This window comes from Rhinolophus hipposideros, assembly GCF_964194185.1.
Source record: "Rhinolophus hipposideros genome assembly, chromosome: 9".
NCBI lineage: Eukaryota > Metazoa > Chordata > Mammalia > Chiroptera > Rhinolophidae > Rhinolophus > Rhinolophus hipposideros.
Window position 1 is genome coordinate 3189983 of NC_138055.1, and position 69349 is coordinate 3259331.

Here is a 69349-nt window from a genome sequence, read left to right on the forward strand (position 1 = left end):
TATTATGAACAGAGCTGGCGAGGGGTGGGGAGGTGGGGTTTCCACCAGCTCCTTTATTACTTCAGCACAGGCTGGCCGCAGGCTGGGGCCCAGCTCACACCTCAAGGAGGAGGTCTGAATGATCAGTTCCCCACAGGCGGGGTGGATTCAGGATGGGGACATCTGAGCAGATCACGTGTTATGGAGAAGTCGGTGATTGTGTGGCCCAAGCTGCCTTTTTAACAGTGCTCCAATTTTAGATGGGCATAGTGCTGCTTGCCTAACAGACTGCATTTCCAGCCTCCCTTGCAGCTAGGTACGGCCATGTGACCAAGCTCTGGTCAGTGAGAATTAAGTGGGAGTGTCTAAGAATGGGGACAGGCATGCCCTTATTTGGTCCTTTTCCACCCAGCAGCCTTGGAAAGCAGCAGGTGTGATGGGAGACCTCTTGGATCAGCAGCCATCTTGGACTCTGAGGTGAAGGGACACATGCTCTGGAAGGCAGAGCCTGCATCCCTGATGACATGTGTGGCCTTTACACCAGACCTGATTTATCTACCTCTAGACATCTATTATGGGAACGGAAAATATACATTTATCTTATTTAACCACTGCTGTTTTGACGTTTGCTATAACATGCAGTCAAACTTAATCAGAACTGGTGTATCGGGAAAAACATTTAAGGAAGAGAGAACAACATGAGTGAAAGCCAGGGCATGATCAGTTTGGGGCCTGCATGCAGTTTGAGTGGGTCACATGGTGCAGTGGGGTGACTGGGCAGGTCAGTGCGGCAGCTGACCCTGGGTGCAAGGTCTCCTGGACTAAGCTAAGTTGCTGTGGAATCAGAGGCCTAGAGGGGCCCATAGGAATACAATGAGTAGTGAGGGAGGGTGTCAAGCGATGGGTGTGGGGGTGCTGTGGTGGGGACCGGAGTCTAACGGGGTGTGAGGAGCTGCCAGTTTTCCTCCAAAATCCATTGTCCCTTTCTCCCCTGGTAGGGGTCTGTGTGCCCACCTGTCCTGCAAAGTGGAAGCTGGTCCTGGCTTGCAGCCCAGCCTATGACTAGGGTTCCCAGACCCCTTGCAGCTAGGCGTGGCCATAGACCAGCCATCATCAGGGGAATGTGGGCACAGGCAGCGTCAGTGGGGTTCAGGCAGAGTGATGCCGCATCGCCAGCTTAAAAGGAAATTGCTTGTTTCGACTTTTCTGCTTCCCCGACGTGTGTGCTCAGCTATGCCTGGAACCCCACTAGAGTCTGGCTGACCAGGCCACATGCTGGGCATGTCCAAGCAACAGGATGGACAGAACATGCATCCATCACACCCAAACGTCCAAACCTCACAGCTTAGTCCTGTGGTTCGCAAGCCGGGCCAATTCTGCCCCCAGGAGACATTGGGCAATGTCTGGAGACACTTTGGGTTGTCACTCCCGGGGGGAGGGGTGTGTTACAAGCATCTAGTGGGTGGAAGCCGAATGCTGCTACACACCCTACAGTGTGCAGCACAGCCCCGACCACAGAGAAGGAGCCAACCGCAAATGTCCCTGGTGTTGCCAGTGAGGAACCCCAGCTTAGACAGGCAGTCAAGTGCACAGGGTTAGGAAGACAAGTTCCAAGACCTTGCCTAGCCTTTGGCAGCCTTTACGGCCTGACCCCGCCTAAGGTCTCAGGGGGTCAGCAGTCAGAGTCCAGCTGTAAGTGGTAGTGGGAAGGAGAGGGAAACGCACTCCAGAGATAGAGCAACACGGAAAAAGCACAGAGGTTAGACCAAATTGCGGACTACAGACTACGGCTGTAACGATTCTCCTTCCCTTTTGGGCAGGGTAGACGCCTCTGACTAATCAGAGGAAAATCACCTCTGAGGCTGAAGGGAAGGTGACAGATGTATATTTCACAAGGGTACCTTTCTCTTAATAAGGCTTATTCTTTATTCCAGCAGGTGTATTCGCAGGCAGCAGGAGAGGCTCATCAAAAGCCACTGTAAGTGGCTAGAAGTCTGAGCAAGGGCTGCGAGGCCATGTCCCCCTACCCTGAGACTCAACTGTTGGTTCTCTGGCTTCGGGTGTCATACCTGTGGGGGCGAGCCCACCCGTCCACACAGGTGAGGTCTGCATCAGTCAGGGGAAGTCACACGAGGGGCTGTGACAACCCCTCATCTCTGTGGATTGACACACACAGGTAGATTTCTCTCTCACATGACAATTCAACACAGTTGTGGGTTCTCTCTGCTCCTTTGTCTGCTCAGCAACTATAAATGGAGGTGATGTCACCCACCTGAGAGTTTGAGATAAGACAGGCAGGGAAGCCCAGTCACCAAGGTAACCTTGAGGATCCTTCTCTCTGCAGGGGCCGACCCAGCCCCTGGCACCTCTGAGCCAAACAGCGAGTTCATTAACAAGGTGAGCCTGAGCCCCCGTCAAGTGCCTCATCGCCTGAATTCATACCCCCGTGGAGGACAGAGGTCTGAGGGCAGCCTGCACATTTTATTCTTGGTGCACCAATGCCGGCTTCAGGTGCTTACTCCTTCTGGTTCTCCGGGCTCCCGCATGCCCTGTGGAATCTTGTCAAGCTCCGAGACTTGCCCTGTGGGGCTTCTCCTTCTCGCCCAGGAAGGCTGAATTCTGTCTACCCTTTTCTCGGGGAGTCCTCAGCAGCACAGGGTAGTCAGGAGGGCACCCAGAAGTCTCTCCAGGGCTCCTTCTGGAACGCCTCTGTCTCTCGCGACCTCCTCTCCCAGGTTTACCGGAGGGTGCTCTGCCCTTCCCACAATGAGCCTCGCCTTCCTACAGGGTGGAGGGCGGAGGGAACCCCACTGCCCTTAACAGGGCTGGGAACCGCAAGGGGGCACTGGAAAACCTTGTACACAGAGACGATCTGGGATGTGGACTCAGAACTTTCAACCATGCACACGTGTTCAAAAGGAGCATTTCCCAAATAGGCAGACCTCTAGAGCCAGTGGCGTGTTTACTGAGCACATTCACAGGCCCCTTCCCCAGGACACTTTGGAGAAGAAGGTCTGGTGAGATCGTAGGGGTTGGAGGGTCAGGCAAGCTTGAGATACTCCATTCAGGGCCCACATCTGGTGGCCCTCTCTCCCTCAAAAGTTTTCAATAGCTCCCCAGCGCCCATCAAATCAAATCCGTGCTCCTCAGCCTGACATTTGGGCCTCTTTCTGGCCTCATCTTTCACTCTGCTCCCGACCTCTCGGCACCCAGCAGCCACTGCTCACACCGTTCCATCATTTGGATTTCTGCTCCCTAAGTCTGCATGTCCAAATTGTCCTATATTTGTTTTCTATTGCGGTATGGTAGTAGATGGGCCCAGACTTAGCAGCTTACAGCCACATCCATTTGCTGTCTCACAGCTCTGTGGGCCGGAAGTCCAGCAAGTCCCGTGGCCGAGTTCTCCGCTCAGCGTCTCACTGGTGGAAACCCAGAGGTGGGCATGGCTGGATCTCTCTCGGAGGCTCGTTGGCGCTGGGGGAAGCTACTGGACTGAGGTCCCCATTTCCTTGCTGGCTGTCAGCCGGGAGCCACTCTTATTTCCTTGATGTTGTTTGAATTCCTCAACACAAGGTCTCCTCCATCTTCGAAGCTAGCAGAGCACCTCAAATCCTTCCTGTGCTTCAGATCTCTCTGACTGCCCCTCTGCCACAAGCAAAATTCTCTGCTTTGGAAGGGCTCATGTGATTAGGCCAGGCCAGGTGGGTAATCCCTGTTTGATGAATTCTAAGTCTATTGATCAGTCACTTTATCACATCCTTTGCCATGTAACAGAACAGAACATGGGCATTCTATCACCATATTCACAGGCCCTGAGATTAGGGCAGGACATCTCGGGCGTGCATTTCCCACTGCACCGCCCTTCTTTTCCAGGCCTCTGTTAGGTACCTCACTGCCCCTGGGGCAGTCCATCAGCATCTTCCTCACTGCTTCCTCTCCTCTGGCTTCTCACCACACTCAGCATCCCCCAATTCAACTGGGGGCTCCCAGCAGCAAAATGTGGTGTATCCTCCACTCCATGAGGCACAGGCCCTGCCTCCCTAGAGGCTGAGACTACAGCGAAAGAAGTCCAAGTTCTGGGCCTGATGGGCCTGGATTTGAATCCCAGCTCCACCAACGGTGTGACCTCGGCCAAGCACGTCCTTCCCTGCCTCAGTTTCCTCATCTATGCAATGACTTCAGCAGCATCATTTCACAAGGCTGTGTGAGGTCCAACAGACCGGCAAATGCTCCTTTTCTAGAAGGGGCCCAATACATGCTCAGTGTGACCTGAGTATGAATTGTTGGGGCACAGGAAATACTTGTCTGTGAAACCAGTGACAAGATGTAAGAGTGAGGCAGGAGAAAGGCAGCACGAATGGGGCGTAGTTGACGCTGGAGATGGTGGTTGAGGTCAGAATCAAGGTTCAAAGGAACCAGGTCTCTGCTCTCCACAGCTTGCAACATTGCAGGTCATGGATGGCAGCTGCCTCCTGGAAAACCATTCACTCAACAACTGCTTATTGAACATTTACTATATTCCAGGTTCAGTCTGATGCCTTGAGGATAGGGAAGGAACCAAAGCAGATAAGGAGCTGGTCCTAATGGAGCTTATAGGCTGGTGATAGACAGGAAACAAATAGTGATGTATTGTCCTCAGTATCACAAAAGGAACAGCAGAGTTTTATGATAGAGAATATCAGTGAGTATTTTGGGGAGAGGAACATGAGGGCCCCTCTGATGTCCCCCCCCTCTAAGGACATTTAAGCTGGGGCAACACAGAACCAGGGGTAGAGCACTACATTAGATGGGACAGCACGTACAAATGTCCTGGAGCAGGAACTAGCTTGGTGTGTTCAAGTGACAGAAGAAAAGACAAGGGGGATAGAGAGGTGAGAACAAGGGGTCTTATGAATGTGATGAGGCTAAGGGACAGGCAGGGGCCACAGATGCCAGGCGAACCTGTACTGACTGAATGCCCCCGCCCCCGTGCCAGTCACTGTCCAGCACTTTCACGTGGCTTAACTCATTCAACTGTCAGAACACCATGGGGAGTGTAGGTGCTATTGTTACCCCACATGGAGATGAGGAAACCCAGGCTGCAGACAGTGAGAGATGTTCAAGTCACACAGGTAAGAAGTAGCTGAGCCCCGCGGAGCCCCATGGAGCCCCAAAGGTGGCCTAAGGTGCATCTGGGGTCCCCAGGGTGCCCTGACTCTGGAGACTTCTGCCCTCTGGGCTTTGGCAGGTCTCCATATTGAAGGGGACCCTGAGCCCCATCCGTGGCAGAAGGGCCCCTCTACTTCCTCCCACACAATCTTTCCCTCTAAACAGATGCAGACCCTTGGAGCCCCCATCCTGTTCATGATGACTGGAGCTGTAATCCCATTTTGGAGGAGGGGGGGGGGCAGGAACCTGCTTGTGGTCACACAGGTCTTTGAGCCCTGGAATCAGCCCAGGCTGGGTGAGAACCTTAGGCACAACGGCCGGTCTGCCCCAGGCAGCTGCTTCTGTGTGTGTGTGTGTGTGTGTGTGTGTGTGTACGTGAGAGAGACAGAGACAGAGAGAGAAGGGAGGGGGGAGAACGTGCGCCAACGGAAACCCAACCCGGTGCGGGGGAGCTACTTGGCCAGAGTTCACGCGAGCAGTCCTTGAACCTGGCCTTGCTATATATACACCTGTCCCTTCGCCCTTTCTCCCCGGCGCTGCTTCCCTCCCGCAGCCGGCAGGGGGCAGTACGACGCTGAGCCGCGGTCCTTCCGTGTCCCCAGAGACCAGGCTCTACTTCCGGTTCTCCCGGGGAAACCGAGGCACAGAGTGGCGGGCTGAGTCAATGAACCAATTCAAGCGTCCCACCCGCCGGCTGTAACCCTCTCATCTCCCGGCCCCACCTCTCCCTCCTGGTCCAGAGTCAACCTGACCTCGGGCCGGGGGCGGATGGGGGTCGGTGCCGCCAGGGTCTGGGGCCAACAAGGTACCGAGATAGGAGGAGGCCGCCACTGCGGTGGTTTTTTAAGACCTACCATAGCCCCACAGCTCCTGAGGATTCGCCCCATTAACGGACGCAATAACTGTGGATGGTGGAGGTGGGGGGGTGGGGTGGCTCCCGGACGCTGTGCCAAGGTGAGGAGACTGCCTGCCTTGCAGCCCGGGGGCCCAGAGTGGCACAGCGGCTCGCGATTCCCCAGCTCCCGCGCGCTCCCGAGCGTCCACAGTGTCACCGCGGGGTGGCAGCATCGGCCCGCATGCCCGAGGTCTTCCCGCCGCTCCCCACTACCAGCCGGCCCGGCTCCAGATACCAGCTACGAGGGCTCGGCCCTGACCCTCCTGTTTCCAGAGCTCAGCTTCCCGTTCCGCGAAATGGGGAGACATTCGGGGCGCTGGGGACACTCGGAGGTGAGGCTGTTATTGTCATTTCACTTCTTTCTGTGCCTCAATTTCCCTGCCTGTGATCATCTCCAACGTCCCTTTCATCGGGGAACGCTCCCCATCTGCCCCACTCCGCACAGCTGCACACCTTCCCCCCCATCCCTCCCCATCTAGGAGCCGAGGAATGGCCCGCGCTGGGGTCGTGGCAAAGGTTCAGGGGATTTGGAAGGATTAAGAGGGGATCAGGGGCAGGGGGTCGAGCGGGACTGCAGGGGGGCGGGGGAAGTAGGCTCTGAGCTCAAGGTCCCCGACCCGGCTAGGCTAGGTGGGACCAAGGGTGGCTGGCAGCAACACCCTTCCCCCACCTCCATACTCCCATCGTAGCGAGTCTTGGGTTTCAGCAGGTCCTGGGGACCAAGCGCTACCCAGTTCCATCCACTCTCCTACGAAACGTACTCTGGAACCCACGGAGGGCTGTGCACCCACGGAGCAGGAGAGGAGCCTAGCCAGGACAGCAGTTAGGGGGCAGGCCGCCGTCTAGCCCCCTCGGAACAGATAGGGCTTGGACGCAGCAGGATCTGCGGGGCCCCGGGGCCCATTTGCTCAGGACTGAGCCAAGCCAGACCACTCTGGGTGTCCGAGGCGCCGCGGCCATTCTGACCTCGCGCTCTGGGCGCTGAACATGAACACCGAGCCTGGCCCTGCACAGGAGACGGCGCAGACTGCGGGGGCCAGGAACTGCGGGGGAGAGGATGCAGGGAACCCCTTGAGGGCCGGGAGCCTGGAAATCTCCTTCAACATCCTCCTAACCGTCTCCATCATGGTGCTTAGGCGAACGGCTTCTGCAGGTCATCCGAGCCATCCCCCTGTATCTGGCCAGGCCTGTCCCCTCCCTGTCCCTACTGAGTTAGCAGTGCTGACAGCGGGGTGGGGGTGGGGGGCGACCCTGGGTGTTGGAGGGACGGCTCTGATCGAGGTCTACAGGGAGTGCTTTGCTGCCTGGCCTAAGGGTGTGGCCCAGGAGGACCCCCTGTGGATAATTGCTGGGGGAGGGGAAGCGCGCCAGAAGGGCGATATGGCTGGGTGGTCTCTCTCTTCCCCACTAGAAACTGGAGGCCTAGTGGCCACCACGACCTGTACCATCCATTCCCCGCCCCCCCCCCACCTCCATCCCCGCAGGCGCAGAGTTGCTGCCGGCCCCTCCACAGGTGTCTCTTCCAAGCCGCACCCTCCCCCGCGGCCTACCCCCCCCCCGCACCCAATCCCCCTCCCCCCACCCAGTCAGGGTAGGACGAGCGGAAGGGAGACGGCCTGGGGAGGGGGGTCCGGGGGGTGGATGCGTCTGTGTGTCACGGGGGAGGGAGGAGAAAAGGGAGGGGAGAGCCGGGGAGCGAGGGAGAGAGAGCGCGCGGAGAGCGAGGAGGGCGGGCGGGAGGCGGATCCTCCTACCTGGGGCGCGCTCGCTCGCTCGCTGCTCGCTTGCCGGGGCCGCGAGTCACCTGGGGAGGCCGACAAGTGCGGACACATTGGCCGCCGCGGCGCTCGGCGAGGCGCGCACGGCCCCAGGCGGCTGCGCCCAGTGGAGGCAGCGCCCGCCCGGCCGCCGCGCTTGGGCCCGGGCTCCTGCCGGCGCTCCTGGGGCCCCACGGTCTCTCAACCTTGCTTCGAGGTTGCGGCCCCCAGTCCAGGTCACTCCCCCAGGCGCACGCGGCGTCGTCGGCGCCCCGGGCTCACCATGGTGGCAACGCGCGCCGAGTGCCCGCGCGTCGCCAGCCGCCCGAGCCGCAGCGCGGGCTGAGAGCAGTCCGCTGAGGCCCCCCGCCCCTGCCTGTTCCCCGCTCGGCCCGCGCGTCCCCTCCGGCCGCCGCTGTCTATGGCGCAGCCCCCCTCCCTGGATCATGCACAGAAACTTTCGCAAGTGGATTTTTTACGTGTTTCTCTGCTTTGGCGTCCTCTACGTGAAGCTCGGGTGAGTATCCCCGTGGGCACGGGCCGCCGCCGGGGGTCGGGGCCGCCAGCAGAAGCCGCCTCCAGGGGGTCTCCGCGGGGGCAGGGGACCGGAGGAGGCCATGGGCAGCTTTCGGGGATCCGGGGCTGGCCTGTGTGTTGGACCCGCGCCTAAACCGGGCAAAGACGCAGCCGAGCCCCTGAGCCGCGGGTTCTCCCGAGGGGCGTCCAGCCCAGGGCTAGAGGAAGGAGTCGGGTGCGCAGGCGGCCGCAGGCAGGCTCTCGGGTAGCGGTGAGCGTGCCCGGCGCGTACTTTCACCTGTTTGGGCTCCAGGCCCCGGGGGTGGGACGCGCCTTCCCTCCCCCGGGCTGCGCTGGGCGCTGAGCCCGGCCTGAGCGCTAGCCGCCTGGAGGGCGCGCCGGGGCGGGGGGCGGGGGGCGTCCGGCGGCCAGGGAGGCCTGGGCGGGCGGGGGGCGCGCACCCCGACCGCGAGCGCGCAGGCCGGGGCTCCCGCCACGGCCCTTCGTCTCTATCCATCACCCGGACGTGTTGAAATTACCTTGACAACTCGTCCGGCTGGCTCGGGATGGGCTGCGCGGCCGGCCCGGCCGCCTCGGGCTCGGTCCGGGCCTCGCGCCCCCACCCTCCCGGGGCCCTCGGCCCGGCCCCCTATCGCCGCGCTCCCCCTGGCGCGGCCCGGCGGGCGGGCGCCCGGCGGGCCGCGCTCGCAGCCGTAGCTGCTCCGAGTCGTATTTCCACATTCCTGAACCCAGCCGAGTCCTTACCTGTTGAGCTGCGATCTCCTTTAGACAGAATCTGTCTCGGCCTCGCTCGAAGTGGGGGGGCGGGGGCGGGCCGCGGTGTGACCGTGAAGGGGTGCGGTGCGCCTGGTCGGGGGCGCCCATGGCCCCCGACCTCACCGCACTCTGCGCCCCTACTGTGCGCTGCCAGCGCGGGAGGCAGGCGAGTCCCTGCCCCGGGCAAAGCCTGCGAGAACAGCCCAGCGGGATTGCCCGGCCAGGTGCCGCCTGGGGAGACGCGGCTTTCCCGGGCGGAAAGGTGGAAGCTCCACTTGAGAATCATTTCGTCCATCCCCCCTCCGCCATTTTACAGATGGAGAAACTGAGGCCGGTGGCTGCAGAGGCAGGGCTGGAAGGCCCCTGTCCCAGTCTCAGTTCTGCAGGCCGGGCTGGTTGTCTGCGGTTGCTGGTGGCTCTGTTTATTGTGGGTCTGTGTGTAGGCTGTGTCCCTGGGTGTTTGTTTATGGGAGAGGATGCGTGCATCCAGTCTGCTGGGGGCGGGGTGGGGAGGGAGGCAACTGCTTTGTGAACTCTCTGGCAGCCCCTGCAATTACTCCTACTGTGCCCCCCAAAGTAATGGGCACCCCCTAATGAGGCTTTCTCTGTTGTCTGGTTCTCAGTACTGAGGCCTTGTCCCCTCCTGGCCCTTACTCTTCCCGTTTTAAGCATTAGGACACCCAGAAAGGGAGGCCAAGTCACTTTTCCACAGAAGTAAGTGGCGGAGCTGGGACTGGAGTTGGCTCTGACCTCCACCAGTGACCACTCTTCCCAGCACCATCTGAAAGCAGCCACCCTCTCCCACGCCCAGCTTGCAGGAAGAGCTCTATGAACCACCCTCACCCCCCACCACCGCGCAGCACAAGGACCTGAAGCTGGTGCCTCACCCAGGCTCCTAGGGCTGATTCCAGGGCTTGGAGGTTGACGTGACTGTGGGCAGTACCCCCACCCCCCCATGAGCCTCCCATTCCCCTCTGTAAATGGGACTGCTGCTCTGGCCATCCTGAGAAGGACGGTGGCCAGTGCCTGAGTAGGAAGAGCCCAGGGAGGGGGACAGTCTGTGTGTCCGGGCATCTGTGCCAGCCTCTCGGAATGCATGAGAGCCAGGCAGTGCCTTGGCTCTGCCCTCCGCCTCCACCAACGAGCCCGGAGGGGGTACTCCTCCCCGTGGGGTACCCCATAGAGTGCATACTCTCTCACTCCTGGGGAGAGAGGAGAAAACGAGGTCTCCACAAACACCCCTGTGGAACCACATCCAGGTAACCTGAGAACCACTATGGGATCTGCTAAGGGGAGGGGGCTCAGCCCCTGCCCACCCCTGTGGGAGTGAAGGTGCCTGCTTTCTTTGCAAGCCATCTTGGCTGTCCAAGGTGGGGAGGAGGGGGCAGCGGGGCCCAGATGTGACCCAAGGGGTTAAATGACCTGGGAGTCCAGTACATTGAGGATGAGGGGCGGGTGGTCAGGCCTCCTCTCCTCACTAGGTCGCCTCAGGTGAACTCTTTGACCTCCAAGCCCACTGTCCTTCATGGGAAAAATGGGGTGACAGTAGCACCTCTTTCACTGGGTACTGTGAAGGTTAGTCCTGGGGGCCTTTGCTCTGGGGTTGGAGAGGGGGTCCCAATAAACACCTGTGCGCACCAGTCAAGCCTTTCTTATTGTTAATGACCATGATACAGAGGCTGCAGGCACCCTGGAGCCGCCCTCAGACAGTGTATTCTGGGGCCTCAGAATTGGAGGAGCTGGGATTTCAGGGCCACCAAAGTCCCGGCCAAATACCAGAAATTGTGTGTTTCATGATCACAGCCTGCCAGCCCACACCGGGGCACATGCCGACCCCCCCACACGTGCCCCTCAGCCAGTGCAGATGTGCAGCCCCTGGGGGACCTCCCAGACCAGCAGGAATGGAGAACTCGGCTCTCCACAATGCTTATAGTGATTGGGGCCCCCAAACCAGATGTGTCTTGGATTTTCAGCAATTTTTAAAACAAATTTCTTTGGGGAATCACAGCGCCTCCCTTGGGGAGTGAGCAACCTCTGAGCTCCTGCCCTGGAGGAGGCTGAGCCAGGCCCTAGAGGAGCCGTCTGGAGTCTGGGCACACTTTACCCCCTGGAACGGGGGTCATGAAGTCCCAGGACCAGACCTGCTCCATGCCTGCCTCCTGCTCTTGCAGCCAGGAGAGGTAGAGGGGCCTGAGAGCCCTGGACCCCAAGGAATGAAGGGGTGAAGCAGCCCCTCCTCCTGGAGCTAGCTCTTCACACCAGGTCTAGAAGCCAGGAAATCCACTCCTCCTGGGTCCACTAGTCATATTGCATGGACCTCTCTCTTTACTTATCATCTTTCCTGCTTTGTGCCTTTGCCCCAGCTTAACGGGTCTACACTGCATCTACAGGGACATTCATGTGTAGCCGGGCTTGGCAGACAATAGGAGGTGGGACTTAAAACCTGTGTTTCTGGGCTTAAAAAAAAAGTCACTGGAAGAAGGATTGTTCAGAAGTGTGTCCTTGTGGATCTGCTCCTTCCCACACTTATCCCAACCAAGCCCACAAAGGAGAGCAAAAGTAGTGAGGTGGGGAAGCCAGAGTTGGGGGCTTCTGTGCACCTGTTAGGGGTACGTTCCCCGTCATCAGCCCCTCCAAAGAGACTCAGGCAAGACCCTGCAGAGACACCAGTGCGCATGTGCACAGGTGAGCCCTGCCAGGCTGGGGCCTGGTTGGCCATAGTAGTGAGTGCATGCGACCCACGGCCAGCCTCACCAAACCAGGGACACGCAGGTAGAGGTGCAGCACACACAATGCATCTGTGCGCACACACCTGCGCCCTCACAGACGCACCCACGCTCCCGCAGGCACACACAGGCACATGCAGGCACATGCATGCACACAAGAGCACACATTGCCGAGCACAGCCCCCAAGAGGAGCGCACGCCCCCGCATGGTTATCCCGTGGTGCTCCCCCCAGGTGCACCCTCCAGAGCAGGCCGGAACTGTGTGACTCGCTGAAGTTGCGGGAAGGGGTCCGAGCCAAGACGGTTTGGGCAAGCCCTGGGGGCGGCTCCCGCAGCGCGCTCGGGTCAGCCTCCCCTTTAAAAAACCCGCCCGCGGAGGAGGCGGATGTAGGGGCGGCCCGGCCAATGGCAGCTGCGCGCCTGGGGAGACTTGGAGATGTGAGCCAGAGCGAGTGACAGAGCCGGTTCCGACGGACGGAGGGCCAGACGGCAGTTGAGGCGTACGCGCTGCCCCCTGCCCACCCTCCTACCCCGCGCCCCGCCCCGCCCTTCAGCCCCAGCGAGATGCGCGGCCCTGGCGGCGGGGCACCGGCGACCGCAGCGCCGGGACCCGCGCGACCAGGTTCCTAGCATCGGTGCCGCCGCCCTGCCTCAGGGAGGGCCGCGGAGACCCCGGCTTCGCTGGCTCGGGCACCCTGCCCGCCGGGCCTGCTCAGCCCCGCCAGGAGCGCGGGCCCACCATGCTCCTGCTGTCGCCGCGCAGCGCGCTCCTCTCCGTCTATTGCCCGCAGATCTTCCTCGTCTTGTCCAGCGGCAGCTACCTGTGAGTGCCGCGGGCCGCACGCGGGGTGGGCGGGCGGGGGGCCCCGCCTCAGCCTTCAGGGCAGGAGCCGGGCGGGCTGGGGACTCGGCGGTGAGGTCTCCGGGCGGGGCGCCGGGTGCCTGGCGCGCGCGCGGGAGTCGGGGTGCTTTGGGGCGCCTCACCGGCCCAAGCCGCCGAGGTGGAGGATGTGGGAGCGGGGCAGTTTCGGCAGTGACAAGTTCCGGCTGTGGGGCCCGTGAAAAGGTGGCTCGCAAGAGGCCTCACTGCCCCCTGAAGACGAGGCTGCGCGCACCGAGCGCAAAGGCCGGAGGGCGCGCGGGCTGTGCGGAGATTCCCTGCGCGTCCCAGCCGAGTGCTGGACCAGCGGGATCCCCCTTCCTATATAAATCCACACGGCCCGCACGGCCGTACCGCATTCGAGAGAGCTGCACGCACGTAGCAACCGCCCCGCATACACACTGGCACACACGTGCACGCCGCGCCCCACCAGACAGCGGCCAAGCTCCCCTGCGAGGTCGCTGCGGCTCCTAGCGCTTTCCCGCCGCTCTGGGCCGCCTGACTCGTACGGGGGCCGACTCCTCACCTGGGGCCGAGGGGGAGCGTCGTGCGCGCGGGCTGCCAGCGGAGGTGCGCCTGGGTGTGATGGCCAAGGCGGCGCGCGAGCGTGGGCGCGCGGGTGCGTCCGGCCCAGCAGTGCCCGCGAGGCTCCGGGCAGCTCCAGGCAGGGCCCGGCCGGGCCCAGTGAGCTGAGGGGGTGCTTCGGCGCAGTGGTGGCTTCGCCGGATTCCTAATGGGACGCATATGCTCTGGCCTCTGATTTAAAAAGAAGTTTGATTTATGGAACCGCCGTTTGGGGGAATTTAAGCTGGATGCTACTGATTAAACCTCAGAGCTAGCTCTCCCTCCCCTTTTTTCCTCCCCTCCCCCTCCCCCTCCTTTACACGCGGGCCACGTCCGGGGTCGCCTAACGCGGCCAGAGGGGGCAGCCGCTGCCTTCCCGCTCCCTGCGCCACCTCCTCCCCCTGCACGGCCGTGGTCCTAATAAATCGCCGCTCCCCCACCCCCATTTAATAGAGACGCAGCCAATTTCTTCTCCAGCTCCTAGGAAATTACTATCCTACCAGTTTTCCTTCTATAAATAGTCGCGCATCTTGAAACAAAAGTTCGCAACCACAGCCAGATGCTGCGAGGCCCGCGGTTTCCCGGGCTGTGGGACATAATTACAAGGTCCGGGCGCAGAGAGCGCTCCAGGCCCGGCGGGCAGCCCCGGCTGCAGAGGCATCGCCTGGGGTGGGGGGGGAGGCAGGCTGCCCCGGGCAGGGAGCGAGCGGGGCGGGTGGGCACCGCCTGATCACTGGGGACTCAGGCTAGGAAAGACAGTCCTGTTTATGGCGTCCTTCCCGGGAAATGGATCAGCCCGGGATTCCTTGGAGTCCCAGCTTCAGGTTCTCAGAGGTCGGAGGTGTAGGTCCTGAGCCTCCCCCTGCCCAGAATCTCAGTCTTAAGCCTTGCTAGAGAATCCGCAGCTACTCTGCTTAAGAAATCATTTTTGGAGCCAGCTGGCTGAGGTTTGGAGTTAATGGGGAGGTGTCCAGGGGTGGGAAACCTGGAGTCCTGGGGGTGGTGGCTTGGAGTGAGAATCTGTGGGAGGGAGGTGGGCAAGGGGCTCAGGAGCTGATGAGAACGGGGAGCCAAGGCAGCAGTTGAGGGGTTCTGGGGCAGGTGGTGGCCAGTATACCTCTGTAGACCCCAAGTTTTCCTTTTGGGTTGGTCCCCCAAATCTGGGCCTGCAGTGACTACCATCTGTGCCCACACAGGCTCACTCTCCGCAAGTGTGCACTGCCAGCTTTGTTGGCAGAATTCTCCCAAGGCAAGTTTTCCCAAAGTTCCTGGGCCAGTACTGGGGTCCAGAGTGGGTGGTAGGGGCATAAGTCAGACTCTGCCTCCTGCCCTGCCTTCAGCAACCCCACTCTCCAGGCAGCCCAGCCTAACCTGCAGCCCCAGGGGGAAGAAAGTGCTGATGCCAGCCTTCCCCGAACAGAGATGAACTCAGACGTTCCCAAGGGCAAGAGAGGGAGGCCCCAGGCGTCTCTGGGTCTTCCCTGCCCTGTTTGGGTGGGCCTAAGCCGGATGTGTAAATGCCATGGGTGGGAGTGGGGCCCAGGTGATGCGAATGAAAGCATGCATGGTGAGAAGACCCTCTCTGTCAGCTGAGCTGAATGAAGCCTGAAAGCAGGTGAGGCTGCCACTGCAAAAGTTCTTTGAGAACTGCGGGGGGTGGGAGGGGGTCAATGGTAAGCCCACCTCAGTACTGCAGGAATGCTTAAGAAGGTCTGCCCTGCGGGATCTGAGGATGCCTGGGGCAGGAGGGGCCCTGGGTGGAGGCTTATTTCTGCTCCAGAGAACTTTCCAGAAGGCATCCCATTGCTGGGATCACAGACACTGGCGGGCAGTTGATCCTGCCCCTTTCATCTGGGCTGCTCTCCCAGCTCGCTGTCCTGCGCTGTGGTCCGTGCACAGCGAATCCCAGATGCATGCCTGCCTGGGCCCCTGCCACTGATTGGGTCCGACGGGTGTGCTGGCCTGGAAGGGCCCTGAGCCCCTGTCTGATGCTGAGCTTGGCCAGCTGAGCTTGTGCGAGGCAGCTCTGGCCAGCCATACCCTCCTCTGTGCGTCTGTTGTCAAAGCAGAAGCTCCCAGGGCCAGCGGGGGTCAGTGAAGGCCCAAGGGAGGGCAGGTAGGGGGCTGTAGGCCAAGAGGAGGGCCTGCAGTGCCAGGTCAGCTGGTATGGGGGCCTGGCCGAGGCCTTGTGCCAGGACCAGGCTGGCCTCCTGTCCTGGGCAGGTCCCTTCCGGTCTTGGCCTCCCTCTCCCAGATGTGGGGGTTGGCTTCAATGATCCCCCCAGGTCTTCCGGTACGAGCCTCTCATGGTGACCGCTCGCTCTGGGGAGCTGAGTGAGTCATGGGTGACAGGGCGGTTACTCACCCACCACCTGGCTGTGGGGGGTGGGGGGCACTCACCACTGCCCAGCCCAGGCTGGGCCTCTTCCCGGCTTCACCGCTGTGGCTTTATTGGTGGTGTCCACCGCAGCCCCATAAGCTCTGTGGGCATGACTCGAGAGGTTGGGGGGGATGCTGAATCAGGCCTACTCCTGTGGCATCAGAGCCTGGTGGGGGCAGAATGGGGCCACCAGTTCAGTCATGGACAGGTTGCCCTTGGGAGGAACAGTTCCCAGCCTGGAGGGCTGTGTCTGTCGGGATGTGGAAGGAGCTCTGCTGTGTGGCCTGGAGCAGGTCCACGAGCCTCTCTGGGCCTGTCTCCTCTTCCATCACTTGGGATAGAGAGCCTTCCTTTGTAGGCTCAGGTCAGGCCCATATGCCCTCAGGATCTGAAAGCGTGCAGCTCTGGAGATGGGTAGGGGTGCACACAGTGGGTTTAGATTCAGGGGACCTGACAAACTCCCAGCACCCAAAGGACCCCCAGCTCAAGATGTACAAATCACAGAGGACTCCAAGAAATCACTGATGGCTGGGTGAGGCTCGTAAACCACTAGTTAAAAGGGGGACTGGTGCATTCTGGAAAGGACTCCTTTTGACACTGTATGTGGGGAGGGAGGACTGGCATGGAAGGGGGGAGTCCTCAAAGGCTTCCTCTGGGGCCACAGTGGGCACTGCAGCTATGTGTGGAAGCCTGCAGGAGAATGGCCCATTTTCTAACCAGGTTTTCCTTGAGTCCTCATGAGGCCCCAGGTCCAGGGTTCCCATCCCCACTCCTCCTTTTACTGCTTGGGTGTATCCTGTAACCTCAGCAGTGTCCTCTGTACAGAGGGGGCCACCGGAATTCAAATCTGCTAGAGTGAGTGTGAGAATTCAACAAGCAAGTGCAGAGACGTGCTCAGCTGGGTTCCTGGTAAGTGTTCAGGAGATGGGTCATTCTCAGCTGTTAGGAGCAGGGAAGCTGGCCACCAGCGACACAGAGGGAGGCCCGCTGGCTGTGTTTGTTCAGGGGAGAGTGATAAACTCTCTAGGGATTTCATAGGGCTTCTCGGTGGAGGTGATACCTAGACGGGGTTTTGAACGATGGGTAGGAGTGGCCCAGACTAAACAGGAGCACGAGAGAGAATCCTAAAAGGAACAAGACTCATTGTCAAACCCATTCATCCAGGGCTCCAGTGGAGGGAGCCTCACAGCATCTTGCTGAGGTGGGCAGACCGAACACCAGAGTCCAGCAGAGAGGGCCTATGCTGAGGTCACCCAGAGCCCAGGGTACGAGCCCTCTGGCTCTGGAGCCAGCTCCACCACCACCTCAGAGAGGAAGTGCTCCCTATGATGATCCCACGGGGAGAGGAGTTCCAGGGTGGTGCAGGCAGCAGGTGGAGGTGCCCTGAGGGAGGAGATCACCACTGAGGGAGATGGCTTTTGAAGCCCTGACTGCACATTGTTTCTGCATTTTGCTCCCCTGGGGACATGGTGGACATAGGCCTAGCAAGTCACACCCCCTGCTCCTGACCCCTCCACCCCCAACATGTCCCCCAGAGCCTCATGCAGCCTGTGGGAGCCCAGACCCCAGCTGGGATCTGGACCAACGCTCTGAGTAGATGCTGAGGGTGATGACGGGAGGGGATAGGATGGGATAGAGGTCTTGAGTGGGACCCCAGACCCTCTGTCAGCTCAGGATTGAAATGTACCCAGACAGGGCCACTTCGTGCGGCCTGTGGCCGGACCCCTAATCTCTCAGGACCTCTCTCCCCTGGGGCAGTGAGAGGGGCTTCAGCTGGCTCCCCTGAGGCCTCCATTTTTCATGGCCCTGGGTCCAGCTTAGATAGGGCTCAGCCCCCCTCCCCACTACCCCAGCAAGGGGATAGGAGGCTGGGCGTCCTCCCTTGTCAGATGAAACCCCGGCCCAGGGCTCCCTCAGCCTGATGAAAGGGTCATTGTGTGGCGCAGGCCGCCCGCTGGCCAAGGACAAAACCACCGTTTGTCCTCTTTTCCTGGCGCGGGGATGGGGCCTCCCCTCAGGCTGGCCGAAGGGGTGGGGGTGGGCACAGGTGCGCTCCCTCCTCCCTTTCTCCATCTTCCCCATTTCCATCCCAGAGCTGCTTCACTTGACTAGAACCCCTCTCAGTCCTGCCCCCCACCCAGGGTGACCTCACCCTCTGAGCGAGAGCCTGAGGCTTGGGCTAACCCTGATGTTGGCAGGAAGGCAGTGAGCTCTCCAGCCCTGGAGGCATGCAAGCACATGCAGGAGTGAGGGCCAGGGATGCTGGGGAGGGCCTTGCCTGGAAAGAAGCCAGCACTCAAGCCAGTCCTCTGTGCCAGCAGCCATGTGGTGTGGTTGGCCCACTCCATGGACGAGACGAGGACACTGAGGCCCTGAGAAGGTCGTCCCACGGCCTCAGCAGCACAGTGCAGCCTGGAATCCTGCCCACCAACGCCTCTCCCAGCCTCAGGCTGGAGCAGGTGGCCTCTGAGGCCCTGGGGATACCACAAAGGGCTCGGTCTGAGGCTGTGAGTGGAAGGCAGGATAGTTCTGCCATCCCCCAGTAGCCATTGCTGTACAGATCCTAAAGCCTGCCAGCCGCCCAGAATGGCACCAGGGAGGACGCCACCCTGCAGCTTTCTGGGTATCAGCCATGGTCTGGAAGAGCCTGCGTCACCATCTCCTGGCTCCCATCCCATTGACACCTGTCGTCCTCCATCACTTTCCAGATGCCCTCCCGCCCCATGGCTGTCCTGCTCCCGACCCTACTCCAAGTGCCTCCCAGACCAGAGGTATTCCTTGTGCTGAAAAGTACAGCTACTGTCCCCAGCTGGAGCTGCAAATGGGCCAAGCCCCCCGGTGGGAAGGAGCCCAGGGACAAGCGTGGTGGGCCTGAGTCTCGGCTCACCCTCCCTGTAGCAGGCGTTGGTGCTGCCAGGGTCCAGAGGGGTCCAGAGCTGAAGCAGGCCCTCGCTGTCACAGTGGCAAAACAGATTTAAAAACCTTTTGAGTGGGACTTCCTCCAGAACATAACTGCCTGCGCCCCGGAACCCCAATTGGGGGACACAGGGCTTTGCAGTCCACTTCTGGAGGACTCCGGCCCCCTGGAAAGGCCTTTTCTTACAGGACTGACATGTGCACACCAGTTGGGGTCCGATTTGACTGTTTGCTCTCTGACTGTCAGGACGGGGGCTAAACAAGGGCCACCCACATGGGAGGTGGCAAAGTAGGGTGCATGAGGGTCAGTGACGCTCTAAATCATGATCAAGGGGCCTGAGCCCAGATGTAAACCCGTGTCTGTGTAGCTCTCGGGTCCTCTCAGGGCGTCCTGCTGATGTGGGTTTCCTGCCTCCTGAAAACTTCTCCCTCTAACTCCCTGCCTGTAATCTCACATGGGTCTAGAAACCATACCTTACAGGTGGTTAGAATTGTCTGTTGACCAGGAATCATGAGGAGGTAGCCCCAGCTTGTGACCTCCATGGGGTCAGCATGTTTCGTGCCACGTGCTGTGGACTTGGGGGCCACCTGCCCCTTTTCTGGACCTTGGTTTCCCCATCTGGGTGATGAGCCAAGATGCTCTCAGGGGCCCTGCTCCCCTCCGCCCCTTCCCGCCAGCCCTCCCTACTGCCCTGAGCCTGCCCCTCACACCACAGCGTCTAGGGCAGTCCCTGGGCCAGGTGAACATGATGGGTGGTACGTGCAGGTGTAACTGGGCAATCCCTTCCCCATCATTTACACAGCGCCTGGTGCCACCCACAGCTGGAGCCCCTAACCCACCTGCAGTGAGGGTGGACCAGGGAAGACCTCTCATGGAAGGTGACCTCTGACCTGGTCCTGAAGAATGTGCTGGAGAGAAGAATGGCATTCCTGATGGAGGGACGACTGACTGTGGGCATGGGCTGGGGGAGCAGGGAGTGGCTAGTTGCTGGTTAGAGTGGGGGGGGCTGGCAGGCCGCTGCCTCAGGCCTGGGAGCCTCGGTGGGACGGTTTGAAGCAGAGCAGGACATGCAGCTTCATCCTGGGCTGAGAAAAGGCACTGGACATGAAGTGGGTGGTGGGTGGCGGGAGACGGGAGGGGGCTGCTTCTGTGGTGGCCTGAGATGGAGGGGGGCTGCGGGCAGGGGATGATTTCTCCCAGGCACAGAGCAGGAGGGGCGTATTGTCAGCACGTGGGCTCTGCAAGGCCAGGCCTGGGGTCTTGAGAGTGACTGCTACCCCCGCTCCCCGCACCCAGCACAGCAGCGGCACTTAGTGTTGGAGGGTCAGAAGCCCTCTCATCTGTCGGGCCTGGTCAGGGCCCACTGCTCAATGGTGCAGAGGCCTCCAGGCCCTGATGTGCTCGTCCCGGCGGGTGTCGGTGGGCACAGGGGTGAACTGGGCGGGGGGGCTGGATGACTTCACTGTTGGTGACAAGCGCTGGGAATTTCCAGGTGCTACTGACACCTGGACGGAGCGAGATCCGTCACCTTGCTGTCCCCATCTTCCTGGTGCCTGTCCTGTGTGCCCATCTGCCCATCAGGCCCTACCGTGGGCTGAACTGGTGGCTTGGACCAGGCCTTCGTCACTGCCCAGCAGGGTCACCACTCCCCTTGGGGGCGCTGTCTTGGGCATGGAGCATGGTGTTTGGCATGCCTAGATTCCCAGGGTGACCTTCCTGAGCCTTGGGCCCATGAAGTAGGCTGGGGTGCCGGGCAGCCAGTTCGGGGAAGGTGCCCAAAGAATGTGCCTTGGGTGGGAGGTGGCAGGGGCAGAGCCCAGGGCTGGCTGGGCAGGCTGGTGGAACGGGAGCACTGCACAGGAATCAGCAGCCTTGGCTCTGGTCGGTCATCCTGTCCCCAGCAGGTCAGAACACACAGGGCCTCTGGGCTCATCACACAGGGGATGGGGACCCCACAGACACTGGCTCTGGAAATGCCAGAAGGGGGCTGTAGTCAGTTGGCCTCTTGGGGTGAGTGCTGGGCTGAGGGCTGTGAGCTGTCCAAGAGCTCCCACCTCTCTTCTCTCTCATTCCCCACCTGCCAGCTGCGTGACTGGACAGGGTTTTACTGTAGTCCGTGGCCCCTAGAGGTATGTGGCGGGTAGATACCCCAGCCCCATGCTCCCTTATTCCCTTGACAATGCAGTGAGCTGAGGCAGGGTGTGAGGTGTGATGATTCCATCTGCTAGGGAAGCTCTCCTCTTGGTCTAGCTCCCGCCCCAGGAGTGGGCATTGCAGGGGGACTCCGGGGACCCCCAGGGGCCAGCTGCCACATGCTTGTTGCCAGCCCCTCCCAGAGAGGTGCGAAGAGCCAGGGTTTGCAGCCAAGTCTGAGTGTGAGCCCAGAGCGACCCCTGGCTCTCCCTGGCTGCCTCCCTTCCAGGGTGGAGATTCCTTCAGGGGGAGGAGGAGGGAGGAGGGCAGCTGGCAGTGGAAGAATGCTGAGGAAACAGACGGGGCCTGGGCAGAGCTCGGAAGTGGGGAGAAAGACCCAGGGCCTGGTCCTGCTCTTGGCTCTGACACTGAGCCCTTGCCACGTGGTTGTGTGGCCTTGGATGAGATACTGCCCCTCTCCTCCTACTGGGGTCTGACACAGAAGTCAGGAGCCATGCTCAGGTCCCCAGGCCACCTCAGGTAAGGCCCTGGGGCCCCTGAGCCAGGCAGGTGTTCTGAAGATGCTGGGCCCAGCAAGCACTCACCACGCAGCTCACTGCATTGTCAAGGTCACTGCTGCTAGGATGCCTGCCGAGGGGCGGAGCGGGCTGCCCCTGGGGTAGTGAGCACCCTGTCTCTCAAGGCATCTGAGCTGAGGCAGTTGGCTGGGAGGTCCTAGTGGCCCAGAAATTCTCAGAAGAAGAAGCCCAGGGTGGGGAGGGAGCTGCACCCAGAGTAGGTTCCCACCTTTGGTGAGAGCAGAGGGCAGGACCAGACAACTGGGGGGAAGCCAAGATGGGGCTAGGCCTTGGCTTGGGCTCATACTCAGATGCTGCATGGCCCAGACAGGCCACCCTCATCTCGTCCTGGAAGGGGAACCCTCCAGGACACTGGTCTGAGTTTCAGTCCCAGGGCCGAGTTTGGCTCCACCTGCACTCTGCACAGAAATGACTGCTCACAGTCCATTGCCCACAGGGGTTTGGCCCGAACCTGCTCAAACTACATCCAAAGGAGTCAGGAAGGCCGAAGCCTGGCCGATGCATAAGGTGCCCAGACTCCCAGCCTGGCCATAGGCCAGCAGGTCCTGCCAGCTTCCTCCCACCTGTTCCGCCCGCCTGTTCGTCCATTCATCTGTCCTGAGGTTTCAGGTTGACATCCTGGTTACCCAGGCCTGCAAGGCGCCCACCCCGTGCCTAACAGATCTGGGGCATCAGGGTCAAGACCAGGGCTGGGGTCTCATTCCTGCTTGGGCTTCAGCTTGTGCTGCTGCCTCAGGTACTGTGGCACCTCTGGGCCACATCTGAGTCCCCATCTGTACCATGGGAAATCAGGAGAAAGGTCAGGGATAAGGCCTGGGGAAGGTCCAGGGCACAGCAAGAGGTTCAGGAAGTGTGGCCATGGCCTGGCTAGACAGGCGTTGCTGAATCTCAGCCCCCAGTGGCCTCTTCAGGAGACTGGCATAGATGTGGCTTATGCCAGGAGGGAGGGAGGACAGAGGAGAAACTCTTAGAGGAAGAGGTACCAAGCGGTCTTGCCTGGCTGGTGGACAGGGCAGGGTGCCAGGGGAGGGAGAATTACTGGTCCAGTGTGGCCTGAACCCAGGCGCGTCTTGATGGGGTCTGGACGCCCAGCAGAGGTCTGGAAGTTTCTGAGGTCAGAGGTGAATGTCTTGGGGTCACAGTGACTGGTGAGGTTCTGATTTCACAGATTTAGCAGGTGCAGGGACTGGAGGGTCCCCTTAGCCATGACCTCCCTGTGGCCCCGTGGCTGTGAGCTCCCTGTGCCAGCTCAAGGGAGCAGAGGGCCCCCTTTGTGCTTACCCACCTCCAGTCATCTTGGTCTCGCCCAAGACCCCCTGCTCACTGCCTGCTTTCTCCCAGGCTGCCTGGTTTCTCTCCAGGGTGGGGTCCCAGGATGCCAGGCTAGGAATGCCAGCTATGTGGGGAGGGCGGGCTGGCGGCTGCCCGCCGGGGGCGCGAGGGAGCAGGCGGACGCTCCGCTCTCTTCCCCGGGAACACTGCGGGCAGCAAGCTGAGCCAAGCAGTGGCCTGGAAAAACTGCAGCAGGCAGGCCCCACAGTGCAGGGAGCCAGCCTGCAGGAGACTGCAAGCAGGGGCTGTTCTCCCCATTGGACAGATGGGCAAACTGAGGCTCAGAGGGGCCACGGAGAGTCAGCACCAGAGTAGAAATCAAACACAGGACCCCAAACCCAGAGAACTCTCTTTAGGACAGTTACAGGTACTTAGATTGTGGCATCAGCCTCTCACTACGCAGATGGGAAAATGAGGCATGGGCGGGGCAGAGAGGGGCAAGGGGGGGCCTCATTGCCCATCAGGGCCCTCCCCACTCCCAGGCCTCTCTATTCCTCCTCTTGGGACACTGTCATCCCTGCCCACCCATTATGAGCCCCCCTTCTGGGTGCTCTCTCAAAGCCTCAGTTTCCTCACCTGTGAAGTCGGGCTGCTGAGGCACGCAGCCTGAAGGGCCACTATGGGGAAGAGGTAGGACATGGTGGGGATGCTGCTGAGGAAGGTGGTCTTTCTGGCCTGTCCCTCCCCCCAAAGTGCAGGTGAGGGGACAGGTCAGGCCTTTGGGCTGTGATCCTGCCTGCCCTCTGCACCCTGCCCTTCCAACACCACTCTGTTGGGTCCAGGCTCTTCCCTCCCAGGCCAGTAGAGGGAGAAGCCATTTGCCCAAAGAGGCCTGATTGTCCCCTATTTTCAGATGAGAAAACTGGGGTAGCCTTGTGGTGACCTTTCTGGTCTGGGGATGTCCCCAAGGCCCATGCGCCCCACCGAGCTGGGCCCAGAACTCCGGCAGGGGAAAGCGAAGAACAGATTCACGGAAGACCAGAGGAAGGACAGGTGGCCTGACCTGAGTGCCACCGGGCCCTTGCACCAGCTGCGTCCAGTTCTGTTCCCATCTATCCTTTTCCATTCCACAGAGGAGGCTTTCGGGGACCCATCTGGCACTAAGCTCTGGCACTGTGACAGTGGTTTGGGGGCTCTGCAGAGTGACCCCAGACCTAGAAGACATTCTTATCCTTACTTGACAAGCAGGAATATTGAGGCAGTCATTAGCCCCCCACCTCACATGCTGCCCCACAGGAGCCTGCTGGGCTGCAGAGACACCCCTGCTCACCTGAGGGAGAGGCTGGCGGGATGTGGCCTTGGGTGGGCGTGAGGGCCAGGTGCCTCCCTCTCAGGTATTTGCCAAGTTACTTCCTGGACAAGTGGACCCAGGCTCGCCTCCTGGGCTGATCGCAGATAATTAGAACATTCTTCAAATATTTTGCCGGAGGATGCCCAAGAAGGAAGAATTACAAAGCGCCCCGGGCCAGCAGTGTGGGCTGGAGGAGTGCTGGGCTGCTGGGCAGCTGGAGCTGGGGCCAGGGACGGGCGGACGGAGGCTGGGGATGGCCCAGCTTGGCCAGCTTGGCCAGCTTGGCCGCGCCTCCCAGGGAGCTGGGGCGGGGGCTCATAGCTAAGGGTAGCTCAGGGCCCAGTGGGCTGCTGGGCAGTGCTGGGGATCCCCATCCCGGGGAACCAGTAACAGGTGGGGTGCACGGGTCCTGCCACAAATGGCATTAGGAAAAGCTTGAGGGGTTCCAGCACAGAGTTCTGGCTCCCTGGGGCCTTCTGAGCGAGGGTCTGTGCAGTGAGGAGAGGAGTGGTTGGGGAGGAGGGCACGTCTCTGGAAGGTAGACCCTGGGGCAAAAGTGTAGAGACAGAACCCAGAGTGCTGTGGGGTAGGAGGGAGCCATAAGGAATGTGCCTGTGGCCATCACAACTGACACTGACTGCTCAGGACTGGGAGGCCTGGCTCAGGCCCTGAGGCCACCGTCCTGCTGGTGTTGGGAGGAGCAGGCGGGGGTGGGTGGGCAGGGTGGCCCCAGAGGGCTGCCTTCTCAAGAGTGGTAGTGCCACCTGCAGAGTGAGAAGGCGGGCAGGGGCTAGATTTCTCCCCTGAGGGCTGCCCTGGTCCTGGCCTGGGGAACACTTCCGGGATCCTGTGGTTGGTTTGGGGCAGGGGCTGCACGATGCAGAAACCTGATGGTGGGGGATGGGTTGCATTAGAGTTGGTGCTCAGTCCAGGGAGAGGACTCGGAGCGGGAGCTGGGGCCAGGTGGGTGGGGGTCCCTGGCAAGGTGGGACCACATGCTGCGCACTGGGACATCTCTCTCCTGGGCTATGGTTTGTGGGGCAGCTGTTGGGGAATTCATAGGAAAAAGGAGATCCTGCCGCCTCCTTGCCATACACAGCCAGCCACATCTATGGCAGTAGTTTGAAGGCCCTGGGGACAGATCAGAGGGTGTGAGGCTTCCCTTGGGTCTGACAGGCTGTTTTGTCACATGGTCCTGGGCTGGCAATGACACCACTTCTCTCCGGCTTTTTAAACAGAAAGACAACTTGTCCTGTCACTGGCAATGCTGGGGATCGATGCCCTATGGAGGGCCCTTTGGGGTGGCTTTGTCTCTACAATCCTGTCACCTACCCACCTCCCTTGACTTGAAGTGCTGGGCCTTCATAGGGAAGGCTGACATTTTCTCAACCATGTGTAAAGTGGGAATACAGCTGTTTTTTATTGACCAGTAACAGTCTAAGTGAAAATGAGGTGTGCTATGAGCACCCCCAGCTGCCTGCCTAGCCCCCCAGCCTCACTGAGGATGTCCCAGCTTCATGGTCCTGCTCTCTGCACGAGCTGGGGTCCCTGTCCCTGGAAGGGCCCCCCACAGATGTGTCTGAGCTGTGTCCACCCTTTCCACTCATTGGCTTATCTGTCCGTCATTCTTTCAGTTCCACGATGACCCCACAACAGGCACAGTGCAGAATAGGACAGGGCCCCTGTCATCCTGGAGCCAGCAGCGGGACCTAGGGGGTCCTGTTTGGGGAGAGACCATAACTCAGCTCCTGGTCTGAGAGACTCCTTCCAGCCTGGCTCAAGTTGGGGCTTCTGTCCTTCAGGAGCCCCCCACCCCCAGGGTGGGGCAATGCAGCGTGGCTCCAATGTAGCCACCTGCCCCTAGGGACCAATGGGGGAGGATGGCTCTCCAGGTGGACAAGTGACCACTCTCCCAAGTGTCTTTGAGGGTCACGGATAGGGGAGATGAGGCACTCACCAGTGTGGGGGCGGAAGTGTGGGTCCCAGACCCTGCTCCCCTCCCTCCCTCCCTGAGCTACTTGGCAGGTGGCTGGACCTCTCTGAACCTCTGGTTTCTATTCTGAGGGAATAATAATAATTATTACCACACTTGCCTCCCCACTGAGGGGACCTCTTAGCCCAGAATCCAGTGCACAGTAGGTATTCAGTCTGCCTTGAGCCTCCTAGCACTCAACAGCATGAGGCATTTAGGTTAGACTCCTGGCTGCTGGGACAGGCTTTGGAAGGTAGTTACCTTCTGAATGAAACGGGTGTCCCCCACAGAGATGGGGGTGACAGGGTGGCTCTAATCCTGGGTGTAGGTGAGACTCTGGCTCCCCTATCCGACCCCTCTCTGGGCCTCAGGGTCCCTGATTGTGAAGTGACTCAGATGTTGCTCTCCAAGGATGTCAAAGCAGGGGGCTGCTCTGAGGAGCCATGCAGGCTGGGTCCTGGTGGGGTTGGGCTTGGCCTAGATGGAGGTCTTAGCTAGACTGGCCACCGCACAGAACTCCGCCCCTCCAGGCCTCAGGCAGCCCTCAGAGGACCAGGGATGCCTTTTGATCCCGGGGTGTCTGAGAGCCTGGGTTTGGGGTGTATTCCTGCCTGGTCCAGCTCTGCCTGGAGGTGGCGGCTGGTCTAGCCCACAACGCACCCCCTAAGGCTGGGCACACACACAAGGCACACAGCAATGATTTTGAATGTTCACATTTTATCTCTTAAGTCTATCTGAGTTCAATTTTTGTAAGAAAGCTTAGCATTTTCATTCTTGCCTTATTTTGCCAGCCCTGTAAATTTGTGTATTTCAACATTTTACTTTTTTATTGAGGTGTAACTTACATAAAGTAAGTGCAGAAATCTCAAGAAGACAGCTGAATGCATTTTTACATACATGGGCACCGGTGTAACCACCACCCAGCTCGGGATAGAGAACATTCCAGAACCCAGCAGGCTCCTAGGGACCCATCCCAGTGAGTGCCTCCCACCCACAGTGACTCTGTTCTGACTTCTGTCTTGAAGGGGAGTTTTGCTCCATCTAGAGCAGGGGTGTTCAAACTTTTTTTCAGCGTTTTTCACCAAGGGCCATATGCGGTAAAATACACACACAGCCGGGCCACTCACTCGAGGTGAAGTACGTATTGCCTCACCCGGTTTATTTAAGTAAACTAAATATATTTTTGGAATTTGCTGCAGGCCAATAAAAAATGGATCGTGGGCTGCAGTTGGCCCCCGGGCCACAGTTTGGACACCCCTGGTCTAGAGCGTGTGTTCTCCTGTCTGGTTTCGCTCAGTGCTGTCTGGGAGAATGATCCACGTGGACGCGTGTCAGCCCCTGGCCCTTTCTCTCGCTGTAGCATCATCCACTGTGTGAACATACCACAATTTATTTGTCATTCTCCTGGGATGGACACCTGGGTGGTTGTTCCCAGTTTGTGCTGGACACAGGAGTGCATGACCTTGGTGACGATAAATGCTCGTTTGTCTTGGGTGTATAGATTCCAGAGTGAAATGCTGGGTTGAGGGTAGAGCTGATCCAGGAGTGAACCCACGGGGGGTGGGCGCAGCCTGATGTGGATACCCACAGGCTTAAACTGCTGGTTTAATCATCAGTCCCCCTGACTGACAAAGCTGGTGCCTGATCCCTACCAGGGAGTTGGGTCCTGGGAGCTCAATGAATGAGGGTCAGGAATGGTGCCCCAGTCTCAGGCCACAAGGGCTAATGAAGGCCACCACCGAAGACCTGTCACCACAGGCCAGCTACAAAGTGCTATGTACTTTGCATTATGCAGCAATATGATGTGTCAGGCCCGTTCTTATTCCCATTTCACAGATGTGGAAACTGAGGCACAGAAAGGTTAAGAAACTTGCCTGAGGTCTCATAGCTAAGAAGAGGCAGAGCCAGGGTTCCAGCCAAGCAGTCTGGCACTGGCGCCCATGTTCCTCACCCCTGCCCCATGGGGCTGCCAGGTGGGTAGGCTGGTACCTGGCTAATGCCACAGCAGAGATCCTACCCTTTTGGCCACTCCTGCACCCGTCTATCGCCTGGCAGTGGTCACCTCGCCCCATCACCCAACTGGAACCCCTTGCCCCCTTGGGATGGCTCTAGCAGATCGTTCGATCTTGCTGTTGTCCAGCGGCAGCCCCCGCCTCACACGATGCCCGGTTCAACCCCTGTGCCACGCCCTCTGCTGGCCTCCCCACCTTCTGGCCCGAGATCAGAGGCCCTGTCCACAGCCCCGGAGGACGAGGCGGGAGCTGCTTGTCTGCAGGGCCCGAAACCCCTTCTCCTCTGAGCTCCCTTCTTGGGATTGGCCCAGACCAGGGGTGAGGAAAGTTTCCAGACTTTCAGCTTTGCCCATTCCTCCTGGCATCTTGCCTGTGTCCTGAGGCCCCTGAACAGCACAGGGGATGAGCCTGGAGCAGAATTTTCCATGGAAAAAGTCAGTGACTGAAACACAAGCGCCCCGCCCAGCTTCTCTATGTGCGCAGGCCACTCAGAACCTCCCTGCCAGCTTCTCCCCGGACACCTGGGCGGGCAGCTGCAGGCCGGGAAGCTGCCCAGAGGGTTCTTCCCACTTTGGGGTGAGAGCAGGGCCCCCTCCACCCGTAGGGCGGCTTGATGAGAGTGCCATAGCATGCCCTCACCCCCAAACTGCCAATTATCCCAGGATGCTGCCTGCGTCCACCCACCTCTCCTTCTCCAGAGCACCAGTTATTTAGTTATTATATATTTTTATCCCTTTTCCCACTCCAACGGTTTCCTAATGAGGGCCAAGCTGCTCATCCCTATCAGCAGCCCCCTCCCCTCCAGGCGGAAGGAAGAGCGTGGGCAAGACCTGGGGTGTGGCATGGCCAGGCCTGCTCTGGGAGGGCAGTGGTCAGCCTGGCCAGGCATGTGCGGGCTGTGGGGGAGGGGATGACAGGGCTGCTGACACCCGTCTCCTGACCTCAAATGCTAGCAACAGATGTGTCCGTAAACCCGGATAAATTAATGAGTGACCAGGAGGATTTTAAGCAAGGGAAGGATGTAAGCTGTGTTTTGAAAATGAAAAATGGGCATGGTTTCCTACTTTAGGCTGTCTTCTAGCATTTGTGAAGTACTCTGTGCAGTGCTCTGAGCCACTGCGCTGCCTCCACCTAACTTTTGGAAGCATAGACTGGCTCTGCGCCTGGCTGTGTGGCCTCAGGCAGGTTCCCTAGCATCGCTGAGCTCCGGTCTGCAGCCCTGTAAATGGTGAGAGCAAGGCTCACCTTGCCAGCAAAGGACAGAGATAGCACAGAGGCTGGTTGTCCAAGGTTGGCGCTCACAACAGGGGCATTTAATATTGTTAGGGGGAAAATCCCCGCATTCTATGGAAGACAATTTTGAAATTATTTCTGAATTATCAACCATATTTGATTATTTACGCTCCCGGCACAAAACACACTATAACTCTCTTCCCTGATGTCTACAGTTCACCTTTAATCCATGCACTGTTATGCTGGGACTCCCCTCCACCTACTCCATCAGCCCCCTCACACCCGGGAAGCACACTGCGAGTATAAGTGGGGTGTGAGGTGGGCAAGGCCCCTCTCGTCTCCTTCCCCCAATCCCACTATGGCCGGGGCGTAGAAGCCCTGTGCGTAGATAGAATTTTTTAAAATTGTGGTGAAAATACGCATAACATAAAATCTGTCACTATAAACATTTTAAAGTGTGCGAGTCAGTGACTTTTAGTACATTCATAGTGTTGTGTAACCACCACCTCTAGCCAATAGTTATAGAACTTTTTCATCACCCCAGATGAAAATTCCAGACCTATTAAGCAGGCACTCCCCATCCCCCATCTCCCCAGCCCCTGGAAACCACTAATCTACCTTCTGTCTCTGTGGATTTACCTTCACTGGGCTTTTCAGATAAATGGAATCAGTATGTGGTCTGCTGTGTCTGGCTTCTTTCACTTACCACGTTTTTGAGGTTCGTCCATGTCACATGTATCTGTACTTCATTCCTTTTTATGGCTGCATAGTATTCCACTGTACGGAGAGACCACAGTCTGTTTATTCATTTATCCAGTGATGGGCATTTGGGTTCTTTCCTCCTTTTGGTTATCGTGCTGCTGTGAACATGTGTGTACACGTTTTTGTTTGAACCCCTGTCCTCAATTCTTTTGGATATATTACCAAGGAGTAGAATTGCTGGGTCGTATGGTCATTCGACGTTTAACTTCTTGAAGAACTTCCCAGCTCTTCCACAGTGGCTGCACCATTGTACTTTCCCACAGCAGCGTGTCACCAATGTGCCATTTTCTGTTGTTTGGAGCAGACCCATCCCAGCAGGTGTGAGGTGACATCTCACTGTGGTTCTGATTTGCATTTTCCTAAAGTGAGTGATATTTAGAATTTTGTCACCTGCTGTTGGCCCTTTGCATTTCTTCTTTGGAGAAATGTCTATTCAGGTCCACAGCCCATTTGCAAATTGGAATACCTTTTTGTATTGCATTGTAGGACTCCTTTAGAAGTGACCCTTGAGTATTTACTCATTTGTTCACCCATCCCTTCATTCCACAAAAACCCATGGACAGCTACGGGGCAGTCCCCAGGCCCCAACTTCAGCTGAGTCTGGATACTGCCCTCAGGGTGCTTGCAGTCTGGTGGGAAAGCTGGACATGGAAACTGTGACACCAGGGGTAAGGTCGGTAATGGAGAGACAAGTGCCCCACTGAACGCGTCCTCAGTGCCTGGGACCCAGCGGTTTGAACCCAGTGGGGCTTGCACTTGGGCCTGGAGGGGCAATAGCATTTGCAGACAAAAAAAAGGGGAGGAGAGCAGCATCCTAGGCAGAGGAATCAGCACAAGCAAAGGTGGCAGAGTCAGCAGGAGCCCGATCCCAGGAGGCCTCCGGTTCTAGGCAAAGGAGCCTGGGGAATTATGGATGGGCTTGGAGCAGGGGAGTGACCTGGTCAGCTCTGGGTGCTGGCATCGGGACTGGGGTGGCCGCCTAGAGGCAGACACCAGGGCTACAATGATCTGTTTCCTCCCCCAGCATCCACCCCGAGTCCCATTGGGGTCACCCCAGTCAAACCCCATGTGTCCAAACTCCTGCCCCAGCCAGAGTTCTTGCACCAGGCGGTGGGGTGTTGCAGCCTGAGCCTGCTAGAATTTGGGAATGGACAGCATGCTCTTAGTGTCCGGGACCCAAAGCGGGCTCTGACCTGTGGCTTGGAGGCTGGTGCCCGGCAGGGTTCCCATACATCTCATTTCCCTGGTCAGTTTTCTGAGGGTCTACAATTACTCTGGGCTGAATTCCCCCAGGTTCCAGCCCGCTCCCAGCCCCACCCACCTAGATGCCCTTCCTCCATGCCAGCCTCCACGTTTCTGCCCATTGTGCCTGTGGGAGAGCCAGGGGGGTCTTGGCCAGATTAGCGGGTGAGGCGGGCGGGCCGTGGGGATTGAGTGTCGGTTGGGCGTCCTGGTCGCAGCACGTGCTGTGGGCTCACACCACATGGGTACTTTCCCAGCTGGCTGTGGGTGCTTGGCCACCCTGGAGAAACACAGATTTGTTTCTCTCCAAAAAGGGGCTGGCAGGCAGTGAGTAGGAGGCGTCACAATGCAGGAGGCCAGGGCCGTGGGCAACGGCTTTGGGGAGCCCCTCCTGATCTCCCCCACTTCCACCTTTTGCCTCTCTCTAAGCCACCCGGCCTGTTGTTGGAAGCCAGGTGCTGTTCTGAAGCTTAGCTTTTGCCCGTACGTCTGCTGAAACTTCCCCACCTCCTCCCAAGTTGCTGTCCTTTCTCTAGGTGCTTGAAACCAACTGAGGCAGCTGCTGTGGAAAACAATTTGGTGGTTTCTCAAAAAGCTACACAAACCACCCTGGGACCCAGCCACCCCACTCTTAGGTATAAATGCCCCCAAAGAACTGAAAATGGACTCAGACAAAAACTTGTCCACACATGTTCATAGCAGGGCTATTCACAGCAGCCAAAGGTGGAAACAACCCATTGTCCATCAGGGACAAATGGAGAAACAGACTGTGGTCTCTCCAGTCAGTGGGACAGTATTTGGCCTTAGAAAGGAACGAAGTACTGGTACACGCTACAACATTGAAGTACCTTGAAAGCATTGTGCTAAGTCAAAGATGCCGGTCACAAAAGGCCACGTGTGACATGATTCCATTGATATGAAAAGTCCAGCGCAGGCAAGTCCAGAGGAACAGAAAGCATATCAGTGGTTGAGGGGGGCTGGGGAGAAGAGAATGAGGAGTGACTGCTGAGGGACACGAGGTTTCTTTTCAGGATGGTGACAATATCTTGGAACTTGGTAGGCGTGGTGGTTGCACAATGTTGTGAATGTACCAAATGCCATGGAACTGTGCATTTCAACATATTTGACTTTATGTTATGTGAATTTCACCCCATCAAACAAACAATCACGCTGATAACAGCTCAAGACAAGGGAGACGGAGCCTGGCAGGTTCCCTCCTGTCTCAGGCCTGATTTCCTGGAGGACAATTACGAGGCGCCCTCAGGGACTGCTCTGAGGATGGTGCTGTGGTGAAGTGCCCTGCCGACCCCAGCACACAGTAGGTGCTCAGTCATGTCAACTCCTGTTTCCTCCTCTGAGTTCATCCCATCATCCAGAAATGAATGAATAATAACAATAGTTGTCCCTCACAACTGTGTGTGGCCTTTCTCCCTGGTCTGAGCCTATGTAGTGCTGGTGATGACTGATTGACCGATTTTGTACCCCCATTTCATGGATGTGAAAACTGAGGCTCAAAGAAGCAGAGTGCCTTTCCGAGGTCACGCATGGGCTATAAGTGGAACTGGGACCCAGTTGGCGTGGCTCCCAGCTCAGCCGCCCGCTCAGTGGGCTAGATGGCCCAGGCACCCTCTGGAGAGCCAGGTTTACAATGATGGGGGAGCCCCGGTTCTGGGAGTTGGGGTTTGCTACTGGAGGAAACTGCGTACTGTCTGGAGTTGATGGTTGTCACATCCCCAAAGGGTTTGTATATCTGATTCAGAGGCACAGGGGACCATGGTTCTTGCCTTCCGTGGGACTCTCAGTTCCGTGGGACTCGATTCGTGGGACTTGTCCTGTGATCTCGTGCGTCTTGAGATTTCAAGGTTGTGTGTGCCTTTTCAAGTGAGGATCATGTGTGAATATCAATGGAAAGTGGCCCCTGGAGGGCAGTGATGTGTGTTCCGTCCCCTGGTGGGCAGAGCTTGGCTTGTGGTGGGGTCTGGGGCACACTCACTGCCGCTCACCTCCGTGTCCTCTCCCTCTCTGTCCACAGAGCGCTGTCATCTGTCGTGGCCCTGGGAGCCAACATCATCTGCAACAAGATTCCTGGTTTGGCCCCACGGCAGCGTGCCATCTGCCAGAGCCGGCCCGATGCTATCATTGTGATTGGGGAGGGGGCACAGATGGGCATCAACGAGTGCCAGTACCAGTTCCGCTTTGGGCGCTGGAACTGCTCCGCCCTCGGTGAGAAGACCGTCTTCGGGCAAGAGCTCCGAGTAGGTAAGGGCACCTCCGGGCTCGCAGGAAACCCCCCATCTGGCCTTCGGGTGTCTGGGGGCTGGGCCACCCGCCAAAAACCAGGCCGGGCCACCCACGCTTGCTGTTTGTGCTGTCCCGCTCTGACCAGTGTCTCTGCCCAGCATTTCCCTGGCCTGGATGGGGGCCTGGGATTCCAGGGAGACTCAGACCTGGCCTAGCCTTCTGGGGCACTGCCGTGTCTGGGACAAGGACAGCGTCCATGGCAGCCAGCCTGTCTGAGTGGATGAGGGTCCTTGCCCTGGGCTTTGGGGCTGGGGGCTGTCGTCCTGGCATGGACATGAGCTGGGCAGGTTGGTGGCGTCCAGTCGGGTACAGGGTTGGAGGCGTGCCCTCCTGCTGCTGCCCAGGTGCTGTGTGCGCCCAGGGCCTTCGTCCACCCATGTCTCCACTGCTGTACCTGGAAATGGGACGACAGTAGTAGTTTCTGCATGGGGCTGTTTGGGGGCTTGATGCGAATGATTCCCGGCCCGTGGGCAGTGCTGTTGTCGTGATCCCGAAAGTGGCAGGGATTCCAGGCCGCGGGAACAGTGTGAGGGAGGCTGCAGAGTGACTCGTGTGGGAGCACGGGGCAGTGCGACCGGCTGGGGAGCGGGTGGGCGGGCCTCCAAGTCCAAGGGCAATGGCAGCCACCGCAGCACATCAGGCAGGGGTGGCAAGAGCTCTGCTGGCTGGGCCCCGCTGCACCGTGTACAGTCCCCTCACAGCCCTGGGGAGGCTCCGTTGTGCTCATTTTACAAGCAAGGAGACTGAAGCCCAGAGAGGTGCTCAAAGGGAAAAGTGAGTCTTCTGGAGTCTGACCTGGATTTGAATCCAGCTGTGTGACCTTGGGCATGGCACTCAGGGCTGCTCAGTTTCCTCATTTGTAACATGAGCTTTGAGTGAGCAGGCCCTCGGCTGGGTCCCCAGTGCCTTTGCCAGTGCCTGCACGCAGTAGGTGCTCAATAAACTGCTATTGAATCAGTGAGGGTGGGAAGAGTCACACCGTTGTGAGGTATGAGGAATTGTTTAGACGACTGAGGGTTGGATGGGGAGAGTAGTAATTAGGGGTGCAGCACCGGGCATGTGGGGTGTGCCCTGTTTCAGACCCCAGCCTGCGGGCACAGGTGAGCCTCGGAACGTGTGGGCACAACATGTCCTTCCGGTCCCAGAGAGCCAAGGAGCCACAGCTGCTGGAACCCAGGCCAGAGGCAGAGCTCTACAGGGCTTGGAACGCCTGGCATGGGGCTGGGGGTGGCGTAGGGAGAGCCCCGGGGGCCCCTTTGCGGTGAGCAGCCTGTGGGTGGCACCTGGCACAGCTAGGAAGGTGGCCCCACCCCTCCCTGGGGCCCCACCACCCAAGTGCAGCTCCTCCCTGCAGGTGCCAAATGGGGAGGTGGAGCTGCCCGCTCATCCAGTGTAGTTGGGAGGGCACTGACACCAGGCCCGCTTGGTGCCAGGTGCCCACTTGTCTGCTTGGCCCCTCACCCCTGAGACTTGGGGATCTGAAGCAGCTGTGAGTACCCCCATGGCACAACTGAGGAAACCGAGGCCCAGGGGAATGATACGGTTTCCTGCAGCCACACAGTTTGCACGTGGCAGAGCTGGCTTCAGATCCAGGTCTCCTTCCTGCAAATCCTTGCTGCCTCGCTGTGCAGAGAGAGACGGGTAGTGGACATGGCCCAACAGGGGGTGGGAGCTTCGACTTTATTTGAGATCATGAGACTCTGGTGGTGAGGGAGACGTGGTCACTCCGAGCTTCTCCTTGGGTTCAGGCCCTAGGCAGGGGGACTCACCATCAGTACCCCAGTAAATGCTGGACTCCTATGGACCGTCCAAAGCCCAGAGTGGTGTTGGCCCCGCCAGTGACCTGCCCCCCCAGTGGACACTGTCAGTGCCCATCCAGGTTACCTTAACTGAGCGTCATGCAGCCCCTGGGGCTGAGGGGATCGTGGCTATCAGCTCACCTGTTCCTCTTTGGAAACTGGCCCTCAGCCCCACGGGGACCTGGGAGGGTCCGCAGCTCTGACCACAGGAGGGGGGTAGCCGCAGCCAAGGACGGACTAAGGCGGGGAGTATTCAGGCCGCCCTCCTGCCTCGAGGTAGGGCTGCTCTGGGTGCGCCTTGTGCCCTGAGCGCCCTCGGCACCTGGAGTCTGGGGCTCTGTTTCTGGTGAGCCCACCTGAGACACCCGCCTTACTTTCATGAGCATTTCATAGGCAAGCGTCCTGGCAGCACTGTCCACACCCACTGTCCCGGTCTCTCACCTTCTCTTGCTCCCACCAGTAGTGCCCAGGCCTTTGGGACCTGCGTGTGGCTGAGAGACCCCTGCCTTCGTTGGGCCCCACTCGCCTGGGCTTCCTCTTAATGTCACTGCTGCTCCTCTCAGCCTGCTCCGGTTGGCTCTCCCTGGGGGCCAAGACTAGCATGGCCGCTCCCTGTGGACCTCACAGTGAGGCCGACCCACGGGAACCCTGGCTTGACACACTCAGCATCTTGCTGCTTAAATCTCCCGGGTCCAGCCTTCGCCTGACCAACCAGACGTCTCCGCAGAAGCCTGGTGTTACTCCCCTGTCCACCTCTCTAGGTTGTCCCATGGCCACTAAAGGGCCTGCCTCTCCAGCCCTCCCCTGGCAGCTGTCAGTGCCTCTTCCTGCCTCCCACCCCGTCCTGGCCATGCCATGTTACTCCCGTCCTCTAAAACCTGCAATAACTCCCTATTGCCCAGGATAAAGTTAACTGCTCAGCTTGAAGTCTCAGCAGCCCCTGCCATACGAGCCCTCTGCCTCCCTCCGTTCCTTCTCAGAACTAGGGCTTCAGCTCTAGCTGACTCCCTCCTTCTCCCTGAGTATGCCAGGCCCCTTGCCTCCCCTGGGACTTTGTTCCTGCGGCTTCTCGCCCTGGGAGGCCCTTCGCCTCTGCTCTGCTGGCTCACATCTGACTTCCCTCCGGAGAAGCTTTTTCACCCCTGCCTGGCTCTTCCTTGACCACAGCCAGACCCAGTCACATTCCTAGTGCCTCATCCTCCTGCATCTCTCAGCCCAGGCCCGCTCAGCACCTGCCTCGGGCCCTCCCTGTACTCTGCCCTGCTGGGTGGGCTCTCCGCCACCTAGGCTGAGGTCTTCCACTGGCCATCCGTACCTAGGAGGGCTCTGGGCTTCGTCCTGTAGGCAGACAGGGTCCCCCTGGGTGCTGTGATGGTGGTCTGAGCAGGCCCCTCGTTCCTCCCAGGGCTCACTGCTGGGAGTCACGAGCAGGGAGTGGGCTCGGGCAGTGCGACCAGCCCCTGTAGAGGCATGCGGTGGCCTGGGCACGGGATGGGAGCCGGGCCATGAGCTGGCAGGAAGCCGGGGGGCACTCGTGGGAGCAGCCACTCAAGCGATGCCAATTAATGATTGGCCTCGAGAGAGGGAATGGCCTGGGTGGGTGGGACGGCCCCCTTTAGGCCTTGCCTGTGACCTTGGGCTATGCCTAAATCTTGAGAGCTGAAGGAAACCTCTTACAGGGGCAAATCAAGGCCTATGTTTCCCAGCACCTGGTGCTCTTGCTTCTATGCCTCCAGGGGTGGGGAGCTCACTACTCCATATAAGCTAGACCTTCTTGTGATGACCCTGCACTGGCTTTGCCCTGGGGCTCTCCAGGTGCCTATTGCTCTGTTCCCTTCAGGGAGTCCAGGCCCACACTAGACCTCCCCCCACCGACAATGGTCTTCCCTCATGCCTGGTGGCCTCCACTCTCTGGCCACCCAAGCCTGCCCCAGGCCTATTTCCTCATCTATTGAATGATACTTGTGGCTCAGGCCCCTCCTCACCTGCCTCTTCTGTTAACTGGAAATGAGCTTGGGGGTGGGGCTGAATGTGTCCTCAACGCAGCTGTCTTCTGCCATGGGATGGGGGAGGGGGAACACAAGAGTTAGGGGTGAACCTTGTATTCCAGGAATGCCTGTTAGAAACTCAGGGCCCCCAGGGGCCGCGAGCAGGACAAGGTGTTTCCAACAGGCCCCGTATTCGGTCAGGACTGTTGGCGAGGGCTTCCTTGGCAGGGTGACAGGTCAGTTGAGACCCAAGGGAGGATCAGAGTGACCCAGACCAGCCTGGAGGTGAATGCAGGGAAGGGGCCCCAGGTGGAGGGAACAGCATGCACCAAGGCCCAGAGGCCAGAAAGCAGATGGTATTTTCCAGGAACGGTGGGAACATCGAGGGCGAGTTGGATTGTGAGGAGACCTGAGGCCAGAGGAGGGGCCAGGGCTGGAGCCGTGAACCCAGCATGTGAGTGCTGTGGTGGCCTGGAAAGCCTGGAAGGGTCTGAGCAGGAGAGGGACTGCCCTCCAGCCACTGCCCCACCCCCTCCTGGGCCCTTGGGATCCACCTGCACTGGGCTCCGACCCCCCACCCCGAGCGGCCATGGAACACTGAGTCCCGCCCATCATGTGCTGCTCAGACATGACCAGGCATAGGGGCCGCCCCTAATCCTGGCTCACGTGGCCGCCCTGGGCCGCTGTCAGTGCACTGGTTTGCTTTGTGGGTGACATTTGTGTTGGGAGTGAGCCCTGAGCCCACCAGCCGCGCGCAGTAGGGGCTCAGCAAAGGCCATCAATTTGTGGACAATCTGAGGCAGTGAGTGACTCACATCCAGGTGGCTGAGAGGGGAGGTCTGGAGGCTTCCAAGTTGGCCACTGGCAGGGGCCTTGGAGGAGAGAGGGCGACTCCAGGTCCTGTGCGCTACTGGACACCGGGCCCCTGTCCGAGGCCTTGCAGACCAGGCTCAGGAAGGCCAGGCATTAGTCCCGAGGAGGGATAAGGACTCGAGGACCGCTCGGTCCACTCTGGCGGCCACAGGCCCTGGCTGGCAGGGGAGCACGTGAATGAAACATGGCGTGTGCAAACAGATGCGCCGTGACGAAGGTACACAACAGATTTCAGGTTTTGAAGACTTTGAAAGGAAAAAGCAAGTACAACATTTCTTTAATAATCTTTACGTTGACTACATGTTACAATGGTAATATTTGGATAGATTGGCTAAATAAAATTGGTTACTAAAATTAAGTTCACATGGTTATTTTCACTTTTCTTTATGTGTCTGCTAGAAAATTTGAAATGACCTATGTGGCTTGTGTGAGTGTTCTGTTGGGTGGCACGGCAGTCACCAGGGTCAGGAGTTGCCCAGAGTCACCCTGGTCAGGGGCAGAGTGGACATTTGAACCCAGATCTGACTGTCTCCTCCCCAAACACTGTCCTCCAGCCCAGCTGAGGGGCAGCTGAGGTCGGTGACCCGCTGCTGCCTGGGGCTGCACAGGGCGGTGAGGACCGATCGCCCTGGCAGTCGGTTATTGTTCAGCCTGCATGCATTAAGTGCCTGCTGAATGTCAACTTTGCGACAGGGCACTGGGAGACAGAGTGAGACAGAGTGAAAGCCACCAGCCCTGCTCCGGGAGCCTTTCACCCAGGATGGCCTGGGGGAGCCGATGGCTCTGGGCTGTGCACACAGGCCCTTATCTGAGGGAAGCACATATTTGTCCTGTCGGTTCTGTCGCTTCCTACCCCACGCTGGGGGCTCAGCCTGAGCTAGCACAACAGACATTTCCAAGGCTCTGGGTCTTCGGCAGCCAGGACACTATGGATGGTTGGGGCTTTGAATGTCAGAGTCAGAAAGACCTTCCAGGAGGCGAAGCCAATCCAGCCCTCTCCTGGCTCAGGATGTGATGAGGCTGCGGTCATTCCAAGTGGGCCCAGGCTCTGTCCCTGCCCTGGAAGGCCAGCTTGCACTTGAGAGGGGCGCTTCCCGAGGTGACCTGCAAGTGACCAGGCTCTAGGCCTTCCAGTGGGTGGCATGGAAGCCCCATCAGTGGGCCCTCGACCAGCTAGGGGCTGTGGCCTGAGCGGTGGTTGATCCTTTCACACGGCCCCTCACAGGCGGCCTGGAACTCGGCCAGCGTGGGAATTTTCCAGCTTCCCTGGCAGGGCCCCTGCAGACAGGACAGGCCGTGGGATGGGGATGGGGCTTGGGGGCAGAGAGGGCACTGTCGGGATGCAGACCCACCTGCTCAGGCCTCACTGTATGACGTTGGGCCCAGCCTTGCTCTCTCTGGGCCTCAGTCTAACCATCTCTACAAGGGGCTGAGGCTGGGGCCCAGGCTCAGCCAGGACTTGGGGTTTTCTCCTCAGAATGGGGGGCAGGAAGGCCCTCTGCCTCCTCAGAGCCCTGATGTATCAGGGTTTGCCAAAGGGTTCCATGGACAAGGGATCCAGGGCTCTGGGCTGTTGTATACTGAGGCAGGACACAGAGCACGGGGTGGCCAGGCTTCTACCCTCAGCCTCCCAGGGGCGAGGCCCAGTGTGGACCTCAGCCCGTCTCCGTGCCCCACTCCTTCTGCCACCATTTTTGGGAGGATCATTTCTTTTATGACTGCAGCCATCTCCCAATGCCCACTCTCACAAATGTCACCCATCCTGGCTTCTACTGTCTACACGTCCTAGGTGGGGAGACTGAGGCTCACGCCTCGCCTCAAGTCACACGCTGGTAAGAGGTAGAGATTTGAACCTAGCAGTTCAGCTCTGTACCCTGGCGGGGGTCCAGGTGCTGACCCCGGGGAGGAAGGGACTCTAGTGCCATCATGTCCCCACACAGACGCAGTTGCTAATTTTGCTGCAAGCCTGGACCAGGGAGCGTTCACAAGGGCAGGCTGCCCAGAGCTGACCTCCCTGACAAGAGTGGTTGCCGGAAGTTGGGGCTGCAGGAGAGGCCTTCCCAGCCTCCCCCAGAGCTATGGGGCAGGGGTGGAAGCTCCTGGAAAGCCCGCCCAGCTCAGGACACAGACCCTGCCCCTTGCCGTGTGGCCCTGGGCCAGGCTCTGCCCACGCTGGGCCTGGTGTTCCCCATGCCCAGCTGGAGCACGACCCACCTGGAGGGCTGTATGCAGCGTGTGAGGGCCTCGCTGGGTCAGAACAAAAGCCTGGGGTGCGGGCGTGTCGGCGTGTTTGGACCTGGCGTGACTTTTTCCAATGCTCTGTTTATGACAACAGCAAGGAAGAGCTTAGCGTGGAGACACTGACTCAGCCGGAGCCGAGCCGGGTGGGGGCTGGGGTGGGGCTACAGAAAGACAGGGACGCAGAGGGGCTGAGGGACAGAGAGACAGAAACTGAGAGGGAAGGACAGACACACACAGAGACATGTGTTCGCACACATGTGCACACTCACACAGAACCAGCATGGGCCTTCGCCCCCCGCCCCCTCGCCCGCCCCAGGCCCAGGGTCTAAACCCGCTCAGAGACGGGTAATAAAAGCAGCCATGTGTGTCCTGCGCTTCCTGTGTCCGGCGTCCTAAGCCCTGAGTGGCACTAATGTGCTCACACTGCCGGGACCCTGCGAGGTGGGTGCTGTTATGGCCTCCCTTTGGCAGGTGCAGAAACGGGGCGGGAGGAGTGTGCCCAGCCGTCACTGGGCAGAGCCTGACTGGACCCAAGTGGTCCAGGGCTCTGGGTTTCCGATTCTTCAAGTGCACAAATCAGGATTTGTGGCCTAGCTGGGCCTGGGGGCATCTCTTGATTTGCCTGACTCCCACTGCTGCTGCCAACACCTCCCTGCTTCACCCGGGACACTCTCCCCCAGCCCGAGTCCCTGTGTGCTGGGAGGCAGCTCAGGTAAGGAGTTGCACCCCCAGCCCTGGGACTGAACCCAGGCTGAGGCCCAGGGGCCAGACAGGGACAAGGGCAGTCAAAATGGGCTCTCTGGCCCCTCCCGGGGCCCCTGGGCTTCTCTCCCCAGCTCCTTATTCCCCCCAAAACCTGGACATGGGCATTGTACCTGCTCTGTTGGGTGACACTAGGAGCTGCCCGTGTGGCCTAGGGTTGTCCCCTGGCCTACTTGCCCTCACTCTCTCCAGCCTTAAGCTGTGTGTGTGGGAGCAGTACTCTTTCACCCACTTCTAGGCTTGTGGGAGCCTGGAGCCAGATGGGGTGGGGTGGGTGCTGAGATGAGCAGGGAACTCACGAGCCAGCAGTGGCCTGGAGGACTCAGGGACCCCCCGTCTCGTGTTTCTACCCCGCGTCAGCTTCAGCAGTCCCAGCAGCCCCATTGTGACCTGTTGCTTTTGGAACGCACTAAACTGAGCCTCATCCCCATGTAATCTGGGGGTCACCACGGAGCCCCAGTTCCATCTGGCGTTGGCTCTGGTGATGGTGATGGATTTGAGGGCCCAGCGGCCCCGCCTGCCTTCTCCTGAACCCCAGGTACCCCAAACTGCCTGACCAAGGCAGCTCCTTGATTTCTTTCCCCCAAAGCTGATCCTTTCCACCCGTCTCTCAGAAGCCCATTGGGGCTCATCTTTCTCTAAACCCCCTCACCCAGTCTACTTGCTAGTCCACTGGCTTCACCCTCAGACTGTGACCCCAGGCTGGCCACTCCTTATCTCCAGCTGGCAGGCCACCAGCATTTCTCACCTTGACCCTTGCAACAGCCTCCTAGAGGGTCTCCCTGCTTCTACCATGCCCCTACTGTCAGCCAGAGGGTCGTTTTCAATGTCAGTCACAGCAGCACCCTCCAGGGGCTCCACGTCTCAGCATAAAGTTTAAAACCCTGTCCCTGGGCTCCCAAAGTCCCTGTACTGTGGTCCACTCCATCTCCCACTCTCTCTGCTGGGTCAGACCACACACACCCGGCTCATGCCTTCCTCTGGGCCTTCGCATTGCTGTTCCCTCTGCCTGAACACTCTTCCCTGTGCCTGCGCATGGCTCACTTCTCTTATCATTCAGGACCTGCCTTCAGCATCCCTTCCTGAACGGGGCCCTCGCTGCTCGCCCTCTGCCCCAGTCCCTCAGGCACACTGTGCTGCTGACCTCGCCATGATTTTTACGGTGGCCCTGTCTGCACTTTCTGTGAACCTCCTCCCACCCCATCACTCTGGGCTGCAGTGTGTCAGTCTTGCCGTGCTATATGCGTGGCCTTGGGCTCAGGGATGGGGGTGGGGGCTGCGGGCCTCACCCCTGGATTCTAGGGTTTGGTCGGGAGGGAGGATTGTGTTTGGTGCTAGGGAGACACTTGGGTGCTGACAGAGTGAGTGAGGAAAGGAAGGGGTGAGACAGTGACTAGAGTGCCAGGGGCTGACCAGACAACCCCGGGACCCAGGCCTGGTCAGTGGGGTGGGAGGCAGGACCATTCAGTGTCCCTGTCCTGGTGGGTTGGGCATGGTCTGAGAGCAGACCCTGGTGTCCCGGGCTAGCTCCCAGCTCTGTGGCCGACCTGGTGTGACCTCAGGCCAGTCTCTTGTCTCCTCTGAGCAGAACATCCTTACTGAGGTGGGGCCCCTGTGAGGATTTAAATCAAGTAGGACAAGTTGTATGCAATCCCTTAAAAACCATCAAATGCTGTATGTTTTCGTAACAGCTGTATTGAGATGTAATTCTCATACCGTACAATTCATCCACTTCGAGCGTGTGCTTCAGTGGTTTTTAGTGTTTTCACCAAGTTGTGCAACCATCACCACAGCCAATTTTAGAACCTTTTCACCACCCCCAGGAGAAACCCCGTACCACTTAGCTAGCATCTCCAGTCCCCCCAGCCCTTGGCAACAGGCATCTGCTCTCGCCACGGATTTACCTATTCTGGACATTTCATATCAATGGCATCACACGGCGAGTGACCTTTTGTGTCTGGCATTTTTCTCTGAGCACAGTGTTTTCAAGATCCGTCCATGCCTTAATGCGTGTCGGTTCGGTTTTTCACTCCTTTTTATGGCTTAATATCCCAACGTATGTACGTACTACATTTTCTTTATCCATTCTTCCATCGATGGACATTTGCGATGTTTCCACCTTTTGGCTACTGTGAATAATGCTGCCTTGACTATTCTTGTACAAGTCATGTGGAAACGTGTGTTCATTTCTCTTGGGTGTATACCTAGGAGGGGGATTCCTGGGTCATACAGTACCCATATTTAACATTTTGAGGACCCACCGAACTGTTCCATAGCAGGTGCACCATTTGACCTCCCCCAGCAGTGTAGGAAGGTTCTGATTTTTCCACATCCCCACCAACACTTGTTACTGTCTGTCTTTTTACACTAGCCATCCTAGTGGGAGTGAAGTACTCTCTCTTGGTGGTTCTGATTTGCATTTCCCTGATGGCTAGTGACGTTGATGTGCTTATTGGCCATTTTCGTTATCTTCTTTGGAGAAATATCTATTTGGATCCTTTGCCCAATTTTAATTGGGTTGTTTGCTTTTTTTATTATTGAATTGTAGAAAATGCTGTGTGTTTGTTTGCTTTTCACAAAAGGGGCAAGTGCAGATTGGCAGAGTGGCAGGATGAATGGAACTGTGTTGGCACGGGCACCGACTCAGGTGGGCATGCTCTCTCACACTCACAGGAACCACATTCGTGCGCGAGCCCAGGTATATGCCCAGGGTCACACACATGGGAACACACTCAGGGCCACACAGACAGATGCCCAAATGCGTGTACAACCACGGAGAGCCCGTGTGTTGTGTGTGTCACATGTATGGGCATGAGGGTCATTTCAGCCACCCTCTGTGCAGGGGCAAGGCCTGCCCCCCGGGACCACACGTGGACCCATCTGGCACAGTGACATGGCCAGATCAACACCATTATCCTCATTTTGCAGGTGGAGAAACTGAGAATGAAATGCCCCTTGATTGGTCCGGGGACACCCAACCAGCCAACTGCAGGGTCTGGACTTAAACTTGAGGTGTCAGACTCTGAGCCTCTCTCTGGGACCATGTGTGGCCCAGATCTCAGTCATAGCAGAATGTCAGGAGCTCCCCCACTTTCCGGGCCGCTGTGTGACCTCGGGTCGTGTGTACCCCTCTCTGGGCCTCAGGGTCCTTGTGGGGTAGTACTGGATGGTCCCTGAGGCCCTCCCCAGCACTGAGGTTCCTGACTCCCCTTTTAAGAGGGTGCCAAGTGCCTTTCCTCCCTCCCAGGCCTGCTGGTAATCGGGTCATTTTTGAGCTCCGTTATGGCTTTTTGTGGCTTTCTAAAAATAGTGTGCCAGCCCCCTGTGGATGCTAGGAAGGGGCAAGTCGTGTTGAATGGACAGTGAGAGGAGCCCCTGGTATGAGGGGTGGGCACAGCCCCAGCTCTGCCCTAGGACAGGGGGCCTCCATTCTGCCCAGGCCCCGATTTGCTCAGGAGGCATCCTGGCCCCTCCAGGTCCTGTTCACACAGATCTTGCTTGGGGTCGGGGTGAGGGGATGATGGGTAGACTAGGCCCCCTTTCCCTGGGTGGTGGGTCTGGCTGGCATTGCCGAAGACATGGAGCAGAGCGGGGGCTGCTTCTGCTTCCTCTGAGCCTGCAGCCCGGCAGGGTCAGTGAGGGCTTGAGTTTGAATAACCCATAGGAAAGAGAGAGCAGAGCCGGATGGGCCCTGAATGGCCCGGAGCCTCAGTTTACCCACATGGCAGTGGTTTTTGAGGGCTCTGCTGTTCTGTGTTCTGGATTTACCCAGAATATGCATGGAGGGTGGCTGGGGAGGTTTAGGTCGGCCCGTGGGAGGAGGGTCTGGACAAGCACAGAGAGATGCCCGCTCATCCCTGGCCCGCTGGCCACTCGGGGAGGGGGAGGCCGATGTCCCTTTGTCCTGTTTGTTCTCAGGGCTGCTCCTGGGGCCACGCAGTGTGGTGAGTATTTGGAGCCCCACTTGGCAAATAGGGACATAGGCTCAGAGAGGGCTTGTGACTTGTCTGGGGCCACACAGCAGGTGTGAGACTCCAGGTCCTGTGCTCTTCTGCTTGCGCCAGCCTTTGGCACACCCCTCCCCACCCCCTCTTTCTTGAACCCTCAGTTCAGGGGCACTTCAGAGCTAACGGTCTTCACCTTCACCTGCCAGGTACCAGAGACAAACTGTCCCTGAAACACTGGGCCCTGCGTCAGGGCCGGTGTGCTCAGGGACCCATCCAGGGCTCCTGAGGGCCGAGGGGTGGGGGGTGACCAGTGTGCGACCTGCCTGCCTGTCTTTGGCATTTTCCAGGGATACAGCCAATGTTGCTACTGACTCCAGCGTTAGGGGTGCAGGTCTGTGCTGGGCAGGGCTCTGAGTCCACCAAGGACACCAGGCCTCCTGAGACCAACGTGTGCCCCCAGGATAGTTGTTAGTCCCAAACAGACCACCCATGCTGCCTTTACCCAACTGCCCACCCCCGTCACCAGGCACATCGGAAACAGCTGCTGAGCCCAGGTGGCTGCTGCCGCTACCTGGAGCAAATCACTTCCCGCCTTCGAGTCTCAGTTTCCCATCTGTGAGATGGGTCTCCTCACGAGGGTCTATCTAATGGGCTGTCATGGGGATAAAAGGTGGCAATGGGACTAACGCCCCAGCCCCAGGTCTGCTTGGACTCAGGAAACGTTAGGTGGGGGTACACACAAGAAGAAGACGTGGATCCTGCCCACCACCTCTGCAGCCCACAGGGTTCCTGGTAAGAGCCCAGAGGACAGCACCTCACCCTGACCAGGCTGCTGGGAGCAGGGGATTGTCCCAGCAGTGTCAGGAGCGTGGGAGAGCTGCAGACATGTGGGGATGTGGGCGGGTGCTCCAGACAGAGGGACGGCCGGTGTCCCCCAGGGCAGGTGGAGACCCAGGCTGTTCCTCTGTTCAAGGAGTGGTGTGCTCTGGGGGCAGCTGCACCTGCACACAGGTGGGCTACGTGTTCATCCTGCCCAGCTAGGCTGCAGGGAGTGGTGGGTGCTGACAGGGGTCAGGCCTTGAGGTCATCTCTGAGACCTGGGAGCCAGTGATGGCTGCTGAGCAAGGCCCACGGGTTGGAGGGTCGTCTTTCTCAGCTCTCGCTCATGCTTGCCCTGGAAGAGGACATGCAGGTAGCTCTCTGCAGACTGGCCAAACGGCCCCTGAGAGATTTTGGGAGGGGACCCTCTCCGCCACTCCACGCCCAGGCATACTGTGACCTGGGCAGATTACGAAGCCCTCTGAGCCAGCATCCAGGTCTGGACACTGGGGTGTGGTCACCCCCACTGCATGGGGCTGTTGTGAGAATTAAACAAGATGCGTATGCAGAGTGGGTGCATGGGAACCCCTCAATCCAGGACCTAACGTCACCTTCCTGGATTCTCCCCAAACTACGCCTCTCTTGCAGTAGCCCCCACCTTGTCTCCATGGCGAGACGAGAGGGTTTGGCTCATTAAAACCAAATAAAAAAGGAATTAGCGGGAGTGGCAGCTCGGTGAGTAACTGATGAGTAACTGAGAGTCTGAGCCGGGTATGGGCATAGCCAGGTGGGAGCAGGAACTCACACAAAGACGGGAGGGAGGTTTCCATGAAATGCCCTCCAAACGCACAGGCCCAGCTACGTAGCCTGCTTCCTGTTTGGGGGCGTCAGGACAGCAAGACATGGGAGTCCCTCAGCTGGCTCCTGGGGGGAAGACTGGCATTGGGGTAAGAACAGGGTCACGGGCAGGTTCCAGGCCTCTGAGGGAACGCCCACATCATCCTTGCTCAGGCAGGGCTTGGTTGTGGGGACTCTTCACGCCGCTGGCCTGGCCTCTTGGCAGGATTGCACAATCGTCTGACATTTCTCCGCCCACCCTGCTCTGCTGGGTGCCCAGCTTGTAACATGCTCCCTGTCTGAGACCGGTTGGGTCTCCCGCAACTCCCATCCAGTGTTCACCTGCTGGCTAACCACCTCCCCCTGGGCCCAAGGCCCACAGATGGCCCAAATGTAGCATCTCCTCCCCAAGGGGCTGCGTGCGTGTGCCTCTTCTCCTGTCTCCTCCCGCCCAGGTCACTTAGCAGTAAAGACGCCAAGATGGGGGCAGGATGGCCTCCAATGACCTGAGCTTCAAGTCCCTCCCTCTTCAAATCCTGCTTTAGCCACTAACACCTCATCTCTGTGCCTCATTATCCTCATCTGTGAGACGGGAACAATAAAACCTCGTATGACTGTTGTGACAGTTTGATGAGAATGAACGTGAAGGGTTAGACGGGTGCTGGTGAGCCATGAGAGCTGGTGAGTGATAGTGATGATGACCACAGCTCTGCTGATCTGCTTTCTTAACAGTCCCAGAACCCCCGTCCCGTGTAGCCAGGGAGCTCTCAAATCCGAACCCCACAGCATCTGGCCCAGCACCTGCGCAGAGTGCCATCTGCTTCACAGGACATCTCTGGCCTGCCACAGTCTGGCTCCCTCAGACCTTAATCACCTCTTTTTTTAAATTTTATATTCTTGACCTCATACTTCCAGTGCTAGCAGCACCAAATTGTTTCACACCTCTGCACCTTTCTGCGAGGCGTGGCCAGGACTCCATACACCATAGACACACCATACATGCACACACTACACACACACACACACACACACACACACACACACTGACACCACACACACAGGGAGTTAACTCATACTTCTAACCCAGACTTTAAGACGTCACTTCCTCCAGGAAGCCTTCCTAGACTACCCACCACAGAAGCAGGTTAGGGCATCCCTTGAGGTTCCATGAATCCCTGTGCCCCTCTGTAGTCACCTCCTTTCCTGGAATCCCCCACCTAGTTTATTGTTGCGGCCTCGGTGTGTGGGCTTGTCGGCAGGCCCTGCTGGACTTGGGCAATACAAACAAGGAGTTCAATAACCCACTTCACACCCTATGGACTTCCCCTTCAGATCATCTTGACCTACTTTAGAGCCAAGGAGGTCAATTCCCATATTCTCCCTGTCTTTGTCCCTTTGTCTGTCTGGGAGTCCCTGGCCAGCCGGCCTCATTGGCTCCTCAGACAGCCATTCACTGTGCTGAGAGATGGCTTCTTACAGAGCGGTGCAGGTCCCGGGGGGCAGAGCCTGTGCAGTCGGCAGGTCCCCAGGTGGCCATGTACTGACCCCTAGCAGGGAGGGAAGGGACCAAAGGGTTGGACTTCATCTTGTAGATACGGGGTTGCGATGCAGCAGGCGCTTATTATTGTCAAATGAACAAGTGAATGAAGGAACGAGTGACACAGTCTTTGCCTCCAAGGAGCTCACAGACAGTATGGAGACACCATTCTCTGGGCACAGGCAGATTGAGACCTAGGCCTGGAAGGGCAGAGGGAGGCGAGATTCACTTACCTGGAGGCACTGGGAGGGCTTCCTGCAGGAGCAGGTGTAGCTGAGTCCTCAATGGAACCACTGCCCCTGGAGCCTTGTAGTGGCTTGGGTCCCGAGTGGGGGCTTTCCCACACCCCTGGGAGGAAGGTCTTACTGTCCCCTCTGGGATGGTGGCTGGAGGCGGGGGTCAGGAGGGTGAAGGGGGTAAGGGGATGGGCGGGCGGTTTGGAGTGAGGGAGAAAGGGCGGACTGGCTTGTCAGTCTGGACAATTCAGGGACCCCTGAGGTAGGCTGGGGTGTTGGAGGAGAAGGGAGACTCAGGAGGTCAGGGCCTGGTGATGGGGTGATGGTGGGTGGTCAGAGAGAGGGAGGTGGCAACAAAGAGGCCAGTGGGCTCCAAACTGTATGGATTCTGCCTGGTTCCTGGCTGAGGGGGTAGGATGCCCCCACTGGGGTCAGCAGAACTGGCTGGTTCATGAGGAAGCTGGCAGAAGGGAGGGGGCAGAGATGTGGACCCCACTTTGCTGAGTCAGAAGCTCAGAGAGGGCAAGTGCAAAGCCCAAGGTCACACAGCCGGCCAGCAGCAGAACCCTGGCCAGGCTCTGGGTCCCTGAGCCCACGAGGCTGAGACCTGCGGGGCCTCACCGTCCGCATCGTTCCCTCCCCACAGGGAGCCGTGAGGCCGCATTCACGTATGCCATCACCGCAGCCGGTGTGGCCCACGCCGTCACCGCCGCCTGCAGCCAGGGCAACCTGAGCAACTGCGGGTGCGACCGCGAGAAGCAGGGCTACTACAACCAGGCGGAGGGCTGGAAGTGGGGCGGCTGCTCCGCCGACGTGCGCTACGGCATTGACTTCTCCCGGCGCTTCGTGGACGCGCGTGAGATCAAGAAGAACGCGCGGCGCCTCATGAACCTTCACAACAACGAGGCCGGCAGGAAGGTAGGGCCGGCAAGGGGCGGGGCGTGGCTGGGAGGGCACGGGGCGGGGCGTGGTAGGGGCGGGGCGTAGCGGGGCGGGTGTCAAGCGTGGACGCTGGTTCCCGGTGTCTTCACCTTTCTGAACTTTGCGAGCCTCTCCTAGCGGAGAGAATTGGGAACCCAAACCCGGAAGGTATGGGGTGAGTGGTGCTGAGCACGGCTGTCACCAGTACCCTCCCAGCAGTCGGGCCTTACTGTTCCCATTCCACAGGTATGAAAACTGAGGCTAGGAATGGTGTGTGCCGGTGTCCCCCAGCTGGTGTTAGGCAGGGATGAGACAGGGGCCCTGTTCTCCCGCAGGGTGGGATCAGGACTGGCTCGGGCCCAAGGGCAGGGGGTAAGTTTCGGGCCACAGTCCAATGTGTGTCCTGCTCCCAGAGGGATCTTGCCAACATATCCAGAAAGGCTTCCTGGAGAAGGTGGCCTTTGGCTCAGATTGCCATGGGAGGCTCATGGAAAGGAGGTTCCCAGGTGGGAGGCACAGCCTAGGGAAGGGTGGAAACTGAGCTGGGGGGTCTTGAGGAGTAGCTGTTTCATGTGTGGGGTGGGATGCAGTGTGGTGCGTGATAATGGAGGACATTCAGGCAGGGACACACTGGAGAGGAAGTCAGGGCGGCCAGCCCTGCCTCCGGGAGATGAGGGCCCCAGATACTGGGCTGGGAGGGGAAGCCGCCATGGCGGCAAGATGGCCCGAGATAGGGCGGGCAGCAGAGCAGAACGCTTCTCTGGGTCTGATTCCCCAGCCCTGGGGGCTGCACCCAGGGCACCAGGGCCTGAGGGGTTCTGCAGGCATGGGATAGACTTGCCTTTCCAGGCAAAGAGGAGTTGAATTTGCCCTCTGTCCCAGCGACCATAGCTGAGTCTACTGATTACTTATTCATTCACTCAACAAACGCTCCCTGCCCCTTCTCTGTACGAGGTGCTGGGTTGGGCATAGGGGACAGGAGGGACTAAGACAAGACCCTGGCCATGGGAGCTCCTCCAGCACCAACTGAGTCCACACGGGGGGCGCAGGGCCCCTTGGACCGACGGGAAGGGGAGCAGAGGCTTCGTGGAGGAGGTGATGTCCAAGTGGAGCCTTGAAGGACATGTCAGAGCCGAGACAAGGAGCTGGCACTTGGGTGGGGGGCAGGGCTACAGATAGTTCAGGGAGGAGGGAGCAGGAGTGGGGGGCGAGACAGGGCTTGAGACGTAAGCAGGGACCAGCCCCAAACAGGCCCTGAACGTCAGGCCAAGGGTTGGACTTCATCTTGTAGATACGGGGTTGCGATGCAGCAGGCGCTTATTATTGTCAAATGACCAAGTGAATGAAGGAACGAGTGACACAGTCTTTGCCTCCAAGGAGCTCACAGACAGTATGGAGACACCATTCTCTGGGCACAGGCAGATTGAGACCTAGGCCTGGGAGGGCAGAGGGAGGCGAGATTCACTTACCTGGAGGCACTGGGAGGGCTTCCTGCAGGAGCAGGTGTAGCTGAGTCCTCAATGGAACCACTGCCCCTGGAGCCTTGTAGTGGCTTGGGTCCCGAGTGGGGGCTTTCCCACACCCCTGGGAGGAAGGTCTCACTGTCCTCATTTTACACAGGAGGACAGTGGGGCCCAGAGTGAGCTGCAGAGCCTTGGTGGCCCCGAGGCCTGAGCTCTGGTCACTGCTCCATGGGGATGTGTCTGCGTGAGCAGCAGAGTTGTGAAGGATGAAGGGACCATCAAAAGACAAAGGCACGGCGGGGGCTCAGGTCACGTGTGCAGTGCGCTGAGGTCACCAACCCAGCTCAGGGTGGCTGGGGTGGGCGAGGAGTCTGGCATGGTTGGATGGGCCTTGTGGTGAAGGATTGTGACAGTCAGGCTGGATTTGGGCCTCTTGGGCACAGGTGCCATTGCAGGCCCCTGAGGGAGAGTGGGGCTGAGCAGCTTGAGGCCCAGGGTTGTGTCCGATCCAGCACTGAGATTCTGTGTGGACCCCAAGGCTGGCCTGGCATGGGACTCGGGGGTGCTTGGATACTGACAAGTAGCAGTAAAAAGGCATCAGGAAATGGAGATGGGCAGGATTGGGCCCCGAGGGAGATGGCGAAGGAGAACAGGGAGGCTGGGGATGGGGTCCAGGGCAGAGGAGGGTCAGCACTTGGGGGAGGGGTGAAACTGGGGTGAAGCCCTGAACAAAGATTCTGTGAACGGAGGAGAAGCAGGTCGTCAGGGGTGAGCAGGTCAACAGGTTGAGGGCCCACTGGGGCCAGGGCAGCTGTAGGGAAGGGCTAGAAAGTGGTCAGCCGCCAGTGCTGTCTCTGACGGTCTGTGAGGACCTGAATCTCAGTCTCCTCATCTGCACAGTGGGTGCAATGCACCTTGTCTCCCGCTCCCCACAGGGAGCTGATAGCACACAAGGTGGTCTGAGCTCTTGGACCAGGCCAAGGGTCCTGGCAGCACCGTGTCCCTGGGGGGCGGGGTCCTTCTCCTCCCAGTAGCACGGAGCTTATCAGGGCGGTGGGATGGGGCATGGCTTTCAACGTTTCCATAAGAACTGAGTCCAGACCTTCATGGGTCACCCCATTACAGAGCGAGCAGGCCTGCCTCTGCCCCTCCCACTTCCTCAGAGCCATGAACTTCAACAAGACAGGAGGAAAACAAGTTGACTGATGCCATAGGAAGTCCCACAACTGGGAGGCGTAAAGCAACAGAAATTCCTTCTCCCAGGCTGGAGGCCGGAAGCCCTAAATCCAGGAGTAGGCAGGGCCGTGCTCCCTCTCCCAGCCCCTGGGGGCTCCGGGTGTCCCTTGGCTTGTGGCTGTGTCATCCAGTCTCTGCTGTGTCTTCACGTGGCCTCTGCTCTGTGTGTGCTTCCTCCTCCTCTGTCTCTTATAAGGACATGTGTCCTCGGATGTAGGATCCATCCTGCTCCAGGATGGTGTCATCTCAAGTCTTACCTTCATCACATCTGCAAAGTCCTTATTTCCTAATACGGCCACATTCTGAGGTTCCAAATGGACACGTATTTGAAGGCGACACTATGCAGCCCACTCCAGGTGGGCACATGGCTCTGGATCCCTGGCCGTCCAGGGTCAGAGAGGCTGAGCGTGGAGACCTGCCCACCATCTGCTTCCGCCAGACCCCAGGCTCCCTCGGGACTTCAGTGCACCCACCTGTGACTCTCCAAACCTGGCTATAACTGAACACTGTTCCCAGAGTGTGGGGCACGCCTATTCCAGAAAGAACCCCAAGGCAGCCCTCTCCTGGAGCCCCCATGCACCCCCACACTACCTAGGGCAACAGGAGTGGGAGACTGAGGCTGAGGCAGGACCCTGCTCAGCCCCCAGCTCCTCAGAGCAGGGCCAGTCACTCTGCACCCTCCCAGGTGGTTTTCTGGGGCAGTGGGGCTGGCGCCACCTTCGCTGTCGCTCTTATCTTGAGGGCACTGGAGACAGAAACGGCACATTCTTGAATCCTGTGATCACTTCCCAGGAGAGGCTCAGGCCCGGGGGACCCAGCCAAGCGAGGATGCGGCCCCTGGCTCTGCAAACAGATGCCCAATCAGCTCCATCTGCTGACTGTCACTGGCCTGGCTGCACAGGGTCCCCAGGCAGGCTGTCTGGCTTAGGGGACGGGAAGATGGGGCAGAGGGAAGGGGTTCGGGGCAGGTGGCCCAGTGAGGTGGGAGGCAGCTGCTTCTCACCAGGCCAAGTGAACACCCTGCTGGCAACTAAGCCTGGACCACGTGGCCTGCACAACCTCTAGCCTGGACACCCCTGCCCAGTCTCTGGCCATCACTACCCATCTAAGAAGGCATCTTCTGGGCCAACAGCCCGGGGTGGGGTGAACTGCTCCCTGGCTAGAGGTTCTGAGAGGGGCGTTCATCTGGTCACCTCCTGGTCTGAGGGACATATTCGGTGGGCAGTGTGGCCAGGGCAGAGGAAGTTTCCAGGCCTTGAAGGGCAGGTTAGTAGAGGGAATGGCTTTCAGGGGAGGGGCGAGTCCAACCAAAGATGAATATGGGGTGGGGGTGAGGGAGGGAAAGGAGATGTCTGACTGTGATGGACAGGAGTGCGGAGGGGGCAGGAAGCAGGGAGGAGGCCCAGATATGCTTTCCCCGGAAGGGGTGTCCCCCTCCCCCCAGACCACAGACCAGACTTCTGTGCCCTCAAGCCAGACGCCCCACGGCCCTGCAATTCCACTTCTGAATATTCCCCAAACCTGCCCCCTTTCCCTCTTCCGGACCCCTGGGCCCTCCCCTCCTTGGCCTTCTCCTAGTACAGCATCAGCCTGTCCCTCTCCACCCCTGCCTGCTCACCTTCCTTCCCCCTTCTCCCTCCTCCTTCCTCTCCCCTCCTTCTTCCCCCGCTCCCGCTCTCTCTTCCTCCCTCTCCATTCTCCACCCCAGGATGTCATCCATGCAGGAGCAGATAACCACCCCCCCCAAACTCTAGGCCACCAGCCTCAGGGCCCACCCTGCACCCATGTGATGCTCATTTAAGCCACATCTTCCTTTGTGGTGATGGTAACAACTCTCCAGGCCTTGCTCGTGTTGCACTCCTTCTGGAACACCCCTCCTCTTTGTCTGATGAATTCCTGCTCCTCCATGGACACCCAGTGCATGTACCGCCTCCTCCAGGCAGCCCTCCACCCCAGACACCCTCCCCCTGGACAGGGTTCGGCTCTCACAGCCCCTGCACTTTGCCGTTTTTGTGTCAGTTTCCTTCTGTTTCCCACACTAGACTGTGAGCCCCCGACGTCCTCACCAAAGTCCAGGGTCCCATGAGACTGGGGCAGGAAGAGAGACCGGGACAGCCACTGGCCTGTGCGATGTTCCTCTCCCTCTTTTTCATTCATTCATTCGCTATGGGTCTCCTCCTCTGGGCCAGGGCTGGGTTCTGGCTCGGGGGCAGAGAGTAGCCAAGTTCCTTCAGGGCTGGGCTGCGGAAGTGAGGCCAGGGGGAGCTAGGACAGCTGACAAATGGCCCTTCGGCAGCCGTGGGCCGCAGCTAATGATTCCCCATCTTTAATCAGGCCCCGCTGGCAGGGCCCTTTCGATCCGGGTAAATGAGTACCTGGGGTCAGGGCTGGCTCTGGGAATCGGCCTTCCGGGGCCAGGGAGGGAGGCCCAAGGAAAACACAGGGCTGCACCCATCTCGCTAGGAGCTGGGGAGAAAGAACAACATGGGTTGGCGACGGCGTCCCAGCAGACAGCACGCCTGGGCCTCACTGACCCATGTGTTCACCTCCCGCTCGTCCTCCCCCTCCGTCCTTCAGCAAACGTGATGCATGCAGCTCCGTGTACACGCTGGTCTTTCACTGAACAGCCATTTATTAAGTGCCGATTACATGCCAGGCCCTACACCAGGCATGAGGGCAGGGCGTGGGAGAGACGGGTGAGAGATCCGCACCTATTAAGCACCTACTGTTATGGGGCCTGGTACCCCAGTGAGGCACCTGCTCCCCAGCCTGGCAGGTGCAAGCACCGGCTTCACCTCCTGCTGCCCTGGGGCCTGCAGCCAGCCCCACAGTGCCCTGAGCCTCAGGTTCCTCCCAGTGCATTGACCTCCAGCTCCCTGAGGGTTGTTGTGAGAATTTAATGCAACACATTTGATCAACATATGCCCAGCTCCACCAAGTTCTGGGTGTTCTCTCTGGACCCTCACGAGGCCCCGTGCAGTAGGGACCTATGCCAGCAGCCCCCTGTAACGGATGAGGAGACTGTGGTCACACCACGGGAAGAGTGGGGTCCCGGCTCCGCCCGTTCTCAGCCCCCTTCTGCTCTGTCTCCGGCAGGTCCTAGAGGAGCGCATGAAGCTGGAGTGCAAGTGCCACGGTGTGTCGGGCTCCTGCACCACCAAGACGTGTTGGACCACGCTGCCCAAGTTCCGGGAGGTGGGCCACCTGCTCAAGGAGAAGTACAACGCCGCCGTGCAGGTGGAGGTCGTGCGGGCCAGCCGCCTGAGGCAGCCCACTTTCCTGCGCATCAAGCAGCTGCGCAGCTACCAGAAGCCCATGGAGACGGACCTGGTGTACATCGAGAAGTCGCCCAACTACTGCGAGGAGGACGCAGCCACGGGCAGCGTGGGCACCCAGGGCCGCCTGTGCAACCGCACCTCCCCCGGGGCCGACGGCTGTGACACCATGTGCTGTGGCCGTGGCTACAACACCCACCAGTACACCAAGGTCTGGCAGTGCAACTGCAAGTTCCACTGGTGCTGCTTCGTCAAGTGCAACACCTGCAGTGAGCGCACTGAGGTCTTCACCTGCAAGTGAGCAGCCGGTGGCCACCCCGGCGTCAGCCCCACCCGGCGGCATTTGCACATGGGCTCCTTGCCTTCCCTGCTGCACACGGCCGGCTGGGGGCAGAGGTGGCTGGAGAAGGTGGGGGCTCCGGACCAGAATGGCTCCCACTGGGCCCGTCACCCTCTCCCTGTCCCCAAGGTCTCCTTCCTGCCATTCCTGTCACTCCCTATGGCAGAACAGTGCCCATAAACCAGCCGAGAAGACAAGGCCAATGGCACTGGTGTCCTTGACGAGGCCCAGTGAATTCCTTTTCTTTTCTTTGGGAAAGTGAATCTCCAGGACACATGTACCACCGGAAAGCAAAGTGACAAGACTCTGAGTGTCCCCCTCCCCCGCCTGGTGGCTCAGACTTGGAAATGCCATGATGGCCAGGCCCATGCGAGACTGTTTCCCAGGCCACATCAGCCACTGGGGCCCTGGGCAGATGTTGACAAAAATTATTTATGTTTTCTTAGTACCAGAAGAGGATTCTTAGCACTAAGGCCTAGCCAGTCCTAACTCCGTACTCTGTGTTAACACATCGCCTCTCTGCCCTCCGCTTTTTCTCCCCGACCTGCGGGAGCGTTCCTGTGCACGGCTCCTTCCTAGCTCTGCTCTGGGGGAGGTGGCCGTGTGAGTGTGGTCCCCAGGTGAGCTGGGCAGGAGCTTGGCAGCTAACACGGCTCCAAGAGGGCCTCTTGGAGAGCCCGGACAGGGACCTCCAGCCTCCTTTCTTTCTTTTAGAAAATCATATCAAACAAATGAAAATGCCACCCATGTCAGGTTCCAGGAGTGCTTCGTCCCCTCCCTAAAGCTATTGCCCTCCCAGCCCCTTGCCAGCCTGGCACCTTCCAGTTTACAGAGGCCCCTTCCCACCCTGGAGCCAGCCCAGTCCCCAGGATAGTGCTGTGCCAGGGGTGGGCTGTGGGGCGGGGATAGTTTAGGGTGTTTGCCTCATTTGACAGATGGGGACCCTGGGGCCTAGAATGGAACACTAGCCAGGGACCTCAAGGCCATGAGTGGAGGTTCCTGCCTTGGCTTGGGCAGCCTGAGCCCCAGTCCAGGACTCCTAACCCTGCTGCCAGCCTCACTGGGGTCAGCCCCCTCCCCAGGGTGCCTTTGAGGGGTTCTTGGTGGCCTCCTTGCCCAGTCTTGGACCTTTCACTCTGACCCCAATGCTGAGAAAACTTGGATCCAGGATTTCACTCTGCCAGGGCCCCACCTGCTGTCCCAGCAGATGTCTGCCCTCCAGACACCGCCCCTAGGGTCCCACACCATGCAGACCCTCCCTGGAGGTCCGACTCACCCTGAAACCTGGGAGACAGGAACAGGAAGGGGTCCAGCTCAGTTCTAAATAATGTGTGGGGTGGGAAGAGGTCAGAAACCTGGGTCTCAGGGCTGGGGGTGTCCTCTGAGAATGCTCCCACCCCTCCCTGGGGAGACTTAGGCACAGAGGAAGTCACTTGCCAGAAAGCATCGTGCGCATTCTGGTGCACCCTCCACTGCCCATGTGCCCCCCCCACCCTGAATTTAGGGTATTTTCTCCCAGAAACTCGTGGAAGTGTGTCCTCAGGCGACTGTCCAGCCAAGGGGGCTGGACATTAGCCTGGGGTGAGTGACACTGTCTGGCCCCTGGTGCCCACCCTGTGTGCCCCCCATGATGCCAGGACACTCCCTTAGCTGCTGTCCTGGGAACTTCCAGGCCAACGTGAATGCCCCCCTGCGTCCCCACCCCCTGGGTCCCGGGACAACCCCGAGTCCACAGGCCCGGTGTCCTCTGCCAAGGAACCTGGTTAACTTATATTGTTATATAGTGTCAAAATGTCTATAGTGTCTTTTAAATTATTGTGACCTACACTGGGTACTGGGGAGGGGGGGAATGGCCACGTGCTGTCCCCTGAGACAGGCTCCTCCTTCTGCTTGAAACAGACTCTCGGGGCCCCTGATGCCACCGAGTCATACGCACTGTCCCTCGCCCACCGAGCGCTCCGCCGAGACCCCGCCCTTCCTTACAGTCTGTCAGCAGCGGACCTTCCCTTGGGTGAGGGGGTCAGTGTGGCCCGAGCGGGGCAGTAGTGGCTGAGGCGTTGGGTGTCCCTGCAGTGCCTCCAATTCAGGAGAGCCAGTGGGTTTCTGACGGGCTGTGTCCGGCCTCCCTGAAGGGGAGCGACAGCTCCAATAAAGCTGGAATCAAAGACATGAGTGTGTGTGGAGCCCATGTGACGCCCCTTGGGGTAGAGACACGCGCTGTCGACCGAAAATAAGCTCCAAGTCCCCTAGGCCCTCACGTGTCCCCCTACCTTTCTGACTTCCTCTCCCCTCTCTGCTGGCAGTGCGCTGATGTCCCCCACCTAGCAAGGGCCACTGGTGGGGGCTAGACATGGACCCTGAGGCCTCCCTGGACAGCCTGGGCTCAGGCTGCAGGAAGAGGGGGCTGGGGCCTGGTGCTAGAACCGACTTATGGGGCTGGGTAGGGGCTGCTCTCAGGAGAATGGGGAGCCTGGGGTTGGGGTCCCACAACCAAGAGACCCTGGCCCCATCTGTCTCCCCCAGTGTCTCCCTTCCCCTGTGACCCCAGCTGTCCTCAGGTCCCTGTGAGTCTATCCAGCTGTGTCTGGGTGGGTTTGGGGCGCTCCCTGCCCTCTCTGGCCGTGGGAAGGCAGCCCGAGGCCCCTGGGCAGCCACCAGGCTTGCTTCTCCCCAGAGGCCCGGCCTCCGTGCCTGCGGTAACCATGCACGAGGAGGATGAATGGCATTCCTGCCGAGGGCCGGAAGGCATGCGGTGGGGCCGGTTTGGCCACTGCCCGCTGTCCCAGCAGCCTGGCATCGGGTGGAATCACTGATCAAACAGCCCCTGTCTGCACTGTGCCCGCCTGGGCACCCACAAAGCCTGGCCCCAGACCCGATGGAGGGGCCACCATGTGGGCTTTCCCAGGGGGCATGCCCCTCCAGGGTGTGGAAAAGGGGAGACAGACGGGAAACACTCTTCCTGACACCCAGGTTCAGGCAGCCTCTGGGGTGGTCCTGCCTGATATATGGCCTCAGTTTCCCCATGTGAGAGCAGGAGGTGGCCCAGGCCAGGACTCGGTGGTCAGTAGGGACCATGGGGCCCAGGCCTGGGCCGGGCTGTTTGGCAGGAGGCCCTGGTTCCCCATGAGACGGTAAGCAAATCTGAGGTGGTGGCTACAGTGGAACGCCGGGGTCCGACTACTCCCACAGGGCCAGGAATGAGGAAAGAGCTGCGAGAATGCCACGGCCCCAGTGCCCAGACTCTACTTATTTTTTGGCCCCGGTTCAACCCCAGTCCCAGCCTCCCAGGGCTGCCAGCACATCCTCCAAGGGGCCCTGCCCCAGGCGTCGAGCCCACACTGCCGGCCAAGACTGGGGGCCCATGTGACCCCCCCCAGCCCCAGGCTCCGCCTCTGAGGCTAATATTTCAGAAGCATTTCCCCGGGCAGTCCTATGCCCTGCACACCCTGGCTCATTACCCCCAGAGAGACTCCCTGGGCTCTGGCTCGCTCTGCTCTTCGCTGGCCCCTAGCCATGCTGAGGTCTTTATGCTTCTGCATTTGCCAAGGGTGTTTCTTCTTCGGGCTTGCTCTCCGCTCTCCTCCTAGAGAGCATGGAACCACTGAGGCAGGAGCAGGTCACGTGGGCTCTTCTGGGTAGGATTTGGGGACACTGGGCGAGAGAGCTTAGAGTTCTGGGACACGTCCCTACCACCTGTCGTTCATCCATTCACTCACTTGCTCATTGGCTTGTTCAGATGTGTTGGAGGCCAGGCCCTAGGCTGGTCTCTGGGGACAGGGGTGATTCATCGCTGGCCCTTACCTCAGGGGCTCCAGCTTTCATCCCACTCCTGCCTTGAATGGCAGCCCATTCTGGGGGTGCAGCTGCTGACTGAGGCAGCCTAGGAGACAGAAAAGGACTGATTGCCTCAGTTTCCCCCTCTGTAGAATGGGCATAGGGAGCGAGCTGTACCCTACCAGGCCCAGCTCCCCTTTCTCTGTCTAGAGGATTCCCCTGCCTACACGGGCTGGGCTTTAGCATCGGGGTCTCCCACGCTGCTCCCACCTAGGGCTCCCTAGGCTTTCCACTCAGCTTCTGTCTGGTGACCAGAGCTCACAGGGTTCCTGTGGCCCTGATGGGCAGAGGCTTTCTCCTCGGTGTGGCCTGGCAGTTCTTCCTGACCCTCTGCCTTGTCTCCTACAGCCCCCCTCCATCCCACCCCTACACAGAGCCCCCTGAGCTGCCAGGGAGCCACCCCTCTCCAGAACTGCCCAACATGGCCTGACTCCAGCTGTGCCCTCTGCCTGGGTGTCCTTCCTTCTACCATCTCTGCCCACACCCTCCTTCCCATATGGCCCACCTTCTCCAGCAAGCTCACCAGGGCTCCTGCTGGCTTCCTCACCCTCCGTACTGGCTATCACCCTGATGGGCAGGGGTCTCACTGCTGTGACTGCCCCCGCCCGCCAAGCCGGCCTCAGGGCCTCAGAAGTGAGCAGGTCTGTGGGACACTGAACACCCCCACCATGCCAGTCACCGGCTCTGGTCCACATGTACCTGCAATCTTCACAACACCCCTTCCCCAAATAGGTTAGTGCTAGCTCTGTTTTACAGACGGGAAAACCCAGGCAGGGAATAAAGTGTTCTCTCCTAGACCACACAGTCAGTTAGAGGCAGAATCAGGATTTGAACTCAGGTCCTCTGGGGTCTTCCATCTACCCAACTCATATGCCTTCTCCCATGAGGAGAACTGAGGCCCCAGGATCTGTCCAAGGCTTCAGAGAGATGAGTGGGAAGGGAATGGCTAAGGCCAGCCTCAAAGAAGAGGTGACAGCAGCCCTCTGTCTTCACCAAGGACAGAACAGGAAAGACTGGGTTCAAAAGCAGCAGGCAGGATCTGAGGTAGACATCTAGGTGAACCAGAGCTGGGAGGTGGGGAGGGGGTCAAGAGGGCAGGGGTGGGGTGAGGGAGGTGACCTGGGATGGGTGGGGCTATGGTCTGGGGGCCCAGGGGCACGAGAAGGGGAAGAGAAGTGAGTGGAGGCTGGCGCTCCTCAGGTTCAGGCAAGAAGGGAAAGTGTGAGCTCCCTGAGCAGAGTAGCCCAAGCTGCTCCTGGAGGGCTCTAGACGGAGAACAGGGCCGTCCGGAACCAGGAAGTCACCTGTCTTGCCTGCTGCAGTCCTGGTCCATTTCCTTCCTCAGGGTCTGAGAATGTACCCACCTTCCTTCTCTGGGATGCCACCTGCCTGCTCATCAGGTGTCAGGTCCTTGGTCTTGCAGAACCTGGGGACTCAGAACCACCTGGCCTGGGCATCCCAGGACCCTTGGGAATTAGAACTTGTGAGTCTTGGCTGGCCCAGGGAGTTGCAGGCCTGACACCTACAGTAGTGCTCAGCAGAGGCCTGGGGGATGGACAGATGGTCAGCCAAATGCACTGATGAGGGAGGCCCAGGACCCAGAGCTCACCTATAGCCTGCCCTGAGTGGACAATGCTCCCAGAGCCCCAGGGATGAGCAGTATCCAGGCCGGAACTGCCTGGTCAGCTCCCTGGCTGGTCGGGGCTCTGTGCCTCTCTGAGCACAGCTGGAGTCCTGCGGCCACTTGGGATGCTATCGGAATGGAAAGCCCTTCTGGCCTTGCAAAGAAGCAGCCCAGACGCATGCAATGCAGACCCGGGACGAGGAGTCCTCTTACTCCACCTGCAGGCTGAGGCCAGTGGCCAGCAGGGCAGAGCTGGGACACCCTCCAGGCACTGGACACAGGTGTCCTTCCTGGGGCCTTGTTGGTCTCCCCCAGGTGGCCAGCCCACCCACCTTGAGACCAGGGGGTGGCCTTCAGGACTCCAGTCCTTCCAGGACGAGTCCAGTGGAGGGATCTTGGCTGGCAGCCTGGGCAAGCTCTCCAGGTAACCTGCAGTTCTGGAAGGCCCCTGCCCGAGCTGCCAGGGCTGGGCTGCACCTGGGGCCATTCTGCTGGCTCTACCTGCATATCCCACCTCACTGCCTCAGAGCGTGCTGGAAGGTTTTGCTCAAAGTCCCTCCCCTGGTTTCTGGCTCACCTCTGGCTTCTGAGCTCCTGCTTTTCCACAAGCAGGACGGGATTTCACATCCATTCACACATTCCTTTGTTCACCCTTCCATCATTGCTGAAGTGCTCCATGCCCAGAGCTTGGCTGGGCATTGAAGGGTCCCAGAGCAGAATCTGAAGTGAGGTCTTCCCTTAATTAGCCCCCGGTTGGGATGGGGATGGAATGATGGACAAGCCGACTCCTTTGCCACCCCCCCCCCAATACCTGAGGCTGCAATGGAGGGAAGAGGGGCTGGGAATGCGGAGGAGTGTGGAACCTGGCCATGGGGGGATGTGGTACAGGCTTCCTGGAGGATTGGGCATCTCGGCTGAGGCCTAGAAGCAAAGGACAGGAGGGGAGGAGTAGGGAGGGAGGCAGGAGGAAAAGACACGCTTTAGGCACAGGGATGGAGGTGAGTAATGGTCTGGGGTGGGACCTGAGGCTAATTGAAGGGATAAGGGGGCATGGAAGTTGGGGGCTGAGCAGTGGGGAGAGAGGAGCTTGGAGAGCTGCCCCATAGCTGACAAGGTTCCAGAAGTTTCCAAAAAGACAGAGGGGAACCTTGCACTTGAGTCTCAGGGTTCCCAGCATTTGGCAGGATCTCTCACTACCCCCCCATACTATACTATACTACCCCCCCCATACTATAGCCCCCGCTATACACACCAGGGCCAACACAGTCCCATGCCTTCTGGGCACAGGGCCTGCATGCCACTGGTTTTCGTGACACTAGGTTGCTGTCTAGAGGCCCCATTTTCCAGTAGAAAAATCTCTCAAGTAAGAGTCATGGGCTGTGAGGGGTGTGGGGAGCGAGGGCTGGGCACTGGGGCTCCTCCTGAGGCTGCTGGCCCTTCCTGATCCCTCTGCTGGGCCTGGGGGCAGGGGCTGTCAGTTACCCAAGGGTTTGCCAAGCATTGGGCTGTTTCATGAGGTCCCACCAGCCCAATGAAAACGTTTGAGGAGCAACCTCCATGGGCCTCCTCTGGCCTCCGTGGCCCTATTTGGACTGGCTGCTCCCAGGATCCTCAGCAGACTCAGGATGGGCCTAGCCTAGGTGGGCACTGAGCAGGCTGCCTTGGGCTCCGATGCCGGCCCCCTTTGAGCTAACCAAGCCAATGCCAGGACTTTGAGCTTCTCTTGTTAGCCAGTGGAGGAGGGGTGCTGCCTGCTGAGAGAATGGGGATGGCCTTGTGGATGGGTCCTGACACGGGTGGAGTGCCTAATGCCCTAATGCCTGCTTCCCCTCCTGGATTCCCAAGAAAGAAGGATCGATCAAATCACAATGACAAACTCTGGGGGAGGGAGGACAGCCCAGGTGGCAGCAGATCTGAGTCACCAAGACTGTCTCCAGCAACTGGGGGAGTGCCCACTGCAGGAAGGGGTGCTCCCTTAGCTCAAGACCCTGCTCTAGTGGAAAGAACCTGCAGGCCGTCAGGGTCTGCCAGTGCCTCACGTCACAGCGGGGAGACTTTGGGGCAGCCCTAGGAGGCCCAGCAGGGGGCAGGCCTCAGATCACATTAGGAGGGCTTTCTTGGGGCCAGAGCTGCTGGAGGAAGGCAGTTTCCTGTCTCCCTAGAGGAATTCAAGCATGGTTTGATCTCGGTGTGATGGACAGGGAGATGTGCAGCCCCCCCGGCATTCTGATTCTGTGATTCTCAGGTGCTAAGAGTCTGTGCTTTTATATCTATGTCTGGGAGTGTTGGTTCTGTCGTTGGAGGGGGCCACAATTCTGGATGGGGGTGGGGGTGTGGGCCGTGTCAGGTTCTGAAAGGGCTGCCCCAGCCGGGCCCTCTCTTCCTATGCCTGACACCAAGTCCCCTCTGGAAGTGAGAAGCTTTGCTTCGCCCTTATTCATTCAATCCACAAATATTATTGTGCACATCTTGTGTGTTGGGTGCTGGGGGTACAGCAAAAGTCCTGCCCATGGGGAGTTGAGGGGCGATAAGACAACAAGCATCTGTTAAAAATGGAATAAACATCGCAAACCAGAAGATGCTGGGCCCAGAAGTAGGTAATCGGGGCTAAGGAAAGCCAAGGTGGGTTTTGTCGGGTGGGAGGGGTCAGAATGGTTCACAGTGAGATACACGAGCTGCTGTGTGAAGAAGACAGAGGAGGAGGACACGGAGGGGGTTCCAAGCAGAGGGACGAGCCCGGCCAGAGGCCTGGGGGAGAGAGCATGGGGGAGCTGCTGGAGGCTGGTGTGGCTGGAACAGAGTAGGGAAGGTAGAACAGAGAAGTAGCTGGATAGGCAGCAGGTGCCAGCTCACGTAACGACTTGGGCTTTTCCTCCCGGTGACTGAACAGGTTCTGCAGGGGTTTCCACAGATGGCTATGGTCTACCTTCATCTCGAATAGCATCTCTCTGCTGCTGTGCAGGGAAAAGGAAGGGGCAGGGGTGGAAGCAATGAGATGGGTGAGGAGTCTATTGCAACAGTCCAAGCAATGTGGCTACGGGAGAAGCAGTAGATTCTGGATGTTTTTGGCAGACAGAGCAGCAGCATTCCCTGAGGGGACATCAGGCCCTGAACAAGAATCACTAGGGAGGGAAAAGCTAAAGAAGACCAAGGTATGGCCCTGGCTGAATATCCCAGCTGTCCCTCAGGTGCAATGGGGAGGGACTTCCTCCCTCAGGTGGCAGGAGGAACCAGGGCTGCCTCCTGCTGGAGTTGATAGAACACCTGCTCTCCTTGGACCCCCTGGACTCCTTGTGGCCTGTGGATGGAGGGAGTGGTCTGCTGGGCCTAGGAGCAGGCTGGGAGCAGGGCTCTCAGGCTGACTTCCTGCCTGTGTGGCTTTGACCCATTCTGCTTTGGGCTTCCCGCTATAGGATAGGATGAGAGAGCCTGTCTAGGGGTTGTGAGGAGATCCAATGAGATGGGCTGTGATGAGCGCTCAGCAGAGTCATCAGCTTGCCCTCATCCCCCCATCGCCTCCCTCCTCCATCCAGGCCAACTGTCCCCCAAGCTGGCAGCCGAGCAATGACCCTGGGAAGCTTCTCTTCCACCTGCGCTGCTCAATCCCTCCGTGTGCTGTAGGGGCGTGCAGGCCCCCATCCTCCCCTCTCAGGAAAGCAGGACTGTCTCCCTGGGAAATTCTGCCTGTGGACAGACCCCTTGCCTGGTTCCAGACAGTCCTGGCCAGAGCAGGCCCCACATGCATGGGGCTGCTGGGAAATCCTGTGCTCTGGGAAGAAGCCAAGAGCCTCACCCTCGTGCCCACAGCATTTCACAGTTTACAAATTTCCCTATGACCATCATCTGGCTCAGCCTCTGTGCCGGGAGCCCCATATCCTGGTCTCACCCTCGTCCTCAGGGTGGCTCAGCTGATGCACATTCCCCTTTCAGATTCCTTTGGAGGGAAGGGTCCCTTGCCCTTGCTGGCCCTTGACCAAGGCTGGGCCTCAATGCCCCGAGTCCCTTCCCGTCCCCTCACAGGGCTCTCATCTCACAGAGCTATCTGCGAGCCCAAATCTGTCTCTCTGGAGGCATGGTCAGTGACATGTGGGTGTCACCTAGCACGTCCCTCACTGCCCCTGCTCCTCTGGGGACTCCCTGGGAACACTCGCCCTGGACTGGCAGATCACCCTGAGGACCCGCAGGTTCATGCCCGGCTGCACGCCTGGAACTCTGTCCTGTACAGCCGGGACACTTGGGCCGTAAGTGTGACCAGGCCACCTGGCGGCCCCCCCTTCTTAGACCCCTTGAATCAGTCTATCACATACCCTCCTTCACCCTGCACGGCCGCCTGCAGGCTTGGCCTCCCGCCTGCCCTCCTGCCCCTCCCTCACTACCAGCCCTGCTCCCCCTGGTTGACACTCCCCCCTTACCAGATAGTTCCCGGTCACCCCTCAGCTGGGACATGGCTTCTTCCAGGACACCTGGTCGATGCCACCTCGATCAGTCGGTGTTATTGTTGTCTGTTTACTCTTCAGTGGGGCTTATTATTATTACTACCAGATGAGAGGGGGGCGGGCCGGTATCCAAGGCTCTTCCTGGTACCCCTGGCCCTGAGGCCTACCCGCCTGGGTGTGGCCTGGCCCGGCGCTGACGTGCCTTAATGGGCACCTTAATCCCATAATCATTTTCTGATACCTTCATGCTCCTGTCACCGGCAGTTAACTCAAAACTTGGCACGAGACCTGGAACGCCAACTGGGACTTGCATAGCACCGGGCGGGGGTGGGGTAGGGGGAGGAAATCCCGCAGGGACGCTGAGATGCACCTATTTTTAGCCTCCAGAAGAAAGCTAAACCCCAACACACACAACATGCAACACAAATATTTGTTTTTATTCTTAAAAGGGCTCGGGTGGCGGGCTTGGAGCCCGAAGCACACACTCGGTTGAGCTATGCTGGCTCAGAGGGGGCCTCGCCTGTCCCCACACGCCCCACCCAGCTCTCCTTCCTGGCGGCCCCCACCCTGCCACTCTGGGAGCCTCCCAGGGACCCCACCCACCGAGCCAGCGCAGTCCTTTACCCGGAACTAGCCAGGCAACTCCCCACCTCCCGCCTATCTCAGGCCTCGGCCCCTCCTGCTCAGACCAGACACCGTGCCCCTCTCTGCACGAGCAGCCATGGAAATCCTGGCCTCCTCAGCATTCTGCCTCCGTGGAACCTTCCTTCCTTACACGACCCCTGTGCCCTTGGACTGGCTCGCCATTAGCGATATGGAGGCAGATGTCCCCTATTTGGGACATCTATTTGGGGGTGCCATTCTGATTGCTCTGTGTCATCTCCTGAGCTGCATCCTGCAGAAGCCAACATGGGAAAGGCATTTCCCAAATGCTCCCGGCTTCCCTGGGAGCTGGGGGAGGAGGCCAAGGGCTCGCTTGCTCTTCTATGGCTCCTGGAGCCAGTGACTGACCACAAACATGGCAGCTTTGAAGAGCAGACATTTATTCTCTCACAGTTCTGAGGCCAGAGTCCCAAACCAAGGTGTGGGCAGGGCTGCCTGCCTTGGAGGCTCGAGGGGACCACACTCCCTTGCGTCTTCCAGCTCCTGGGGCTGCCTCATCCTCGGCTTGTGGCCACATCACTCCACCTTCAAGGCCAGTATCTTCCAATCTCTGTCCCGTCTCCATGGGGCCTGCTCCTGTGTGTGCAGTGGACCCACAACCTGTGGGTGCATTGAGGGCCCCAGATAATCCAACACAATCCCCTGTTCTCAAAGTCCTTGACTTACCCACATTCACATACAAGGAAAGGTTTACTGGCTCTAGGGTGAGAACCTGGATATCTCTGGGGCCATTATTCAACCTACGACAGACAGCCTGGGCTGATAGACGCTATGAAGCCCCCAGAGCAGCTCCTTCTGACAAGAAGGCAAAGGGGTAGGGGGTCCACCAAGGCAGAGGGCTGACTGGTGCTGCAGCGTCCAAACTTTGGTTTTGGGGAGAAACGCAGAGCCCCCCAGGCCTGATCGCTGGCTGGATTATGAGGGCCACTGTGGGTGGAGGGGGCCTGGGTTAGTCACGGCTCGTGTTCATGGGTCGTCTGTGCCAGCAAAGAAGCACTTTCCCAAGGCTGGTCGGGGTCACCACCATCCATGCCTCCGGGGGCTCTTCCTCTGAGTGTCAGCAGACCAGTATTGGCGAGGATAGAACGTCCGACAAGCAGTGGCTCCTAACATTCTAGTGACTCTGCTCTGGCCCTGCCCAGCCCCTCCCGCCCAGGACTGTCTGACTCGCCTCCAGGTGGTCAGGGTCTGCCCAGGACCCTGGAGTCCCTGCGTCCCCTGATCTGCTCACGGGCAGCTCAGGCACTCTCTGCCTGGCATGTTCTCCTCGCAGGTCTCCACGTGGCCACCCTCCTGCTCCTTAGGTCGCAGCTCGGTGGTCACCAACTCAGAGACCCTCCCGGGCTCCAAACTGAAGCAGGCACTGAGTCACTGGAGCTGGCTCTCACTGAGCTTCTGCCCCAGGCTTCTGGTGGGTCCCACTGGCATGTGGGGCCCCTGGAGGGGACCGGCCCGTGATAGGGACGGGACATACCAGGAATCCAGCATGTTTTGTCACCCCAGTGGATGGACAGTTTCCAGACATTGGTTCAGTGGTGAGAAAATGCCACAAATACCAGAAAACAATATACCTAGAGACAAAATGAAAGCAGCGGGGGAGGAATATAGGAGACAACCAGGCTGTTCCAGCAGCCCAAGGACCGTCATTTATGTCCCTACCCCAGGCCCCTGTGGGTTTGGAACCTGAGCCTCCGGCCGGGTTCAGGTTACTACAAGATTAGGAATCCCAGGGCCACCTTCATCCAGTGGGCACATTTACTAAGTGCCAAGACGACCCTGTGAACAGTGTACTAAGTGCCAGATCCAGGGACACTGCCGGCTGGGAGACCCAGACGAGGCCCTAAGCCCTTCCTCAGAGTCCAAGAGGTCTTTCTGGAGAAGAATGGCATCCTGGACACCTTTCCAGAGTTGTGTCCTGGGGCCAGGCACACAGTAGGGCTCAGTGAATGCTTCTGAACCAAATCAAACAGATGAATGAGACGAGATCCCTACATTGTCCTGCACACAGCCAGGTGGAACCTTGGGGAGTGTTCTTGGTGGTGTCAGTCCCAAACCCCTGTCATCTCACAGTAAGGGTGTTTGGAAGGAGAGGGGTTTGGGGCCTCAACCAGCGGCACAGCTGACTTGGGACGGCCCCAGAACCAACAGATCATTCTGGATGGGGTGGACGGTGGGGGAGGAGCCCATGAGGCCGTTCTCATGCAATGCTCCCAGCACCGGGGTGCTGATTGGCTTACCTGGGGTTACAGTGTGTGACTCACCTGCCATTTCCCAGGAGGTCCAGCTGCTTCTGTCCACTGCTGGGTGTCACCCCATGGAGTTGGGAGGTCTGGAGAGCAAGTGTGGGGACAGAGCCCCAGAGAGCAGTTTCCAGGCTCTCGGCCTCACGTGGAAAAGTGCTGGCTCAGGTAGTAGATGGCCATCAGCTGTGACCAGTTGGCCATCAGCCACATGGGAAAGGCGTGGCTAAGCTAGCAAATGCAGATTGCAGCTAGCAAGTGGGGTTGTTGGTTGGCAGAGAAGTGGACGGCGGATTGCGGATCATGTAGATCCTACTTCCTGTGTCTCGCCTGGCCGCCAGCGAGGCGGGGGTGCATGAAGACCCCACGTTGGCTGATGTTTGCTTTTGTGTCTCGACCAGCCGCAATCGAGAATATAGTGGTCTGACTCCCCTATCTATGACTTTGATGTTGTTCCTTTTTCGCCTCACCATATCCTGCGTTCTTGTATGGGGAGCGGGAGCTGAGGCCCTACATGACAGCAAGGCAAGTTGGCAATGTCCACCTGTGCCCCAAGGGCGGATGGGGACTCAGGGCTGATGGAGGCCATGAGGCAATAGCCCATCGCCTCCTGGTTGGACCCTGTGGGGTGAGAAAGGCTTGGCCCTGCTGGAAGGAGCTGGCCAGCAAGGAGAACGGACAAGGACCCAGGACCCAGAGAGAAGCGCCTGGGGGTGGGAGGGCTGGGGCTCAGAGGAGGTGGGACCACCCTCAGCTTTCTATGGCACAATTCAACTTTTGATGTGACTGGCGGTGATGAGGGTGGGACTTCCAGAGCCAAGGCCCATGGCAGGAAAGCCAGTGGAGCTCTAGGACCAGACGG

General features: G+C 59.1%; 1 protein-coding gene across 4 annotated transcripts; it reads left to right on the plus strand.

Moving 5' to 3' along the window:
- Positions 1 to 7737: 7737 nt before the first annotated feature.
- Positions 7738 to 57852, plus strand: WNT7B (Wnt family member 7B). Of its 4 annotated transcripts, none has more exons than XM_081059007.1 (4): positions 7738 to 8296; positions 33148 to 33374; positions 49102 to 49373; positions 55172 to 57852. In XM_081059007.1, exons 1-4 carry the CDS (start codon positions 8226 to 8228, stop codon positions 55649 to 55651), a joined length of 1050 nt encoding a protein of 349 aa, XP_080915133.1. In that variant the 5' UTR covers positions 7738 to 8225; the 3' UTR covers positions 55652 to 57852. The 4 variants fall into 4 exon arrangements, with proteins under 4 accessions (XP_080915133.1, XP_080915132.1, XP_080915135.1 ...); XM_081059006.1 differs by lacking the exon at positions 7738 to 8296 and adding an exon at positions 12268 to 12621; XM_081059009.1 differs by lacking the exon at positions 7738 to 8296 and adding an exon at positions 14083 to 14189.
- The last annotated feature ends 11497 nt before the right edge of the window (positions 57853 to 69349 follow it).

Excerpts from the sequence above, each read along its gene's own strand:
- WNT7B (XM_081059006.1), top strand. The coding sequence starts at position 12,539 with ATGCTCCTGCTGTCGCCGCGCAGCGCGCTCCTCTCCGTCTATTGCCCG. Across the intron at positions 12,622-33,147 it reads TTGTCCAGCGGCAGCTACCT|AGCGCTGTCATCTGTCGTGG; the intron begins GTGAGTGCCGCG and ends CTCTGTCCACAG. Across the intron at positions 33,375-49,101 it reads CGGGCAAGAGCTCCGAGTAG|GGAGCCGTGAGGCCGCATTC; the intron begins GTAAGGGCACCT and ends CCCTCCCCACAG.